Raw genomic sequence first — 60,454 nt, 5'->3', positions numbered from 1 at the left:
GGCTTGTGCAGGCGATTATGTAACCAGGAGGTGGGCTTGGAAGCCGCCATCCTTTGAAGGAAGTGTAATAGCTCCGGCTCAAAAGGCTTCCTTTAGTGAGTGCGCTTGTTCAATTGAAACTCTTGAAGATGCTGAAAGGAAAGACTCAAGATTGTCAGTTATTATTATATATTTTTGGCGAAATTATATTTACTTTTAACCTATGAAAAAAAATAAAAAAAGTTGGAAAATTAAATTAAAAAGAAAAAAAAAAAAACAAAACAAAAGGGAAAGAAGCAGAATTAAGACCCTAGAACATGTTTAAAAAGCATCTGAAAGTAGGTTAAACTAAAAACAAATGGTATGTTTTTTGGCTTTGCATACTTAAAAACCATTACTTTCTCAAGTTGAAGAGAATATAGAACAAAGAAGAAGACACCTCAAAGACTTCCTTGTAATAATAATGCCTATCAATTACTGGTGACCAATCAAGATAAAAGAATCCAAACCCACCACTGCTCTCTCTCTTTCTATATATATATTCCAATTTCAACACTCCCTTCTTTATTCCACTACTACAACTATGGCTACCGAGATTGCCAAGGATCCCATCGAAGCTCATCGGACCGCTACCGAACGAGGCGGAGATTCGGGCAGAAACTCGAGGTGGAAGAGGGTTCAACCATGGACGAGGCAGTTGACAATCAGAGGAGTAACGGCGAGTATCATTATTGGAAGTGTTTACAGTGTGATAGCCATGAAATTGAATCTTACTACTGGGCTTGTCCCTAATCTTAACGTCTCCGCTGCTCTTCTTGCTTTTATCTTCGTACGAACTTGGACTAAAACGCTGCAAAAAGCTGGGTTTGTTACTAAACCCTTTACTCGTCAAGAGAATACCATGATTCAAACTTGTGCTGTTGCTTGTTATAGCATCTCGGTTGGAGGTAAACCAAAAGCTCTTAGCTTTTTACTTTTTTTTTTTTTTTTTTTTTTGTCTTTAAGGCGATTTAGAGAGTGACCCAAATAAGAAAAACGTGAAATTTGTGTAAAAATGCAGGTGGGTTTGCTTCATATCTATTGGGGATGAACAGGAAGACGTATGAATTATCAGGAGTGAACACAGAAGGGAATTCTTCATACAGTGTGAAGGAGCCAGGATTGGGGTGGATGACTGGCTTTCTTTTTGTGGTTTGCTTTGTGGGTCTTTTTGTGTTGATCCCTCTAAGAAAGGTTTGTTTCTTCTTCTTCTTCTTCTTCTTCTGCTTAAAAGAACATGAAAAAGGGAAAGTTTTTTTAATCATGTTTCAGAGCTTTTCTAGCCCTTTTTTCTTTTAGGGTTTGAGGTTAAAGTTTGAAGATGACGCAAAATCGGATTACAATTAAAAATTATATCTTTTAGGGTATGCCTTTTTAATGATTGATTTCATTTCCATCGCGAATGAGATGAAACCACTTGTCCTTGATTTATTGAACTACATTTGTGCGTTTTTCTGTGTAACATTTTCCACCCTCAAATTCCAAACTTTTCTTTTTATTTAATAAACGAAGACACTTGGGCTTGAGAGAGAAGATTGTGAGATCCCTCATCGATCAAAGAGTGGAACAACCTCAAATAGAGAGGGGAGCAAGTGTCAGCAAGGACACTTGATCCGAGTATGAGCAAATAGTGAGATCTCACATTAATTAAAAAAGAACGAAACATTTTTTAAAAGTGCGTGAAAAACTCTTTAATAAAAGTTAAAAGCTGACGGTATCTACCATGGTGCGTTTATGACATGATATAAGCATAAAGTTTTGAGATCAGAGTGTGGAATAGAATAAATGTAAAAGTTAAAAAAGTGGGGTAGTAATACAGTGATTGGTGGCACAGGTTATGATAGTGGACCTGCAATTGACATATCCTAGTGGCTTGGCGACAGCAGTACTGATAAATGGCTTTCACACTCAGGGTGATGAGATGGCAAAGTAAGACTTTTTCTCTTAAAATCCCAATTATTTTTATTTTATTTTATTAATTGAAAAAGGTGGAGGGATGCTACTATTATGTGTCGGATATCAGAAAAGTATTGTAATTGGTGACAGGAAGCAAGTTAAAGGGTTCATGAAGTACTTTTCCTTCAGCTTCTTATGGGCTCTCTTCAAGTGGTTCTTTTCTGGGAAAGACAAGTGCGGCTTCTCTGAGTTCCCCACTTTCGGACTCAAAGCTTGGAAACAAACGTATGATATTCAAACCTGAGCTTTCTTCAGAATTGTATTGGCTAATTTAGGAACGGATCACGAGAGTTTATGCTCAAAGTGGACAATATCGTACATTTGTGGATAGTCGTGATTACTAATTGCATTTTCAACTAAACCCGTGACTAATCTTGTAGATTCTTCTTTGATTTTGATGCAACTTTCGTGGGAGCTGGGATGATTTGTTCCCACTTAGTGAACTTGTCTTTGCTGCTAGGAGCCGTTCTTTCATATGGCCTAATGTGGCCTCTTCTTGATCGAGTCAAAGGGCGGTGGTATGCTGAGAGCTTGGAGGAAAGTGACATGAAGAGTTTATATGGATATAAGGTTTGTTTGTTCGTTTGTTTTGTTTAATTCTAATTCAGATGAACCATTTCATTCATGGGCTGTCTGTCATCGACGTTTCAGGTCTTTTTATCTGTTGCTTTGATTCTAGGAGATGGGCTTTACAACTTTGTCAAGATTCTTGTTTCAACCATCGTAAGTGTTCACCATCGAGTCAAGAAAGCCAAAACAGGTTCTTCTTTAACCTTTTGGGTTCGATTATTATACTAAGAAATTTTTGAATCACCTTGATTAAGCAAAATTGATATGAGAAAGATGGGAATAACCCATATCATCATATTGTTGTTGTCGTTGTGGTTGTTGTTGTTGGAAGGAACAGGTTTAGACGACAACGAGAAACCAGCAACAGAGGAAAAACAGGACGAAATGTTCTTGCGAGAAACCATCCCACTCTGGCTCTGCCTGGTCGGCTACTTAGCCTTCGCCACAATCTCCACCATCGTAATTCCCCAAATGTTCCCTCAGCTCAAATGGTACTTCGTCATCACAGCATACATCCTCGCTCCCTCCCTCGCTTTCTGCAACGCATATGGCGCCGGCCTTACCGACATCAACATGGCCTACAACTACGGAAAGGTTGCCCTCTTCATCCTAGCCGCCATCAGCCCCAAACACGACGCCCTAATTGCAGGCCTTGCCGGATGCGGCCTAATCAAATCCGTTGTCTCTGTCGCCTGCATTCTGATGCAGGATTTCAAGACAGCCCATTTGACCTCCACTTCCCCTAGAGCCATGTTCGTCAGCCAACTCATTGGCACCGCCGTCGGCTGCGTCACGGCGCCGCTGAGCTTCTTCCTGTTCTACAAGGCATTCGACGTGGGAAATCCGGACGGGGAGTTCAAGGCGCCGTACGCTTTGATTTATAGGAACATGGCGATCTTGGGAGTGGAAGGGGTGTCGGCGTTGCCGAAGCATTGCTTGCAGATTTGTTATGGGTTTTTTGGGTTTGCGATTGGGGTGAACTTGGTGAAGGATGTGGGGGGCGGGAGAGTTGGGAAGTGGATGCCGTTGCCGATGGTGATGGCGGTGCCGTTTCTGGTTGGTGGGTATTTCGCGATTGATATGTGTTTGGGGAGTTTGATTGTGTTTGTTTGGGGGAAGCTGAATCGGGAGAAGGCGGAGATGATGGTGCCGGCGGTGGCTTCCGGGTTGATTTGTGGGGAAGGGCTTTGGACTTTGCCGGCGGCTGTTCTTGCTCTTGCTAAGATTAATCCTCCTATTTGTATGAAGTTTGTGCCATCATAAAAATATATTAAAAAAAAACCACACTTTTACCATTTATTTAAGGCAGACAGGAGAGAGACACAAAAAAATTCACGGTTTTACTTTTACCATATGTTCGAGGGTTATTTTTTTTTTTTTTTTTTTTTGTATTTGGTTAAAACATATTTGACATGATTAAAGTTCCAATTTCTATCTCCATCTCAGAATTAAAAAAATATTTTTAAAATTCATTAATATTTTAATATTTTTGTTATAAAAAAATTAAAATATTAATTTTACTATTATGTTCCGAGGAATTATTGAGCATGATGACTAGATAAGTGGAGAGAGTGTCACAATCTTACTGATAGAAAGTAGGTTATGACCAGCGATCAAATAGGCTCACAACCCTCTAGCATCCATCCAATCAGGAGAACTAAGATTTAGGAGTGACATGATGCTATCAAAGAAGACGGTGTATTATCCAACAGAGTTGGCATATTCCTCCTATAATGTTTTTTAAAATGTTCATCAAATTAAAAAAAGAGTATTAAAAAAAAATTCGAAAACAGTAAAAAAAAAAGTAATAACTAATAATATTCATTACTACCAATGGACTGCATTACCCACGATGACTATGAGCCATTATTTGGTAATACCTCTAGCCGGAGCTTACCCACCATTCCGGCGGGGACCCTCCGATCAGTTTCCTTCCAAAATCCAAAATAAAAAATCATGGCGTATAGGAGAGAAGTAAGAAGAATCACAGCCGTTCCTCATCCATCTCTCCAACTCCGATTCCTTCTCATTGCCCACCGAAGGCGATGCCCTTCTTGGGCTCCACGTTTCCTCTTCCCCAATAATCGCCTTGCTCGTCTCTTCTTTCTCCCCAGTATTAGTAGCCAATCACCGACGCCGCTCCTCCCATCCTACCACCACTTTCATCATCATGGCGGAGATTTCGTCGGAGAGAATCATTCGCCCCCATCCGTCGCTGGAGGTCGTCGGCGGAGGTCGCGATCGGTTCCTCCCGGCTTTCAAGTACTTGGACAAACCCTATAAGAAATTCCCTGTAATTGGGTCCAATCGCCATTTGGAGACTATTTTTGCTTCCTTCTTTAGGATTTCCCCCAAGGTTAAGCTCCGCCGCGAGTGCTTGCGTGTGGCGGATAATGGCACCATTGCTTTGGATTGGGTCGCCGGTGATCATCTCCGCCTGCCTCTTGATTCTCCTGTTCTTATTCTTCTGGTTTGCGCCTTCTGATTCTTTGTTTTCTGAAAATCTTTTGAATTAGATATAATACAAATGATGCTCGTATACCAAATGATGTTAAATCTGGAATTAGGAAGGGAATGATTATGTTGACCCCAATTCATAAACACTAGAACACTTGTTTAATTTAACATGGGGTCAAAGAATGTCATGTATCTATTTGAATGTTGATGGCATACTACCCAATTCACGAATTGGGCATCCTTGAAGTGAAAGCTTAAAGGCACTAAATTCGTTAATGCATTTAATTCTAATCTGCGTGTCTTGGATTTTGATTGAATGTTGAAATTAAACTTGCAGTTTGATCCTTGAATGGGGTTGATTTCTTGAAGCAAATGTGGCTCCTGTCAGAGTATTAAGGAAACAGTAGGAATCTTATTAGGATATTAGTAGTAGCATAGTAATTACTTTATAGTCGGTTCAAAGGGTGCTTATAAACAGAGAGAGTTTGAGTGTGTATGAATTAGGATGATTTTTAGGAAATCAGTCCACGCAGGCAGATTGTGGGCTCGAGATAACCTTCTCGAAAGACAATTCGTACCTTAATTTCTCTTAGATAATACTATATAGTTACATTGTAGTTTTTTTGTACTTGTGATTCTAACACTTACTCATATCAATGGATTTCATATTAGTTTCTTGAATCTTTGCAGCCTGGTTTAACTGGAGGGAGTCAAGATTCATATGTAAGACATATGTTGGTTAGAGCCAGAGATCGTAGTTGGAGGGTTGTGGTCTTCAACAACCGCGGATGTGGGAATAGTCCTGTTACCTCTCCCCAGGTTCTTTATTCTTTTCCATGTTGGAGAATTGAAGCACTTTGTATATAAGATGATTATTTTGTTTTTACAATACTCAGAGTCGACATTCCTGTTTATGATATATTTTGCAACACTGATACATGCAGTTCTATTCAGCTTCATTTTTAGGAGATATGCGTGATGTAGTTGCACATGTTACCACACGATACCCCGAGGCTAATGTGTATGCTGTTGGCTGGTCTCTTGGTGGTAACATTCTTGTAAATTATTTGGGACAGGTAAAACTAAAACATTTCTTATTAATCTCCATCCTTCTTTTTATTCTACTTATTGGTTACCATTCTTTCTAAAGCTTCCTAAAATCTCATAGAATGAGGGAAACTCGGAATTGAAATCGTGAGAAAAAGACCTTTAGAATGGTGTCGTTGTGATGGGATAAGTAAAACTAAAAACAAAACTTCGGAGATGTATGTTCAAAATGGACAATATTATATTATTTTGGAGGACCCATCGTTTTAATAGGGCGCATGTCTACAAATCTTGTTGGGATGTGGACAACTCAACATGTAACGGCCCAAGCCTACCGCTAGCAAATATTGTTCTCTTTGGACTTTCTCTTTCAGGCTTCCCCTCCAGGTTTTTAAAATGCATTTGTTAGGGAGAGGTTTCCACAACTTTATAAAGGGTGTTTCGTTCTCCTCTCCAATCGATGTGGGATCTCATTGGACATTTGTGAAGCGGTGCCTTCTTCACACCCCTTTGCCTTCTGTCGCAAAACGTAAAAGCATTTCAACTAGGATATTGATTGTGTTTCAAGATATGTTGTAGTACAACTTGAAACAAACAAAGCTGTTCTTTGTTGAATAACGTATTTGCCAATAGTGCGAAGTTGAATTCCGAGAGTTTGGTGATCTGGGGATCCACTACTAATGAAAAGAACAAAATCTCTATGTAGATAGTTTAAGTTTCATATGTATCTAGTAATTATTCTGATGTTGTTCATCTTTGTCTCTTTAAATTCATTTGTACTCGTTCATTTTTATTGCAGGATTGTATGTCCTGTCCATTGTCTGGTGCTGTGTCGTTGTGTAATCCTTTCAATTTAGTAGCTACAGATGAGAACTTCCGGAAGGGCTTCAACAATGTTTATGACAAAGCCCTTGCTCGATCTTTATGTCGAAATTTCCAGAAGTAATTCTTTTTTGTGCAAATGTCTCTGTTCTGTTAACCATATATCTAATACTGAAAAATCATTAGATACTTACTTAGATTGTATCATCTGACTGGATTCCCCTGAGATTGCAGGCATGCTGATCTCTTCAATGATATGCCTGGTGAATTCAATCTCCCATTGGCTGCCAATGCATGGACTATTAGAGACTACGATGATGCCTTAACTCGCGGTATTATTTCTCTTAATTTTCGGTTGTTTCAATTGACATAAGTGTCGGTATACGTCGTTTCTAAACTTCGAACAACGTTCAGTTTCATTTGGTTTCAACTCTGTGGATGAATATTATTCAAAGTCTAGCAGTTCAAAAGTCATTAAAGATGTCAGAATTCCATTGCTTTGCATCCAGGTACCTTTTTTTTTTGTTTCTAAGGGTTGTCTTGTCTCACTGTTCTCTAAGAACACAAGACTGCTGTTGTTTCTTTGCAGGCAGCAAATGATCCAATTGCTCCAGATAAAGCAATCCCCCGTGAGGATATAAAGGTTCGCATGTGCTTTTAGGCTCGATTTGATAACTATTTAACGGATATCATATGATATCATCATAGTGGTAGATTTTATGTTCATATCCCAGGGGTAGTTTAATATGTCTCCTGTTGAGTTTAGCATACGTGTTTTTGTAATGTGATTGTTGGTGCAGGAAAATCCGAACTGTTTGTTGATAGTGACGCCCAAAGGTGGGCATCTAGGGTGGGTTGCAGGCTCTAGTGCTCCCCTGGGAGCTCCGTGGCCCGATCCTTTCGTGATCGATTTCCTCGTGCATTTGGAAAGCCAAGCATCCAAAGCTTCTGCAGCAGAGGTGTTGGCATAGCCATTGATGGGTATAAAAATTGCAAATAGAGCTATGATTTGTGAAATGATTAAACTCAATACCATGTTTAGATCATTTAAAATTGGTAAGTGTAAATTTATTTTAATAAAGAAATTATGGTCCAATAAGAATTGGTTAGAATCAATTCCCCCTTTAGTATCTCTAGCTAGTTCTTCTTCCCAAAGTGTTGTGTTGGTAGTGTTCTGAAACACTTCTTGAACATCCCATTTCATTTGAAACCTTCATATCTATTCAACTTCCTTCGATCATCGGTTCCATTTCATATATGTAGTCGCTCGTACAAAACACGAGTATATATCATGATGTACGATAGAAGAATTTTTCAATCATAACATCATCTCCACGCATAGTATACATGGTTACTATATGTGACTACATGACTATCACAAACATAATACAATCATCAAAACTTTTAGCGAACCAAATGACTAATAAATGTTTGTGACTATCACAAATATGATAAAATATGAGTATTTTTGTTTCAATTGTATGAACCTTAAATCTAAATAAATATTCGACAAATTATACACAATTGAACTAACAATCAAATAAAAGCATCGGGAAGCCATGCAAAATTACATATTAATTAGCGTTTTTAATGTGTAATTGCAATTTAGCTATTATTACCGAACTTTAGATTTTATAACTATTAGGTCTCTTAAAAGTCTTTTAATTTTTGGTTTATAAAGATAAATTTGAAAAGTTAATTAATATGTAACTCTCCCTACCATTCAAATCAATGTTTATTCAAATCAATGTAATTAATTAAACATGTAACTTTATTATTCGTCAAAGCTCATGCGTAAATTGAAGTTCACTCTTATCTCCCATATACGACCAACGAGAACAAGAAGTTCAATCACGAGACGAAGCCCAAGAACCCAGGGCTGGAAGGGAGGGAGGATTCAGAAGCTGCTCTGGCAGCACACCGTCCCAGTGTGAACATGTCGATCGAAAACTCGAAATCATTGACGGCGATGGAGGCCGAAACAGTGCGGGGACGAAAAGATGACCCTGAGCACCAGGTTGTAAACGTCCATAGCCAAGAAAGAGTGAGCCAAGAGGCTTGTGAGGTTGGGGTTGTTGGAGACGCTGCTCATGTATTGTTACATAAACATGTGCAAGTCAAAACCACCTTGCATTGCTCAATCCAAAAACATTCCTCTCAGCAAACACAAATCTTCCCACCCTGTGTCTAATCAAGTTAATATGTACTAAAATTGATAGTCTTTTTTCAAAACAAAAAAAAGCTTCTCAAAAAGTGAGCCAAAAACAAGAACACATCACAGTTGTAGGTGGTTGAGTTATGCATGGTGAGTAATTGGTGATGTTGACTTCTCTCATTTAACACAAATGATTCAGATTTCACAGAGAAAGAGAAAGAGAAAGAGACAATAATTACAAGCATTTATGTGAAGCATATGTCTCAGTTTCAAAAATTGATGACACAATCAGACCCACACCACTCCCTCTTCCCCATGTCACACACACTCTTCCCACCCATCACCCTCCTTTTTTTTTTTTTCTCTCTCTCTCTCTCTTCATTTTCTTTGTTTAAACCATTCTCACAATATAAACATCAAGAATGAAGCCTCTCCCGAACAATATCATACCATTGTAGAGATTCGTGATTTCTAACATGGTATAAAAGTCATACCCTTAACTTAACCATATCAATAGAATCTTAAAGTGTCGAACAAATTGTGTATTTTGTTTGAGACTCGAGGAAAGGTGTGAGAGAGGCTGTTCAAGGGCTCCATAGGCCTTGGGGAGGCTCTATAGTATATTTTGTTCGAGGGAAGGATTGTTGGAAGAGAGTCAAAGGTATGTTATTTCTAACACATATAAACAACGAGATGTAATGTAATTAAATTGAGAGTTTAGTGAGATTGTTGATAGTTTGATAAGGTAAAATGCAATTCAAGAGATATTGCAAACTCATCTCCTTTGAGAGGGATCTAAAAAGAGTGAATGATTTGCATAAGTTGAAGCATATGCTACACCCTTTGAATGAACAGGATTACTGCAATTCTGAGAATGAAAGGGGCATCATATGAAAAGCAATAGAAAGCGGTGTATGAAGATGGATCTAGAAACTTACAATACAAATCTAAAACCATTACATTACAAGAACATAAGAACAGAAAGAAACCCTAATGAATGAAATGGAAAGAGACAAAGAAGATTCTAAAAGGCATGATGATGATTGTAGAAAGAAAAAATTAGGAGAATGATGATGAAGAAGTTTACATCTTTTTCTCTCACACACCCCTAATCCATGAAAGAGAAACCCAACAACAACAGCAACAAAAGAAATTGTAAATGTAATCATCATCCTTTCACTCTTTCGTCAGAAAAGAGAGTCAAAATAAAACCATCATTACCCCAATCTGCTCCTGCCCCAAATCGAATCTAAATCCAAATCATTTCTTTTCTTCCTATTTTTCTCCAAAACAATAAAACTTTTTTGTTTTTTACAACAAACAAAACACCACCAGATTTTTTATTTTACCTGTAGATCCAGATGAGGAGAACAAGAACAGAATCAAAACCCCCCCCATGACGAACATCAAGTTTAGATTGAAGCAAAATTTGTGGGGGGAATGAAGCCTGGTCCGACGACACTTATATGAGATCTCATTTTGGATTCAGAAAAGTGGCCTCGAGCCAGACAACATGCCCCTCAAACAAAATTGCTTCTTCTTCTTCTTCTTGTTGAGAGCTTCCATTTGAGAGAAAAAGAGAGAGAGGGAGGAAAGAGATAAATGGGAAATGTGAGGAATGCGTGAGGGAGAAGATGAAAGATTGAAATGGGGGAAAAGGATAGAGAAAAGGACAAATGGGTTAGCTACAAAATAAAAACCGGGTTTTTTTGGGGTCCATAAACAAAACCCATCACTCAAATTAATTATCCAATCCAATCCAATCCAATCCAATCTATATATACAATCCCAATTCCCCTCTCTCTCTCTCTTGCTTTTATTCGTAACAACTTCAAAAAAAAAAAAAAAAAAAAAAAAAAAGAATCATCATGACCTAATCACACATCATCATCCAACCCTAAACACAAAATCTCCCAACCAACCCCTTGTAATAAACCCTATGATGGGCATGGAAAATGACGATATACGGAAGAAGAAAACCCAATTTTTGGTGAAGGGATTGGTGGACCAAATCCAACACCCTTTTTATGGTATGAAAGAACACAACCAAATCTAAGAAACAAAGAAACAAAGAAACAAAGAAACAAAGAAACAAAGAAACAAAAGAAGGTTTTGGTTGAGGAAAGTGTAAGAACTTTGGGGTAAGTGTGAAAAGAGTTTTTTTTTCATGAAAAAGGTAAATCCTTGTTCAATGGGTTATTTTTTGTTTTCTACGTTTACAGCGGGGGATTCGAGATTCAGACAACAGTTGTTCAGCTGAGTGTTGTGTGTTGTTCCACCCACACCACCATGTCTCTCATCTCCATACATAACTTCATTTCATTTCATTTCATTTCATTTCCCTTTTCTTTTACTGTTTCTTTCTGTCTTTTATTTTTTCTTCTCTACTTTATCAAATTCCCCACCTTTCCATACATATCTTTTCCTTTTCAATCCACAATTTCTCACAGGACCTTTACTTCCTATCCTATTTCTATCACCGCCTATTCTTTTGTATTTTATTAACCACTCATATCTAACATTTAGATTCAATATGCGATTTCTTCATGTTATGTACTTATTGCTTCAAAAAATGAAAATAAAACAGCTCAAATCTATCGTCAATTTTTCAGCTTTTCATTTTGAGGCTCAACATTCTTGCTGGGTGTCCGGTGTCCATTCCTTTCAAAATGGTATCGGACTTAGATATTGGATGGTGTGTCAGTGATGACGCTGAGGCTCGAAAGGAAAAGCCTAAGGAGAACAATATTTGCTAACGGTGCGTTTTGGGCTGTTACATAAAACTATCCCCACAAACCAACACACGTCATTTCAACATGTTTTATCCTCAATCACATGTATCCTTGGAAAATTGTTAGGAGGTCACCTAAGAACTGCTCCAAGCAAAACATGTTTTAACCGTGGAATTCATATGATCGAGCCACCAAAATAAAAGTTGACCCTACAATAACAAACATTGACGTTTAATGTAGCACATTTGATAGAGGATGGATCAACTCTAGAACATAGGCTCCAATCTCTCATTCATATACATTATTCTAACTCAAGTAAGAAACAAAATGAATATTTTTTAAGATTAAAAAAAAAAAATAGGGCTACAAAATTGTTGTTTTTTTTCCCTATTACTAATATTGAAATAAATAAAATGAAAAAGTTAACATGATATTGGTTGAGGCATGTCAATCATTAATTAGCTACCATTCCATCAAGTCATCAATGTTGTTTTTTTTCTTTTTGAAACGACTCAATTAATAAAAGTTAATTAGTGCTTTATGTTTTTTAATCCAATTTTAATTAAAGTCAACTAAATTACAATAATAACTATAAATAATAATTAATGACCTTTTTTCCCTCGTTTTTCTTCGATTAAAAAATGAGTCAAACAAGATTAATCAAAGCAACATTTAGTAATTTTATGTGCCAAAATGTGCATAAAAAGTTGATATTGAGACCTCCAATTACCCATAACTATTTGTGCTTTTGACCATAAAAGTTTGGAGAAATTTTGTAAGAAAATTTTCAGCACTTTCACACTGAAAAACACATCAACCTCACCCCTCCATTGACCTAATCCTTGTGTCCTTAATGACTCCAAACCTTTGTCTTTCTACTTTTCTTTTTAGTATTATAGAATTTATGGACCCAATGGCCAACTTTTCTAAAAGCTTGCATTCCATGCACATGTTTTTTTTTTTTTTTTTGTGTGTATGGTCCATGCTCACTGTACAAATCTGAATTTGAAATCTAGATGGTCTTGACGTTCGTCTGCATCCCTCTAACATTACGATGTTACTTAATTTTTCTTGAACTACTTCTAAGAGTGTAAATCATCCTTTTAAATCACATTTCAAGAGTTTAGGATGACTCCATGCCAAATATGTTTAATTTTTGGAGTTCTTATGATTAAACAAAGAGTTTGTATAATTGAATCACTGAAAAAACATGTTTAAATTGATGTTTTTGGTGAAATTAAAAGGAGAATTTTGTAACTCCGCTATTATTCTTTTTATTCTTTTTAGTCAATCGAAACATTGTTTATAAATGTATGGAAACCTCTCTCATACACATTTTTAAAATTTTGAGGAGAACCCTGAAAGAAAAAAACCTAAACATGACAACTTCGACTAGCTGGAGATTTGAATTGTTACAACATCTCCGCAACCTAAATACTATGGAATCATTATTAGGTTCATTCGATAAAAAATGATATAGTGGCAGAGTAGTTGAAAAGAGAAATTAAAGGGAAACCAAAACCTGTGTTTTATATTTGTATAATCATTTTATGAACATCAAATTCCAGCACACACCTACCAAAGCGTAGGTTTTTAATTGGTAATACACGACAAAGATTCTTGACAATCTAAAACAATGTTTGTTTATGTTTGGTTTCTTGTATTCTTCACATCTCCCTTTACAAACACAATGCTTTCTACCAGATATCGAACTTCGTTTCCTCTTAGCTTTTAGCCTTCTCGAGGTTAAATTGTAAAGACTTTTGAGTATAAGTTAAATGGTTAAGAAATGATTCCCTTTTATCTTTTGCTTAGTCAACATTTATGCAATTTCAACCACTTTAAACCATGAATTTTGGCAAATATCTTTGACCTATTCAAAAGCTGAGTTCATACCTCACCTCAATGTCATAGTTGACCATAATCTTTTGTCCCTTTATTTTAACATCTAATCAATGTTAACAATCCAAGCCATCACCCTACCACTAACAGATATCATTCGTTATTGTCCGTTACACGTAGAGGCAGACCCGTTTATTAGGAAAAGGTTTTCATATCCTTATAAGAAATGTTTTGTTTCCTTTTCTAACCGATGTGTAATCTCACAATCCATCCTCTTAGAGCCAACGTCCTTGTTGGCATACCACTTGATGTCTGGCTCTGATACTATTTGTATTAGTCCAAGCCCACCACTAGACAATATTGGCCACTTTGGCCTATTATGTATCGCCGTCAACCTCACGGTTTTAAAACGAATCTAGTAGGGAGAGATTTCCATACTGTTATAAAAAATGTTGACCAACGTCGGATTTGAGAATGATACATGTGATACTATCATTTGTATTAGCACAAGCATATACTATGTTTGACATGGGGGGTTTTTTGTATTTCCCTTTCCTATTGGTCTGTTTGATCCATTATTGAACTCGGCCTGTCGGCTTGACCTAGTGACTGGCTAGCCTGGTGGGCTTAGACCTGGCCTTGGATTGTTGAGCCCCAGTCTGCTTCATCCTTTTTTAGTTGGGCCTTCATTAGGGTGGCTTAGACGAGTGGGCTTAGCCCTAGCCCATTTGGGGTTTCTTCCGCGGAAGAGATAGAAGGAGAAATAATTCTGGAGGTTAGCCAACGACCAAAACCGTTTGTTTTAAGATTTAAAGTCAAGAGTTAGTTGTGGAATGTAGAGCAGGCCAAGAATTGGTAATTAACGTGTTTGACCAATCCAAACTTTGTACAAATGAAATTTCCCTAAAATTATTAAATGCAATTCAAGAACAAATTTATGATTTCTCCTTTCTGCAACCTACCATATTATTTCATCGCGTGCTTCCTTCTACTCATAACGTCTCCTCCTTTCTCCTTTCTACAACCAACACTCTAAATCTATGTTAGGAACAATGAATCTCCATGTTAGTATGATATTGTCTAATTTGAGCATAAACTTTTTTCATAACTAGTCAATGTGCAACTTTAACCATACTCCCCTTGAATAAATTACATTATAGAGCTTACTCTCGCGTCTTCTTCTCTAAAACTTTTAAAACAACTTCTTCTTAATTGAGACTCGACCCATTTTCTAGAAACATCCAACAAATTACACTATTTGTTTAATACCTAAGCCACTATGTTGAGAGTCACAACTTATTTGTTCCACATTTGAAGATGTTATTTATCTAACTAAGTTAAGATAACATGTTATATACAATATTTGAAAAAGTACCATCCAATTAATTATGAATGGAGAATAAAAAAAGGTATAAAATAATGATTTTCAATTAAAAAAAAAAAAAAGTCATAATTCTAAATTAGTGATATTTCAAATTTGAATCTCATATTTTTTACTCGGGTAGATGCACGTGGTCAAGGCAAGAGGAGAATATTGAGTTCATTAAATGACAAATCTAGATACGAAATCTGATTATTTACATAAGATTTTATAAAAATTAATGTTGTTAGATAAGTTTGCCAATAATTATGAAGGTAGGACATGAAGATTTTCAATAATTATGTGTGTATATATGTACGTGACATGACCCTCAAGCTAAAAATTAATGCTGCTTTTAGAAATTATTGATATTTATTTGATGTTCGAATGGTCGACAATGATTTTACAAAAAAAAAAAAAAAAAAAAAAAAAATCAATTTAATTCATAATTTTAAAAAAATGCGAATATTTTCAAATGGACTAAAAAAATATGTGAAATATATGAATGAATCAAGATCACGTGAACGAGAGTGATCATGATCAACATAATGAAGATGAACTACTATTCATATAAGATACTTTCTTTAATCTAATTATTGTTATCCTCAAATTAAGAACAATTACATGTTTAGTGATCTTTGTAAAAATTTCTTAAAATGAATATAAACGAGAAGAATACATGCTAAAATAACACGTTGATTTTAGTAAATAACATGATCCCGAGCATGGTAGAGAAAGTTAAAGACTTAATATATTTTGACATAATTTAATCAACAAAAAAAGAATAAAAAAAGATAATAGTATAGATTTATATTTATTTATACTGAATTAGCAAAATATGAAATTCGAAGTACACCCTATGTTATGGGGTATTTCAAAAACGTCCACACGGCTTTGGGGCCCACAAAATACGGACTTTTCTAAACCTGCTTTTTAGGTTATTTATATTTTTAATTTACGATTAAAATATACGAATAATAGCAATAATATATATTTATATATATATATATATTTTTTTTGCTTAATTTATTTAAATATTAAGCATTTGAGTTGCGCCAAATTCCCTCAAGCTCTCTAGCAAAAGCCTTTCGTCTTCCCATGACGATCGTGATGTGGTCTTTGTTTTGCACCACGTTCACACGCGCTCTAGGAACACGCGCCTTCAGGTTGTAGCTGCACTCCACTGGAACCACGTCATCGTCGCCGCCGTGGAATATGTTCACTTCGCACTTCACCGTCTCTCGGATTATGTCCAAATACCTTTCCATCTTCCCACCCGTGCCGCATATCACGTTATGCAGTGTATGCCACGCCGCGTTGTGCGTGTGGGCGAAAAATCCTTCAACTAAAAACGACTCTATCCTGAAAATCAAATAAAAATGCATTACGTTTCCTTCCAATAAATGCATTATTATTATTATTTTTTGAGCTCTCAATTGAAAAAAAAAAAAAAAAAAAAATCATTTAAGATAATTATAGATCATCCAATTAAATTACTCTCAAGGTATGAGGTTTGGTAAGAAAATACCTGTTTCTGGTGATTAGTTTGGTTAGAAACTCCCAAAAGCGATGGTTCTTGCATATCAGTAGGCACACCGTCCTTGAGATATGCTCATACCAGCAAGCAATCGACGCCCCCAGCGCTATCGGCGGCCACACCCGCCGTGGCGCCACCTTCCGCATCACGTATTGGCTCGCCTCCTCCTCCCCTTTTGGCACCGGATAGTACGGCTGCAATCCATTTATATGAGTTTCCATTGATATGAATTGAAAAAAAGAACAAACAAAATGGTTACAAACGTACCGGTGCGAGCAGCGTTAGCGACTTGACTGACCCAGGATGCTTAACGGCTAAAGCCAAGGCCAAAATGCAGCCGAGTGAATGAGCAACGATGTGGAAAGACTTGACCTTGTGGGTCTCAAGAACAGAGGATTCGATCATGTCCACATGCTCCTTCAATGTGTAGAGTGAATTGGCTGGCTTTGGGCTTCGACCAAACCCTAGCAAATCGACGGCGAGGAGCCTGTATGCCGATTTGGCTGACGCCGAGAAGTGAGGGAAGAGGGTCTCCGTCCAAAAAGCAGAGGAAGAAATGAAGCCATGGATGAACAATACGTCTTCATGTGGGTGATCTGAAAATCAACCGTTTTTTAGTTAAATTTCAACCGTTGTATATCTTTCAATGTGTAGTAGAGTGATGAATTACCTTTGGGTCCTTGAGAACGCACAAAGAGAGATTGTTTAGAGGAAGAAGCCCAACAAGAACAGAGTTTGCAATTACATTCCGACCACCTAGGACTCTGTCCGCCATTGATCTTCTCTTGAAGCATATCAACAATGGTGGAGTTCACAGTAAACGTCGATCTCACCGCCGCGTTCGCCGTCGAGCCAATGACAAAAGGCTTAACCTTGAGCCGCCGGAGCTCATTGACAGTAACCTTAGATAGGTCCGAGAGCAAAGAAGGACGAGTATACAGAGTATCAGAAACTTCCTCCAGCTTAAGCTTAGTGGACAATGACAAGCCCTTTTCCGACACCAAAATCTTATTCCCATCGCCACTTGAAATGGCCTCTTGATCGTGAGAAGAACAATAACAAGGCTTCCATTCAGACTCATAGAAGAAATCAGCCACTTTGTACACAAAACACAACAAAACGTCAATGACATCGAGAAGCGAGAAGAGAAAAAAGCTGAGAGCTTCATTTGAGAAACGGGCGATTGTAATCAACACCCATTTGGCTGATATGGCCATTGAAGATGAGGATGCCACCATTTTGAGAACACCCTTTTGGAGATATAAAAAGGAGCTACCTTTCTCTCTGTAATTGCTTCATTTGTTTCATTTTTTGACTTGGTTTTTGGGTATCTCTTAAAATTGGAGGAGATATGAATAGTCAGAGAGTGTTGCAGAGAGGTGATGAAAATAATGAATTGAATGTTTCATTTAACGCTATGAGTTGGGCAAAGAAAAAAGAGGGTAGGTGGTGGTTGAACTCCCCCTTTGGGCCGTGAGAAGAGTGCAAGCAATTTCTCCTCCCCAAATGGATATCATATAGCCATTGCTACAAGTTTTTTCTCTTTTTCTTACCCTCCCCTTTATATAATGAAACAATGAATATGATACTATTAGTATTAACAATATTCAAGTCGGGGTATCAAAAATTGTTCATTCAACCTTACAAATTCTCTCATTATCTATGCCACTCACAATCTAAAGGCAGAGAATGAATCTAAAAGAAAAAGAAAGGTGTTGTTTAATTTATTTCTTGTGGTTATGGGAGGGTTACAGCTCATGGAATTTGCTTAAAGTCAGAAGCAATAATGAACGTTAGTGAATTGAATAAAATTTAATCTCCCAAACCTCTGGTATTGAATGCGAGCTGCATACACCACATGACCTTTTCCACTCTCTTACATCTCCTCTTCAACACCGTCCTAACTGGTAAGTGTCAACTTCTTTAATACCTTAATAACAAACAAAGTTCAAGGTCGGTACTCACTTAAGCTTTCCCCCCCCTCTCCCCCCTAATTAGTCATGTAATCTTTAATAATCTCTACTTCTTGTTTTCTGAATGTTAACAGATTCTCTTAGATGTACTTAGGTTACCAAGTTCTTCAACGTCTAATGGCTTAGACCATCTCGGTAGGCTGATAAATGCTAGGTATTCGTCTCCCATGTGCAATGTTGCATCTTAGTCATCATTTTAATTCCCAACAACATAGCATATGCATCTTGAAGTCATCCTATGTCTCGGAACAACGTAACCATCTTGGCTTGCTCAAACATGTCTACTGGAATTGAACCCATGTGTCGCTCATCTCATCGAGACATCCTGTACACATCCACACCTATGTCGTCTTACACTGTCATTGATAGATCAATTTCAAAGGAAGTCGTCTATGACGCTCGTCTCACGTCACTCGCTCACACTATGACATACGTATGTGCCACGTGGTAGCCCACTTAAGTCACAAGACTTAGGGTGGTGGAGAGCTGACATCATGCCTCCCACATAGTACATTTGAGGCATTTCTAATTTTTTTTTTAGCTTTCATCTTTCATATTAGATGAATTTAACTCTAGAGTCGCATGCTGAAACTCATATTGAAACTCCAACCCTCTTCAAACTTACCTCGTTCTCTTCAATCTTGCTTATGCCTCAACTTCACTTTAATGCACACTCTTCTTAGTGTGAATGTGTTGAATAATGCACCGTTCTCTTCGATCGCATCATGTCACTTGTCTATCTTGACATGTATCAAAAAAGTAGTATGAGATAAAACACTTCACGTGGCTTGCTACTTGAGGGTCACATCTTATCATTCTGGGTGTGGGGCTACAACCTATTATCTTTATAATATGGTTAGAGTGCAATAAGAACTTCATTTAATTTGATTTCCTATCTATATCCCCAAAGGTTTGGTGAGGATATGTATGTGAACCCTATGTGTATAGCCCCATAAGGGTGAGTTTTTGGATTGGGACTTTGTAAAATGTGTAATAAAGACACCCCTAGCTAGCATTTTCTACCCAACCTACTCAAATTTCTTTATTTTGGCTAAAGTTAAAATTCTAATGCAGCTAGGGTTTTATAGTCATTCAATTTAGCCTTAAAACTCATATTAAAAGTGAATTGATTTCCCTTTTTTGTATTAAATCCAATGAACTATAAGTAATGCAAAAACATTTATGGGAGTTAACCCAATTATATGGACTTCTATAAACATTTAAACCAATCTAAAATGAGTAAAATGAAATTGAATTCAAATCATAGCGTCTAAAAATAACATCTCATTCAACTTTTTAGAATCGGATTCAAAACATAACAATATTTTACCCCAAAATAAGATCCAAGTGGGGTTTGGAACCTAATTGAGAATGATCTTCATGAAGACGAACATGATCTTTGGATCAAACTCTATTCAATTGATCAACCACTTCACCTGCCCTAAACTTGTAGATTATAAACTTGTAGGTTTATAATATCAACTTGATTTACTATCAGCAAAAATCAAATAATTGTAGTTTCTATTGTTAAATTATGAATGCCGAGACCTTTGTCCAAAAATTGGCACTAACGATAAACTCTCTCACCAAACAAAAGATTATTGACATCTTTTTTATGTATGGCTGGTTAGCTAGCTAGCTTATGGACTTGGGGTTTCGTGGTGGAGGGTGTGTGCTTGCCGGTAGTTGGGATTCAAATGCTTTTTTAAACCAACACGTTTTTGTTTTATAGCAACTCTTGAAATGGACATAATAACATACTCATATCTCGCCTGTTCACTGTCACACTCATTAAGTTTGAATGGTAGCACACGAATTCAATTATTATAGAAGATTACTGTTAATGTTAATATCTAATGTAGTTTGTGTAACAGTCCAACCTCAATTGATTATCGTGAGATCCCACATCGGCTGAAGAGAGGAACGAGACATTTCTTATAAAAATGTGGAAATCTCTTCCTAAAAGACGCGTTTTAAAACTGTGAGGCTGATGGTTATACGTAAAGCGGACAATATCTACTAGCGGTGGGCTTGGGCTGTTACAGTTTGACCGTTGGTGAACCATCCGTGAAACCGACTACCAGAGGGCTTGAAGTCCATCTTGTAAGGAGGCGAGTGAATCTCCAAAGACGAAGGTCGTGCACAATTAATACTATTTGTCAAAAAAAAAAAAAAAAAAAAAAAAAAAAAAACAAGCACAATTTAAAAAAAAAAAAAAAAAAAAAAAATCAAATATGTTATAAAAAAAAAAAAGACTAAAATTATTTTTGACCATTAAATTATGCTTTAGAAATCAAGATTGTTCATATTCAGGATAAGTTCTAGTGATTTTGTTTTGTTTTTTTGTTCCTCCAAAACAACTCGTACCAATAGAGATAATGTGAACTACTCTTTTTAATAATAAATTATTGTTTGTGTAATATGAAACAATTTCGGAGATTCCAATGTTGTTGACGGAGCTCCTCAAGTAAAACCTCGGGATTGTTGATAAAGAGGAAAAAAAAAAAGTCAAAGGAGAGTCAAAGGATGGTAGAATGATGATGATTTAAATAGTCAACTGGAGGAACGTGGCAGGTGACAAGAGCAAGACGTTCATTAAAGAGGAAACGAGGTCATACCCTTCTTGTGGTTGACTTATTCAGCTACTGCTCTTATTCAATAAATGACCATACTTTTTTCTCTTCCGCCATAAATTCTCTTCACTGTCACCAACTTTCCTCTGGTTAAACCTCTAACCACCATCCAATTAAACAAAAGATCAAACACAGTGATGGAGTAGCTGGGTTTCATTTATTTATCCAAATTAAACCCTTTGACTTTGGATTTGGATTTGGATTTGGATTTGGCATCGCCGGCAGCTTGCATGCATGCATGGAATGGTGTTCTTGCAATAGGAGTCCGGCATTCAATGTTCAAGCTTAGAGTAGTCTATAAGTCATTTAGAGAACAGTTAAAGGCCAATTTTGAGGTACTTTCACGCGGCCATTTTGTTCGCAAAATACGAGGGGAGGGCTTGGTCAAAAGCACATAAAAGGGGCGGTGGGGTTCAACAACGTGTGCCTCTGCAAAGCTGGGTGGGTGTTGGTTAGTAGTTAGCCAATGCTTGAGGCTCTCTCTTTATATCCTTAGGGCCAACCTCACATGCGCCTCTTTATTGTGTTTATGTCAGCTTCCAACATGCATTCTTCTCAAGTCGTCCGGCTCTTTAAATCAATGCAACACAAGTTCTTATAAATAGTAGTCTATTTTTTTTTTTTTTTTTTAAATCTCTCTCGTTTAAACTTGATTTCAATTCATTCCCGTATTTCTCTTACATTTGAATTGGATGTCACATGTTCACTACCTTTTTGTCTTGGTTTGTGTTTAAACACATGGTAATAATGAGCAAACTTCCTAATACCTTTACAAGAGTCATTAATTACTATATACACGCTAGAATGACCTTTATGTAGTAATGTCTCTAGTAAAGCTATTAGAAAGACAAGTCATTATAATTGGTATGCATAATTAGATGAGGAATCATTATCCAAAACTTGAGGTGGAGCATTACATTTAGATGGAAGCAATGAAAGGAAAAATGAATCTCTTATCCCTTTGAGTCCTTGCTATGTTTCTAGTCACCCATTACATAAAGTCAAAAGCCCAATTACGTTCGAGGCCCATCTCAAGTTATATAAACAATGGCTAGCCCAACCCCATTTTTCTTCCCAAGTTTACTTTTTTTTTTTTTCAATCTCAAAACTTTATTCCAAAGCTTGCTAAAAAAAAAAAAAAAACAAATAAAACACTTGTCACTATGCACTAAATTCAAATTTGTACTTAAAATACCAAACACGGGTCACTATAGTAGTATGGTTGGCGGGGTTGTTACCATTGATGGTTGTTGTAGTTGCTAACTAGCCGATGTCACTAGAATTATCATGCGACCGTGGTCTTCAGAGTAGTTTTTGAAGTTTAGATGCTCACAATAGTAAAAATAGACTTCGTTGGTTGCCAATAAATAAGAAAATATGTGGATTCATACTATAAAAATTAAATTTGAATAATTAAAATCCTAAGTCCTCTACTATCAAATCTTCAATTTTAGAATTAGCAAGCATTCTCACCATAACTTTGTTGCCCGGTCTATTTTAAAATGGTCGACTATTTATATTAAAAAAATTAATAGAATTACACTACATAGTTATATATATAATAAATGGTTATAAGTAAACTAAGGTGGTTTGAATATGTACTTTCAGAAATCATCCAACCCAATATTTCTTCTTACATTTTTTTCTCTTCTATTCTTTATATTTATACAGACGAGGTAGGTATATGTGTATAAAATTATTAAAAAATTATTAAGAGAGAGAAAAAAGATGTTCGAGCATTGTGAAATTAATAAGGAAGAGGTGCATGTGACATGGAGCCAATGGAGCTACCATTACAACCCATTACCTTCTTTCTTCGCAAAACAAGAAGAAGAATAAGAAAGTAAACAAAGTACCATTAAAGAAGAAGAAGAAAGAGGTGAAGACATGGAGGAAGAGATGATGATGATGAACAACGATACTTCCCCAAGATGGAAACTTTATGAAAACCCATTTTATATTAACACTCCTCCTCATAAATCCTCCACCACCAACACCAATCCATTCAAAAGGAGAATGGATTCGGAGCTTCACCTTGCGCTCAACCACATCCTGGAGCTCCAAACCCAAAGGTCGAGTCTTTGGCGAAGAGGCTGGCGAAGGAGCTGAATGAAGAGAGGAAGCAAAGGAAAGGCATGGAAGGAGTGTGTCATGAGCTTGCTACACACATTTCATCTCATCAACCCCACAAGGAGATTCAAGAGGAGCGCAACATGCTGAGGTTGGCTCAGGCTTTGCGTGAAGAGAGACTACAAATGAAGCTTGCAGAAGTAAAAACCGTGTTCGGAACCACCACCACCACATTTCCCGGCGGTGGAAGGTACGGACGGCGGAGGGATTGAAAAGTAGAGATTCAGATGCCAAATTGGAGTGTCAGATGGCTCAGCTTTAAGTTTTACTGAAACCAAAAGGGACTGTCGGATCCAACAACCTCATTATTACCTAATTTAGTTCGTCTTTTCTTCACATTTTTTTCTTTTCACTCTCTAATGAAATAATTGGTTGATTTATTTTTAGGAATTGTTATATTTCATTAAAAATAAATAAATTAAATTTCAGCATCTTCTTCGTGCATCTTTTTCAAGACTTCCTCACATGCCCATTGGATTTTTTTAGAATTTTAAAAGCTCACAATTTTGGAATTCCAACGTATTATCTTTTAATTTATATTAATACTTTGACCAAATGAGTTATATCCATTTTTTTTTATATTGAAATTTAAATATGCTCCATACCATGTGAAACTTCAATAATTCTCAACAATCCAACTAGGCCGTTAACTAGTCATGTCACTGTGACGCTAGGTGTCACAATCATACTGTTGCAATAGAGGGACATAGATTGAGTGACACTCGTTCTAACCTAGTGAACAAGTCAGTTATGTGAAATTCAGATTTTATGGACATGGCGTATGTTCTAGTCTCGAGTCACGTTTGAGATAAATGTTTTACAAAATATGAACAAAAAATAGTTGAAAATAATTTTAAAAAAATATAATGTTATAGGCTAAAAGTGAATAAGAACCAGAACAGCTATGGTGAGAAGAATTGACAACTAGTCTCATTTTCTATAGCACATTTTGGGTTATTTTAGTCTTGACGGGTGTAGACATGATTTTGGTAATGTTTATATATGCTCATCCTAACACAACAAGAATAGTAAAGATCTATCTCACATGCAAGCAAGTAAACAGATTTTGGAACGGACATGCAGTCATGGACAACACATTTTGGACAAGCATAACCGAGACATTCGACACGCTGCCACATACAACACACCTTAGACAAGCATGACGCTGTTAGGACACGTTGGACTCGAAGTTGAGTCTCCCATTTCTAGATGCAACTTCTTTTTAATTGAATTTCCGAGAGTCTCCAAGAGTTTTGACAAGAGGAAGGTACTTGATGGGCTGCCCAAAATCCAATAATCCACGGACCCCAAGCCCAACTCAGAGGATGGATCTATTAGAATTTGGGCTGACTTTATCATCGGCCCATTAAGAAAAGTAGTTTAAGAAATTCTAAAAGTTGATTTAAAAAAAGAAAAAACAATATATACAACAACATCCTTATCAACATCAAATTAGCTTGCTGCAACCGAACTTACTTTTAGAAGACAGAAATGTCAATCATTAAACCACTTTTACAATAAAGTATATAATAATACTAATCAATTATTGATAATTAGTCAATTAATTAGCAAATTTAAAAAAGATTCAATTAATAACATGCATTCAACAATTAAAGTCCTTTGCTCCAAATTATAGTTTTACCAAAAACAAAAAAAGTGCATCTAAACCTTCTTTTTTTTCCTTTTATATGTTTAAAATTGTCTATTTGTAACGAGTTAGTAGTGTAAACGGACTATATTAGACCATATAAACATTTATTCGTACCATTGTAAAATAACCTACCAACATAACTATACATTTATTAGTACCATTTAAGGTTGGGGGTTTAAATCTAACCAATTATATAAACGTTTCTAGAACTGAAAAACAAAGACAAGAACATTATCAAAAACTAAAACAAATATCGGAAGAGATATTAAACCAATCTTTATTACAATAAATTTTGTTCACAATGGTTAGGGATTTGTGCTAATTGTTTAATAATTTTATATTTTAAGATTCTATATTAGTTAAAGAGTAGAACGAAACATTCTTTAAAGAGGGTGTGGAGACCTCTCACGAGCAGACGGACTCATTTTAAAACCATGAAGCTAAGAACGATACGTAACGGGCCAAAGTAGACAATATGTACTCATAGAACTTCACTTTCAAAAATTTGCATTTGGATTGAAATTGGGGCACAAAAAGCGTGTGTTTGTATGGGAAAGAGTTTGAATGCATTGAAATTTTGCATGGTTTGGTGTGGGTATGGTGGCTGAATGGGAGTGCTTTGGATGTAACCTTTGGCCTCATGATTCAGACTCTTTCACCTAAAATTTCCTTCAAATTTAGCAAATTCTCTTCTCTATGTTCTCTCTCTTTTTTGACACAAAATAATATGCAATTGGGAAGCAGCAACACCTCAAACCAACTTTTAATGTTAGTTTCCCAATTAATGTTCTAACTTCAACCAACCTCATCAAAATCATTGAGATAATTGATCTATGTGTTGTTGGATCATTTTTTTAATTAATCTTAGAAGAGTTTTGTAATAGCCCAAACCTACTGCTAACGAATGTTGTGGCCCGTTACGTATTATCGTTAGCCTCAGTTTTAAAACGAGTCTATTAGGAAAAAGTTTCTAAACCCTTGTAAAAAAATGTTTCATTCTCCTTCCCAACTGAGGTAAGATCTCACAGTCCACTCCCTTGGGGCCTAACATCCTCACTGGCACACGGTTTGATGTTTGACTCTAATACCATTTGTAACCGTCTAATATCATTGTCAGCATCACGGTGATACCTAACCAAAATTGGCGTAAGAGTTGTGGTAGTTTACAAATAATTAGAATGGGCAATGAAGATTGTTTAAGTCAAAGTTTAGGGGCAATAAAAGATTTTAAGGGAAAAATAATTGTGAAATATGAGGTAGACATGTTTGTTAAGCTATGTTTATCAAAGCCCTAAAGCTTTATAAAGCATTGAAATAGATGTGTGATCCTATTATTAATTAAATTGGTTTAGGGTGTGGGCCCAGTCGGTAAAACTCATAACCCTCTCTCAATTCTCTCATTCAAACAATTTCCCTTTTTTTTTTCTTTTTTTTTTTTTAATTTTATTGTAGAGATGAAAACGCCATTGTTGTGGTAATTAAAGGGTTGTAATTAATTATTGCATTAACATAATATTAATAAGTTTGGTTTGTATAAGATCGGAAAACAAAAGATGAGGATCTGATATGCTAAGCTTTTTGCCGTGATTAGCTCCTTCATCACTTATCTATTCCTTAATCCTCATCACCATGTGAACCAAAATCATAATCTTTAAGGACCACTCTCACACACACATATATATACTATATGCCATTTCTTAACTATTTTTCTTTTTCTCTCTTCAACTTCTTCAATAATTCTTAATTTTTAGTTTATATATCTCGAGCTAACTTATTCAAATTACTTGGGAGTTTACACAGATTTTTATATTGATTTTAAAAAATAAGAGCGTAGCAATTGCAACATTGAATGTATAAATTAATTGTTTTTCCTAAATGGTATGAAATGAGGATTGATGATATAAATTTTGAACTAAGATCATCATGTTTTGAGTGGATAGAATTTAAAGTTAGAAAGATGGAAAGTGATCTTGTACTATATCATATCTCACGTACGTTGGATTGGAAAACAAAACATTTTTTTACAAGAGTGTAGAAACCTCTTCGTAGTAGGCACGTTTTAAAATTTTGAGAGAAAGTCCTTAGTGAGGATGTTGTGTCTCAAGAGTGTGGAAATCTCTCCCTAATGCACATTTTAAAACCTTGAGGGGAAGTCCGGTAGGACGTTGGTTATAGAGGGGAACGAAGATATCAGTTGAATAGGAGAACGAAATGGGAGACATTGGTTGGAGAAGGGAACACAAACATTAGTTGGAGTAGGAGAACAAAGTGTTGGAGAGGGGAATGAGGACATCGGTTGGAGAGGGAAACGAAGTGTGCAAGCAAGGATGTTGTGCCTCAAGAGAGGGTAGAAACCTCCCCCTAATAGACACATTTTAAAACCTTAAACAGAAATCTAGAAAGAAAAATTCAAGAAAGACTATTTACTAGCGATCCGTCAACAGTGGGTTTGGACGGTTACACCTTCCCTTCACTAGTTGAGGTTAGTTAGATTGATTTAGGGTTTGAATATGGTATAAAAAGGTAGCTTAGGCCAATCATTCTCAGTATTATCCTTGGGTGTCAACTACCACTTCAACAAAAGCATAGTGGAATTAGGTGTATGAGATAGAACCACTTCCAAACATTGAGTATCCAATACTTTGCAACAACTACCTCGTTAACTAGAAGTAGCTACCACTAATGGATGAGATACGCAAAGAGTTTGTGTTGGTGTGGGACATAAAACATGAATTTGTACGAGACAACCCAAGATAGTGGGAAAGTATCAGTTACCAAATGATGCCATATATGGTCATAAACACATAAGTAGTAAGGGATAAGAGCCCCACCAAGCCATGTGCACCCTCTAACCAAAAACCCTAAACAATCTTACACCACCCCAACTTCAATTTTAATTCACACAATACAATTCTTTTTAAACTAACAAAACTAGACCTCGTTTCTAACCATTAAAATTTTATATATGTACGTTCTTAATGAATAGATTAATGTAAAAAGGAAATAAAGAAAGAAAAGAGAACCGCATGCTTGCACATGTGATCATATTTTTTAGTGTCTAGAAAGAGGAGTTATAATATTTGTTGTGTGAATAATGAAAATATAAAATTAATGTAATAATGAATGATGTGACATATATGTATATTATTTCAAATTATGATACACATGTGACATACCCATCTTACAATTATAACTTTAGTCCAGAATTAAAAATGTAGTGATGCCACGTGAGCAATAAATATGATGTAATTAGAGTTGCTTAATGACATACACACATATAATTAATGAATGGGGGTAGGAGAATTATTATATTTGAAGAAAGAACGTTGCAGAAGAGGATGTTTTTGTGGGCGTTAGTTAAATTGTCTCTCTGTTGGAGCTGTCCCATATGGCTTCAAATGGAATTCATTCCTTTGCAAATCCCGCAAATCTTGCTTTCTTCCAATAATTAATATATTATATATTAAATAAATTTTAAAATGGAATGAGATTTAAATACATAATATATTCTAAAACAGATATTTTAACGAATTTCAAATATTCAAATATATAGGATAATATTATTTGGTAAGGATTCTATCAAACGTATATAAAAAAAAAAATGGTTTGAAACCAAGACTCCATATGACACTCAAGTAAAAAAGAGGTACATGAATGAACTGAGACAACATCCGAATGAAACCAATCCTGAGGATAGTATGACTAAGAAAGACTTAAAGGAAATGGAAGATGTACATTCTTTTTCGATAGCTCAATCATAAGAACTTTATGATTATGCATGTTTTACTTTGAACAATTATATGTTGGATGACCTCTTAGAAATTTTCGAAACATGCATGTGGGTAAGAACAAAAACATGTTGGAAGAACTTGTATTTGTTAGAAATCTTAGCATTCCACTATTTGGTGAACCGTCATTCCTATAATTTCGTTGGGAATACTTAATTAATAATTACTTTAAATTATTTTATAACCCAGTTTATGATGAAAAGGATTCAGTCTCAAAGTGTTATATTTAAAACTAAAATTAAATGTTTAAAGTAAAAGAGTTGCAATAAAAAGTAGGGACAAAAGGTGTGGGGTTAAAATTAATGTTGCAAAAATTTAGAAATCTAGATGAGATGAAAAATTAGGGCGGTGAAAACCACATTTCATTATTATTATTATTATTATTATTATTATTATTATTATTCCTTTTTCCCAATCAATAACTTTCAAGCACGCTACAACAATAAAAATAAAAAATAAAAAATAAAAAATTATTTTATTTTATTTTTCACAATTAGTTTTGTTTCTCATCTTATTTTATTTCCGAAAAGGCAATCGCCTTTTATTATTATTATTATTATTTTGACAGAAAGAAAATAAGAAAAAAGAAAAAAGAAAAACAAAACAAAACCAACTTTTTTTCTTTTTCTTTTTTTTTTTTTTCTGGTAGGCGCCTTCCGTGGAGCCCAGCGCTGCACACTTTGTCGCCAACTGTACAAAACACTGGAATGACACATGTCGAATGAAATGACGCCAGGTCAGGTCCTCGTTTGTCGGTATCCGAAAGCTGGACCCACTATGAGGACATTAAAGTCAACGCAAGGGCTTGATTGATCTGTCAAACTCTTCAATTTAGTTACGAATTAATCGGCTTTGGACCATTAGCTTTCCCCAATCATTTCTCCCATTGACTCACTTCAGACAGCTACCAGACTCCATTTTTTTCCCTTAATAATTCCTCAATCCCAATTATCTTCAAAATTTTATCTCAATAATTATGTTAAAACCACCGCCATTGAAGCTTTAACAAACAACCTCTCCCAATTTGAATCATAAAACTACTAATCTCTTAACCATTAAATTTATTTAATCAAATTTATAAAACCCACATAAACTTTAAATTTATAAGAATCAAATTTGTGAGGGAAGAACATAGACTAAAATTTATTACAAATACATATATATATATATATAGTAAGCTAGTTAAAAGAAGTATATATATGGAAGAAGAAGAGAGTACAAAGATGAGATGATGATGATGATGATGTTGTTGAAGTATGATATATATATTTGGACCGTTGTATTCGAGAGTGCCTCTACTAAACCGACAAATGAGATAGTGGGTCTAATGATGAAGGAGACGAGGACTTGGTGAAACCCCAGATATCATTCTCATGCCCATATCCCAATCCTCTACTAGATACTTGCATATCATGATGATGTTGTTGTTGTTCATCTTCATCGTCTTCAATTGTTCGTTCTTCGTGGCCGTTCAATTGTGAGGCGACAAGTCGGTCGAAGGCCACCCAGTTGTTGAGCTTCACCACGGGGCTGCCACGGACGGGCTCGGGCGATGGGTCGGTTGTTTCTGGAAGCAATTCGTGGTTGAAGATGATGTTGTGGTCGAATGTTTCGAGTTGGTGGAGGGGGATTATTGAAGGAATTGTTGTGGGGCTGTCTAGCCTTGGGAGATGCATGAATGATTTGTCAATTGTTCGTTCTGTGTTGTTGTTCTTTGGGCTGAGTATTAATCTTGAAGATTGGATGTTGTTGTTGTTGTTGTTGAAGTTGGAAAATGACTCCATTTCTAGCTTGCATGTTCTTCCCATGTATTGAAGTATTTGATCCAACACGCCTTCCTCGTTGTTTGAGTTTTGTAAATGAACCTCGGAATCCATGGAGGTTGGGGAAGTCTTTGGACTATCTATGCTCTTGTGGTAGTTCTTCTTTTTGAAAACCCGACATACGACCCACCCATCTTCGGCCAATTGTGCTTCTCCGATCGAATTGCATATCTTAAAAACCCAGAAAGATCACGAGTAGATAAGTTAACAGACGCTAACAAACCTATTTTTCGAATTGAGAGTGAATTTACTCGAGGCGTAACTTACATTATTGTCACGGTCACTATCATCAAGGCGATATTCATGCATGATCCAATCAGACTTTTGGCCATGAGGGGCTCGTCCTTTGTAAAAGACTAAAGTTTTTCTCAATCCAATTCTTCTGGATCCGGTGTAGATAATCTTATCTCGACCAGTGGCCTTCCAAAATCCAGCAGCCGTGGCGCGATTGGTGCGCGTTCCGGTCGGATACTTCTTATCCTTGTGGCTAAAGAAGTACCAATCATTTTGTGGGGTGGATCCAATCTTGCATTTTTCTACAAAGGCAAAGAAAGAAAAATAAAGAAAATCCCCAAGGGAGAATGAGAGGAAGAAGAAGTAAAAGAAGAAATAAAAGAAAGCTACCTTGAATATCCCAAGGCTCGAGCTTGTTAAGATCAACATCAGGAATGACATCAAGGTCAATCTTTTGAAACCCAACTTTCTTCCTGAGGTAATAATGGAGAAGCTCCTCTTCGGTGGGATGGAAACGGAAGCCGGGAGGAACCTGGGAGTGGCCATTGAGGGAGAGAGTCACGTCCTGTTCCGCCATGAAATGAAACAAGCTCTCTGTCTCTGTGTCTGTCTCGGTGTGTGTCTGTGAAGATGTTGTTTTAGTTTGAGTAAGAGAAAAAGAGAGAGAGTGGGGTTTGAAGAGCAAAGTTGAGCGTAAAGTGCAATGAAGGAATCATAATTTATAATGGAAGAGAGAGAATGAATGAATGAATGAAAGTAAGGTACTGAAATTGATGAAAAGGGTATTGAGGAAAGTAAATTATAGACAAAACCCATGTATATGAATTAGAATTGAAATTAGAATAAAAGGGTTTGAATTTGTGGGTGGTGTGAAGAACAGTAGAAGGGTTAAAAAACAACCATTGGACCTTATAATGTATATGAAAGCAACACCTTAAAACAACCACCACCTTCAAACACAAAAGGAGGCAAAGGAGGCAAAGGGAGGGATGATGGGGTCGGAGCCACTGAGCTATCACACCCATGTCTCCAACCAAAATTAACACCTTAAACTTAGGGTTTTATTTTTCCTTTTCTTTTCTTCTCTTCTCTTTTTTTCCTAACTATTATTGCATTCCTCCTTTTCATTTTTCTTTTTTTTTTTTATTTTTTTTATTTTTTTTTATTTCTACCTCTCTTTCACTAACTTCAATTATTTATTTCTCTCTCTGTTTTTTTTTTTTTTTTTTGGAAAAATTAAAAAGTAAGATTCTCCACGACATTTTATCCTAATTTAAATTAATAACGTCATGTCAAAATAAAAGAAAAATAGTTAAATGTGTTTTACTTGGAGTAATTTTGTGTTGGATAACCTCTTAGAAAATTTCTAAAGATGTATATGAGCGAGAATAAAACATCTTGGAAGGACTTGTGTTGACTTATGAGAATAGTCTTCACTCTTATGAAGCAAGGAGTAGGTAATGTGACCATGTCGTAGGGGATGTAGAGGAAGGTCGGGGACAATAGGTGTCGAATCCAGATTATGAGCTTGAGTCTTTACAAATTGTATTCTCTATCCCAGTAAGATGTAGTTTCGGGATGAACCAAGGAAGAAGCTAGTAGGCATGTGACATTCGAGTAAATGAGGGGTACATGAATGAAGTAGGACAACATCCGAATGAAATCTAATCCTAAGAATAGGATGACTAACAGAGATTATTTCTTTTGGTAGTTCAATCATGAGAACTTCACAATAAGCTTATTCTCCTTAAAATTTTCTGATGATGCATGAAAGTAAGAACAAAATATGTTAGAAAAGCTCGTGTTGACCATGTCACAAGAGAATGCTCGAGCTAACATGCGTCAAATCCAAGTTCTACTTTTTCACATTTTAAGAAATTATTGAATTCTTATCTAAATTATTTAAACTTGGCCAATAAACTCTTCCCCTTTTTGTAATTATCCTTGAAATATTAACAAAATAATGAAAGCAAAAACAAATAATCTTTTATAGCTTCTATTTATTTATTGGTTGGAAATTTAAAAAACGTGGTCAAGAAGTATAGTACTACAAGACAAACAAAATCACTATTTGTGTATGTTTTTCTTTAAGACGAAAAAAGATGCTCATAATTTTGAAAATGACTCAAATTTGGCTTAATTAAAATAAAGATTACAAATTATAATGATAATACAGAGAGACAAGGCATGTTAAAGGAAGTAAGATCATTGATTTTGAATTATTTTTGCAAGGATCAATATGTATCTCCCTTTCTTTCTCCTCAAAGAATAATGCATGCATTAAATTTTATCAGATAATGTTGGAAAATGATAACATAATGGTGTAAGTTTATATAGGCTCTTAATTACTTAGCTTTAGCTTACCTTAGATTCATAAACATTTAAAGATTTATCCTTTTGTTGAAATTAAGTATGACATCAACCACTTCTTTACCAAATCGTATGTCGTTTTATTTTCATCCTTAATACACACAAAATACATATTTGTAATGGTAATTTTATCTAAACCCTAAACAACACTAAAAGTCTTTACTTTTTACGTTATTCTTACCTAATAATTATAAGTTTTACTAAGGAGAGCTGTAATGGTAATTTTATTGGTTTAGGTCCACAAGCTTGCTGTACAAATATGAAATTGAGTACCATGTTAGAAAGTAGGTAAAAAAGTGAACTTTTGAGTTATCCACCATTTTTTTTAAAATAATTTTTTATACTCACAAATTATTCATACGCATATTATCATGATTTATTATTACGTGTTTTTCTATTATTTTGTGAGTTTCGACGGTACGAATATACAAAAGTCCATAGTTAAGTCTAGAGAGTATGAAGTCATATTCGTCTATTAAGGTCATGTAAAGTCTACGACCAATCAAGTCTTAAGTTCCACCCGTTATGATAATTATAGTCATGTTTGTATAAATAATAAGGCATTTGTTTGTTTATGGTGAAATTTAGCTGATATAACGATTTGAAATTGAAAAGAAAAATGAAGAAATATTTCTTTTATAATAATAGAAAACCAAATCTAACAATAAAATTATAATAAAAAAATAATGCTAAAATGATTGTAGAAATAATTGGATGTTATAAGATTCATGAATATGGGAAAAAATAAGATTTTTTTTTTTTAAAAAAAAAGTTTAATAATAGACATATGAGCTAGATTACAAGTGGGGTTGGGTGAGGAATGAAATAATGTTTACTTATATATTTGTTGAAGTAATTTAATACAATAAACAATCAATAACAACCTAAGAACCTAAATTATTATCCTCCAAATTATTACAAAAAAAAAAAAAAAATAATAATAAAAAAAAAAAAAAAAAACCCATTTGTTGAATTATTTGATGGGATATACACAATATATTCGACAAAATATAGAAAATATTACAAAGCTGTCGGCCTCTAACACCATATTTAATTTAATGTTAATGCCATTTTGTCTGGGAAAGCTTCTAAAAATGTTGCTTTCTTTGTGTGTTCTTAAGAACATTATACAGTTTTTTAACGTCGAAAACTCATTTGCTTTGGCTGTTCAAAACAGTTTTGTGCTATGTTCATAGAATATTACTAAACTCCCAACTAGAATGTCTTTTCTTTTTTAAAAAATAAATCATAAATAAATATAAATTCTTTTCGATCATCTTGTTAATATAAGTATTAACTATTAATTCTTTATATATTTCTTAATCAAATAATTACGGAATGGAAAATTAAAAGCTAATTGTTAAGCAAATTTCAAAGTATATAACATTACTTGGATGACAGAAGTATAATAAAAGTAGGAGAAAGGAAAAAGGAAAAGTTATTTTTTGAAAAAGAAAAGAAAAAGAGAGATGTTTTTATTTTGTTAAAAGGTATATAATGTTTTGAAGTTAGTTTGTGTTATGAGGCAGGAAATATATGTCTTAAAGCATAATGATGATTAAATTAAAAAGATTAGTATTAACCAAATAATAATAATATTCTGGAAATTAATGATGGAGTTTGGGCGCCAAATTGACCTACCAACCACTTCTCACTAACCTCCAATATTTACTTCACTAATTAATTAACTTCTTAATCCCTTTTTTTTCTTTCTTAGTGACGTTTGTTGTGACGACTTCCCCTAAACTAAACCAAACTAAACACTATCATTTTTCACATTATTTCGGAGATTATAATTCCCTTTTCTCTTCCTTCTCCTATCAATTTGGAGATCAACTCACGGTTTTAAAACGTGTTTATTAGGGAAATGTTTACATACCCTTATAAGGAATATTTTGTTCTCTTCTCCAACCGACGTGGGATCTCACAATCCACCCCCTTGGGGCCAGTGTCCTCGTTAGCATACCGCTCAGTGTCTACCTTTGATACCATTTGTAACAGCCCAAACCCACCACTAGCAGATATTGTCCACTTTGGCTCGTTATGTATCGCCATCAGCCTCACAATTTTAAAATGTGTCCGTTAGGGAGATGCTTCCACACTCTTATAAGAAATACTTCAAGCCCACTACTAGTAGATATTATTCATTTCGACTCATTATGTATCGTTGTCATCCTTACAGTTTTAAAACGTGTTTGTTGGAGAGATTACCAAATATCTTAAAATGCTTAATCCTCTTCTCCAACAAACGTGAAATCTCACAAAAATATGTTATTTAGTTAAGTATTCTAGGTTACAAAATTAAAGTTAAGTAGAAGAATTAAAAATGTAATTTGCGTCATTGTTTATATCAGCTTACTTCAATTTCTGGCCCTACACCAATTATAATGTATACATAGATAGCTACTAAAATAAACTTAAATATTTGTATAATTATTGAATTTTACTCAATACCATACGTTAAATAATTATTGGGACATATTATTATTTTTGTACTCAATTATTTGGACATTTAAATACTCGTATCCTTTTTAATATCAAACCGTATTTATTCATCTAGTAGTTTATGTATTGATAATAGAAATATGAAACAAAAAAATAATTGATGTTACATCTTTTAGTTGCTATCATTTAAATTTTTATTAAATAGAATTCAATAATTTTTTTAATATATTATTCAGTTATTAATTTTATATGTTCCAATAATTATTTGGGGCCAAAATCTTATTTGTCTTAATTTCTACCCTATTATGCAAAATCTTAATATCAAATGTATTATTTTCTTTTTCTTTGAATTTAATGATATGGGTGAGGAAATTGTCTCATCTAAGATAAATTAATAAAATTAACTAAATATAATAAATATTTTTAATTAAAATATAAGAAATTTGAATAACATTACACGTGATTGATCAAAATATATTTGAAAGGTTAATCAAATTGTTTGATTAAAGGTCAAAATTTTCGTAATATTTTATAAATACTTTTAGAAATAGTGGTATTTCTAATTTATATGGTCACTGAATTTACTCCATTTGATATTGAATGATTCTTTAAACATTTTTTAAACGGAATTAAAAATTATAAATACTCATATAATTTTTTTTACAAAATTCTAACACTATCGAGTGATACAGATACGATCATATACTTCATATATAACGACTCATGTCCAGTATTCAAATCAGGACTCTGAATCCAAGATGGCTCTAGCATATCCTACATCTCTTGTGACATGATCGGGTTACCTACTCCTTACTTCTTAAGAGTGAAGACTCCTCCACGTACTACTAACGCAAGTCCTTTTAGCATGTTTTGTCCTCACTCACACATCTCAGAAAAATTCCTAAGTGGTCACCTAACATAAAATTGCTCTAAATAAAACACATTTAACCATGGAGATCCTAGGATTAAACCACAAAAAAAAAAAAAAAAAAATGAAGGTGTACCTTGTTAATATAGGTAGTAACTTTTCATTTGCTTTAAACCTTTCTTAGTCATCTTATCTTTAGAATCACTTCGGTTCAGTTGTGGTGTTAATGGTAGCCTCTAATGGTTGGATGGTAATTTATAAGGATAAAGCCCATAATTATTTTAAAAAGAAAAAAAGAAAAAAAAAGAAAAAGAAGAGTTAGGTAGGAAAGGTAGATGACAAAGTTGAAAGAAAGGATGCAATGTGCATGCGGAGAGATATTGGGATTTGGAGTGAAAATAAATATCAATTTTTAATTTTCAATTTTATGCATATAATAAAATAACAAAATATATTCTTTTTCGTTTTTATACTTTTTTCTTACCTAAGAATCTAAAAGAAAAATGCGGAATTAATTACAGTATTATAATAATATCAGTGTTTAAATGGAAAATTCATGTTTCGTTTGAGGCGGGTTTTCATACGACTCCGACTCCACAAGTTAAATAGACATCTCTAATATAAACGAAGGACAACATGGATTCATTTGAAATGATTACATCCTACATATATTCCAAATTTAAATCGTGGTATTTTAGAGTTTGGTAGAAACGTGTCAGTTTGTAGCACTTTATGTCAATTATAAATGTTAGTGGGCTCCTCATGTCGGCCTTTTTCTCCTCAAAACAATTATAGTGGGCTTCTCATCTTCGGCCCTTTTTCTCCTCCAACTCAGTCCAACCTTTCAAACAAAACATAAAAATTTACTCTTAATTGAATTTACCAAAGTCTCACATGGTTCAACCACATTGTTTAAATTATTCAATATTTTATGAACTTGAAGACAAGTTCCACAGTATCTCCAGCTAAAAATAATTAATAAATTTTAAACTTTTTTTTTATTAATTATACACAGAAATATTGGAAATAAATATATATTTCAATTATTATATTATTTCGTTGACTTATTCTTTTAACTCCTAGTGATTTAAAATATTAATTGTGTTTTCATTGTTGATTAAGGGGCTTAATTAGATTAATTAATAATAACCCATCTCGTTTACCGTCTTAATATTTACCATCTTTTTTTTTTTCTTTTTCCATTTCAAACCACTCACGCATAGCTCTATAAATACCATACGCCAAGTACCCTTCCACATAGCATACCAAGTCAACACACACGAAGATGGAGGTTGTTTCTCCGATCAACGGCTGCTCCGGCGACACCGCCGGAAAAGTCATCATCTGCAAAGGTAAAATACAACCACTCTCTCTCTGTTTCCTCCGCCGGCAAATCTCTCTCCATCCCTTACTTTCTTTTCTTACAGCCGCCGTCGCTTGGGGCCCCGGCCAGCCATTTGTCATCGAAAAAATCCGAGTGGAGCCGCCACAGAAAATGGAGGTCCGAGTAAAAATCCTCTACTCTTCCATTTGCCATACCGATCTCAGCGCTTGGAAAGGACAGGTAAAAAACACAACAAATAAATTAATTAATTAAATTAAATTAAATAAAATTAAATTGTGTTTAAGTCGTTTTGTAATTAACCATTTGAATCATTTGATATTTCAGAACGAAGCCCAGAGAGTATACCCTCGTATCTTCGGCCACGAAGCTTCTGGGTTATTACCCCAACCCCTAAATTTTCATTATAAAAAAAAAAAAAAAAAATTATTAATTATTTCCATTCCAAATCGCAGTATTGTGGAGAGTGTAGGAGAGGGGGTGGTGGATGTGGCTGCCGGAGATCACGTGATTCCGCTGTTCAATGGAGAGTGTGGCACGTGCCGATGTTGCCAAAACCCGAACACCAACACGTGCGAGAAGATGGGAGTGAATCCAATGAAAAGCACGATGGTCCACGACGGAGAAACCCGGTTCACGACGGCGGATGAGCGACGGCAGCCGATATATCACTTCCTAAACACGTCAACTTTCAGCGAGTTCACGGTGTTGGAATCGGCTTGTGTTGTGAAGATTGACTCGGAAGCTCCCATCAAGAAGATGACTTTACTAAGCTGTGGCCTTTCAACTGGTACGCAATTACAACTCGAAATGACAAATTTTTAATTTTATTTTTTAATTTTTGTTCATCGCTTTCGTTGTTGACCAATCAAAAAGATTTGTTTTTTAAGCGGAAAACCCAATGTCTAGGGCTATGTGGTCAGCAGCATTAATTATACATATCCCTACCTCGTCTTGTCACTATGTTATCAACTAAAAAAATTAATATCAATACTTCAATCAACAAACAACTAATTATTAATTAATTACATACATTTCATGCTTAATTAAGTCATTTTCAATTTCCTTATCTTTTTACAATGCATATTATAATTTTTTCACATAAACATTACCCATGTATGAATTTTGTTGATAAACATGTGTAATTTGATTGACACTTTAATATGATTAGTTTTTTTTTTTTTTTTTTTTTTAAATATCAAATATGGATTGACTTAATTAATTTGGTATAATCAGTAATTACAAAAATTAAAACTAAAATGGAGTAAATGAAAAGGTTAAACAAAAAGATAGAATAGGGTTATTATTATTATTATTTAATTGAAAGAAAAAAAAAAAACAAGAATCAATGTCTGTGGAGGATCTGATGTTTTATTTACTTTTTTGACCGCCCTGATCTGATTCAATGTTAACTATTAAATAATTGCTGTGTCGGCTTTATTTATTGTCCTTTGCTGTTCAATAATTGTCATGTTTTTCTTATGTGATCAAAATAAAGTTGGAAGATGAAAATTGAATTTAATATGATTGCAATAAAGTTTTAAATACTTTAAATGTTTTATTAATCTTGTTACATTCATCAGAACTAGAAGACCATATTTCTTTTTCTTTTTCTTTTTAATTTTCATTTTAATTTGAGGTCACCTTGTCGGGAAGGGAACATAATTTTATTATATAGTTTTTTTTTTTATAAAGAAAAATTATTTCATAAAGTCTCAAAATACAACCAAATCAAATATTTTCTACCATGCGTATTTAAATTTGTCTTTACTCTTAAGACTTTTATTTTTAAAAATGATAGAAGATAAATTTGATGTGACTTTTTTATTTTATAAAAATGTGATGGATCCTTGAAATGTCTTCTTTTCTATCACTTTCTTTATTTTTTTAATTTCTTTTTAAAAAAGTTCTTTAACGGAAAGTTAGGATAATTGTTTTCGATTACAGAATCAAAATGGACTTTTTAAAAAGTACATAGAAAAAAACTAAAATAAGATTTAAAATGGTATTTAAAAAAAAGTAGAAGATATTGAATTTATAAAGAAAGTAAATGATTTTATATTTTAAAAAAAGATCCGGTTGCAAGGGAATGGCGCTGTACCGGATCATTTCCCGGGAAATGTAAATGGAATGGTGAAGTAAAACGGATTCAAAAATTGGCGGAAGGGTTTGGTCATCCGTTTTGCGCAGTTCCGTTATTAGTTATGGAACCCTTTTCTTGCGTCTACTCCTATTTTTCTTTTCTTTTTCCTTTTTTTTTTTTTTTTTTTTTTTTTTTTTGTCTAAAAATATGTTCAAGTAAATTTTATTAAAATAATTATTAAAAAAAAAAAAAAAAAAAAAAAAAAACTTCCATCAATATTTGATTTTCTAATTTCTTTTATAATATATGAATTTTCAGAAACAAATATTATAATTAATTTTTTAATTTTATCAAAATTGTCCATGGGAACAGGAGTGGGTGCAGCGTGGAACACTGCCAACGTGGAAGCTGGATCCACCGTGGCCATTTTTGGGCTGGGAGCAGTAGGACTCGCGGTAGCTAATTCTTCTCTCCAAAATATTATAATTATAATTATTGATTTTTGTTAGTTTATAGTTTAGTTGTATTAATTCAACTCCACCTAATACCTGACTCCAACCTCTCTTAGTTGTAGCTCTAGTTGTGGGGTCGATGCTAATAAATGTGCACCTAATGACTTTAATAAGTGAGTTGAATTCAACCTGTCTCCAACTTGTGGTGCTTCTACTTTTGCAGGTAGCTGAAGGAGCTCGAGCTCGCGGTGCTTCTAAAATCATCGGTGTCGATGTCAATTCCCATAAGTCTACCATCGGTAACTTATACATTCAAACCTCTTGATTTAGATCTCAATTGGGTTAAGCCTTTTAACTTTGATTCTAACCTTAAATCAAATATTTGTTACAAATAGGGAAGCAATTTGGAATCACGGACTTTATAAACCCTAGAGACTCTCACAAACCTGTTCATGAGGTCGGTATTTATTATATATATTATAATTAAAAGTATAAAATTTCAAATATTAATCTTATAGACATTGATGGTTTTGACTTGTAGATCATTGTAGAGATGACGAATGGAGGCGTGGATTATAGTTTCGAATGCGTTGGGGGTGTGGAAGTTTTACGCACAGCCTTCTTGTCTACACACATTGTAAGTTACCATTACAATTGACATTGTAAATATGATAATTTGTGACATGACATGATGGTATGTGTGACATTGTAAACACGATAATTTGTGACATGATATGATGGTATGTGTGACATTGTAAACACGATAATTTGTGACATGACATGATGGTATGTGTGACATTGTAAACACGATAATTTGTGACATGACATGATGGTATGTGTGAGATTGTAAACACGATAATTTGTGACATGACATGATGGTATGTGTGACATTGTAAACACGATAATTTGTGACATGACATGATGGTATGTGTGAGATTGTAAACACGATAATTTGTGACATGACATGATGGTATGTGTGACATTGTAAACACGATAATTTGTGACATGACATGATGGTATGTGTGAGATTGTAAACACGATAATTTGTGACATGACATGATGGTATGTGTGACATTGTAAACACGATAATTTGTGACATGACATGATGGTATGTGTGACATTGTAAACACGATAATTTGTGACATGACATGATGGTATGTGTGAGATTGTAAACACGATAATTTGTGACATGACATGATGGTATGTGTGACATTGTAAACACGATAATTTATAAGATGACATGCTCGTATGTGTGCGCGTACACGATAGGGATGGGGAACCACAGTGATGTTGGGAATTCATACAACCCCAGAAATGCTTCCTCTTCACCCAATGGAGCTGTTCGATGGGCGTAAGGTGGTAGCTTCCGTTTTTGGAGGCTTCAAAGGCAGGACTCAAATCCCTCATTTTGCCAAACAATGCATCCTCGGGGTAACTAAACTTCCTCCTCCTTTTAATTATGTTTCTAAACTTTTATAACAGACATGATTGAAATGTAATTAAGATTAGATTAATATATGAGCTCGAATTGTAAGGCTAAACGACGATTGATATTCGTATTTCATTCAATTTGTTCATAGTTCGTATTTCATTTACGATTAGAATTAAGAAAAATTTTGGTTAGTTATTGGTGAAGGAAGTATATTTAATATTTGATGTATATTATGAAGAGGGTTTAAGTTAATTATTCTTTTTTTATATCAGGTGGTAAAATTGGATGAGTTCATAACAGATGAACTTCCCTTTGAGGACATAAATTCTGCATTTAAACGACTTGTGGATGGAAAATCTCTCAGATGCCTTTTGTATTTGTAATACATTTAAGATATAAACTCTCTCGTGTGCTACACATAAATAATTCAAATCTTCGTGTGATGTATTTATATTATATTAATATTTGATATTTAAGATTAATGGGATTGTATTTTATTTTAAACTATATGAAAATAATTGAGAGATTTTGGTCGTTTATAATATAGTTATTGCATGTGTATGATATTTCATTTTGTTACTAGTTTGCTCGATCACGTAGCTATACAATATGGTCGTGTTCTATAAATATTGAAATTACTGGTAACAAAATTATTATTAATAATATTTTAGGCATACTAGCTCATGGTATTGAAACCTGTATAAAATCCACCAATTCAGCAATACAAAATAGTTTATGTATTTTAATTTTAAATTATTTGTTTAAAATTTCAAGTCAAAGGTAGTAGACTAAATGCACGACGAAATCGAAAAGCATAAATAGAATAATCTTATTCAACCAATCAACATATTTTTAATTTAATATTAATTTATATCGCATCAACTGAGACCTTATATCGGTTGGAGAGGAGAATTAAACATTTTATTATAAAAGTGTATAAATCTCTCCTAACAGACACTTTTAAAATCATGAAGATGACGAAAATACCTATCTAGTCAAATCAGACAATATCTACTAGCTAACAAACAATCGAGCAGGGATTCCTTGGAATATACCTTATTCTGACGGTTTCTTTCATTTTTGTGTTCCCCCTCTGTCTCTTCTCTAAGATCGGAACCGAACTTATATTCCGCTTTCTTCCATACCTTTTTCTTTTTGTCTCACATCTCTTTCATTCATTCATTCATTCTTTCCTTTTTCTTTCCATTTTTCCCCAATTCAATTCAATTCAATTCATTCATTCTTCTCAACCTGTTTGACCCTGTCTGGACTCTGATCCTCCAATTACTCCCTATCGGATCTTCGGAGTTGATCAAGACCCTCCCTGCTTCCAGTTTTATCATGGAAAGCGACGGATCAAGCTGCCTGCCACTCCCCCCAGATGTGGAGAATCGGATCGTCTCCGACCTTCTGAAGGAATCCGAGTCTAATTTGAAAGAAGGCAATCTCCACTATGTTGTTTCTAATCGGTATTGCTTCTTCTCGGTTTTCTAATGTGTCGAGTGGGGTATTGTGTGTTTTGGAAGTTAGGTCGCTTTCATTTTTGGTTTTCTACTTTGTCTTGTGTTTCTTGAAGTTCGTTTCCAGCGTACTCTAAAAATATGCCATTGCTATGCGTATCTGTAGTTCTCAATTCCTACGTTTTATCTTTCTTGTCTCACATGTTTGTGGGCACTTCCTATCATGCGCGCTTTCTTTTTCCCGGGAGATCTTGAGTTTCTTTAAGGTTTAATTCAATGAATTTTGGACATGTAAATTGCTCAGATTCTTTGGAATGCAAGAAATGTTCACTCTACTATTCATGCAGGTGGTTTAGAAGATGGCAATTATATGTCGGACAGCCTACTGAAGAATTTTCTAGCAAATATCATTCCTCTGATTCCCCGCACATGAATGTGTCTCCGTTCAACGTTCTAAGACCCGGTCCTATTGATAATTCAGATATAATCATTAACGGAGGTGATTCTGAGAATAACGAGTTGGAGATAGAAAGATTTTTGGTGGAACGACGGGATTATGTTTTGGTGCCCGGTGAAGTTTGGGAGAAACTTTATGATTGGTAAGATGTCCGCTCATTCTCTTTGTCAAACTATCCTTTGACTCATCTACTATTTCTTGTTCTGTTGCTTCTTCTTCCCTTTATCAGACATTACTTTTTATGTTGTTGACATGCTTTTAATTGTTATCTATACATATATCTATGGTTGTCTGTATGATATTTTTGAATATGAGCATTGTTGAATCGAAAAGTTACAAAGAAAATCCTCTAATTTATGTTAATTGAATCAGGAATTTAGTTGCAAAAAGAACTAAATAGTGCTGCAACCTCAGAAGTTGTATGACATTTTGCATATCTTCTGTTTCCTCCGTGTTGTACACTTTCCTTTTGAGTACACAACAACTGATGGACATCGCCTCATGCTGATAAATCAAGCATCCAAGAGCATTCAAAACATTTGAACGAGAGCTCTCAACATTTTCTACTTTATTGAAGTTGAGGCAAATAGATGTGACTGGACCTCCCCTATCCACATGCCCAAAACACGACAACTTGTGCTTATAGTAATATAGAGACGTTTCATCTACAACTTGTCTGCTGTGTTAGATCCATTTGGAAAAAGAACACAACTCAAAATATTCACGTTTTCTGGACTCCTCAGCTTGCACAATGCATACAAAAGAACCTTAGGTAACAATTGAGAAGTTGTAATTCCTGAAACAAAGATTAATAGTTATGTACCCAAGGGATATAAGTTCCAGATTTTGTTCTCCCCTATCAACAGGAGACCATCAATCACCTGTAATAAAGCTCTTTGCTTTTTATCGCCAAGATTTCTCTTTGCAATGAATCTCCAAGTCTTGTTTTGATTTATTCTTACCAAGCATAAAAAAAAAAAAAACAGAGGTGTTTGGCGGCCCAGAAATTACATAAAATCCTGGAAATCTTTGGAGTTAAGCTGATTTCCTGCCCTATCATTCGCAAGGAAGTATTCAACCCTTTCCATTCTGGATCATTGAGTAGTTCTCTATAAGGCCTTTTAGTTTAAAATGTTCCACCAAGATAATTTATCTTTACCAAGTAGAAACTACTAGAGGTTTGATTGAGTATCTTTGAATGTAAGTAACGTGGATGGTGATTTTGGATATTCATATGATTAAACGGTATTAATCATATGATTTTGTCTCAAACTACCAAGTTTCACTTTCTGCCAACCTCTAATTTCTCTCTCGTTTGATTTGGTTTCTTTATTATTTTATGTACTCTACTTGGTGCATTCTTGAAATGGAACTGTTTTATTGGAAATTACCTATGGAATTAAAGTTGTATGTGTATTGGTTTACTGTTATTACCATGATTTCCAAACCCAAAACTATTTGGGATGCCCGAGTTGTTGTTACATCCTTGTTTTGTTACATTAGGTATAAAGGAGGGCCACCGTTACCAAGAAAGTTGATATCCCAAGGTGTCACTCAAAAAAAATTTTATGTGGAGGTTTATCTACTTTGTCTAAAATTGATTGATTCCAGGGATGGAAGTGAATCTACCATACGATTGAGCAAGAAGGTATTCTTCATATTTTACCCTTTGATTCATTAAAAACTTGGATAGTGCAAGGTGGTCATAAGATTTTCCTTACAATTATTTGTTTGATCCCAGTTAAAAATAAATGCGGTTATATATATATATATATATATATATATATATATATATATATATATATTTCTTTTTTGCTGATAGATCGTATATTCTGCAAGTGGGATCAAACATTGGTTGACAATAAAACATTTGAGAATTTTGGACCATTATAAAATTAAATCCTTGAAAGCTTGCCAAGGAAGAGGCAACATTTAAAACTTTGCAGTCTAACAGTTAAGTGAGGCTGATCCCCAAACTCCAACATGTCCAACACACAAGGGTTGCTCCAGACTTAATTAGATGAGGGGTTTAACCAATAAATTAACTCTAAGGGTGATACTACCGAATACCTAAATGTGGTGGATTTGCTGGGCATGTGCAGGATTTGAAGTTGGAGAACAAAATAAAAATATGAGAAGAGAAGTGAAAGGGATGAAAGGAAACCCCAAGAAGTAAAATTAGATAGCAAATACAAAATAAGAGGTGCAAATCATGTCACATTGCTTGCACCTCTGCATCAGCCAACAGGTTGAAGGTCATGATTAGTAAAATGTTCAGCCATGGCCAATCATCTGATGCCACGGGGGGGAGTTAAAGAAGCAAAAGAATGAAATATATATATGTGTGTGTGTGTGTGTGTGTGTATGTGTGGTCTGGTTTGAACTGAGTATTTCTGTTTTCAGAATTTCCTTCATTTTAAAGCCTTAGTAGCAGAGCTCTAAGTGGAAAACTCCCCATAGCATCCAACTTCTGACTAATCTGTCATTTTCATGGCTGGGGGAAGATAAAAAAAATAACAAAGAACAGAGATAGTTTATTTTTGGCTAGTTCTCTACCAAAAAGCCACTTGCATTAGCACAAGTTCCAACCTTTGTTATCTTCAGATTAGCATTTGTCAACGGGAAAAAGAAAATCTAGAATTTGCAACTGTAATAAAAGAGGGAGATCCATTCTCAAAGGAGTGGGGGACTCTTCTTGGTGTATGAAATCTTATCTTGTTTTGTAATTGCTTGATAATTATTTCATAGGAGATCGCTATGTAATTTTCTTGTTACTCCTTGAACAATAAAAACATGTAAAGAGTTGCAAATAACTGCTAATTGTGTTGGATTGAATACCTTCTTTATTTTCAGAAACTTTTGCTTGCTTAGCTTGTTGCTGCATTTTTAACTACAAGATCCTATTGGCCCTTTGTTCAAATATATTACTTCTTGTTTACCTCGTCTTTGCCCTTATTTGTGGGTCCTTATTATGTTGAAATATTCTTTTGATTCCAGAAAAATTTTCCAACCTCACTGGTGGAATAAGATTTTATCGCATTAAAGATTGTGTGTCCATTGTATAGTTAATCTGTATATGATTTTCTGTTTTCCCAGAATGTATTGGATTCCTGGGGACACTTATCTCATCTAATCGCTGGATTATGAGCTTGTGCTTTATCTTTTAACCCCATTAGCATGATGCATTGTAGTTTCTTTGGTCTTTTGAGGCCATGGGTTACTTCTGTTAATGCAGTGCTTTCTGATGATTAAAGTAGATTGAAATATTTGCATTAGCATTTCATTTCACCCAAAGTCAGATGAAACTACATGATGAAAAAAAAATCCTTTGCTTGATATAAATTTGGTTTGGTCTACTTTCTAAAAGTGTTCTCAAAATCCAAGCCCAATTTTGAAAACAAAAAAAAAATAGATTTCATTAGGTCTTGGTACAAGTTTGACTTTTATGTGTTCAAGTCGAGCTATGTGCATATATGTCTTAGTCTTCACTGTATGTGAACTATCAGCAACTGCAGAACTTTGCTTACCCTCTTTCTGCAACACAGGCCACCATATCTGATCTTCGTGAGAAGGTGTTTGCACTTAAAGGAGTAGAGCAAAAAGAGGTCTGTGAACTTCTTTTTTGTTTGTAGATATGGGAACATGTTAGTATTATCTTTTACAACTATTTTGGATCACTGCTTTTTGGTAACTTGCAGGCGTGTATATGGGACTACTTCAACAAATGGAAACAATCAGTATTGGATGGGACGAGCCAAACCCTTGAAGAACTAAACTTGCAGATGGATCAACATGTGAGTACTTATTCAATGTATTTATTTTATGCGTATATTGATCTAAGAAGGATTAGCTTTGAGGAGGGTGTATGGATAGATGATGTCTCTTTCCTGCTTTCATTTTCTATGTTCCAATCAATCCTTACGAGTGGCTAATTTAAGTGAACATTCATTCATTGTTTTGCTGACTGAATATAACAATTCATGCTAGACATCATTATTCTTGGATGATGGTTTTTATTAGAAAGTTTGATGGTAGTGAAATCATGAAATTTGAATGTGCTATATCACTTAAATTTCTGGTGGGTTATTAGAAAGCTTGGGTCCATTTTTAAGGGTATGCCATGAGCAGCATGTTCTAGACTTGCAGATGGATCAACATGTGATTACTTATTCAATGTTTTTATTTTATGGGTATATTGATCCAAGAAGGATTAACTTTGGGGAGGGTGTATGGATAGAGGATGTCTCTTCCTTGCTTTCATTTCCTATGTTCCAATGGATCCTTATGAGTGGCTATTTTAAATGAATGTTCATCCTTATTTTGCTGACTATGACTTCGTTTACAATTCACACTAGACATCATTATTCTTGGATGATAGTTTTTATTAAAAAAAGAAAAGAAAAGAAAAGAAAAAAAAAAAGCTTGAATGATAGTTGAAAATTATCAAATTTGAATGTGCTACACCACTTAAATTTCTGGATGTTCTTGGTTGAGTGTACAATTGGATATCACTTGTTGGATGAAACGCAATTTTTAAGGAAAATTAGTTGTATCTATCTCATATCAGAGTTGGAACTGATATTAAAAGCCTGTATTGGGGTTTTGAGGAAAGGAGAATGAAGGGGTGCATAGCTTGAACATGAGATGGATAATTGGGTTGAGATTTCTGGAAGAAGATCGAGTCCATGAGGTAGGAGTGATAAGCAAAGTTATAAGTGGCTGGGCTTTGTGATTTGGATTCTCTCTCTCAATCAGTCCTGGGTGTAAGTATTATTTAAACTATGTTTTTAGGTATTGCTTTGGGGGGCTTTGGTTGTGTCTATGTTTCACCTCTTTCATCTTTGTTATCTATTAGGAGATGCTTTTTCTTTGATGCTTAAAATGTCGATAACCAATCCTTTGGGGATCTTGTTCCTCGTAAATCTTTCCTGAATAACTTTTGAACACGTCTAGGAGCTAATTTATGTGTTTAGTAACTTGATTTGGAAAGAACAAATGTTTGAAATGGTAAAATTTACCTATAATGATGTCGGTGACTGCGATCATGATGTGTGTGTGTGTGTGTTTTTTTTCCTTTTTGCCTCAAATATTTGCGTAGAGTGAAATTTCAAAGCATGGTGATATAGAGAGAATAATTTCAGAAAAATTTACATTTAAGTTTTTTTGTCTCTCTTTTCCATAATGAAATATTATGTTCTAAATCAGCAATGCATCCGAGCACATTGGTTCTGCATTCAATTTGTTGGAGATGTTCATTTTAAATTTATCTATTTTCATGTACTTATATTCACTCTTCTGCAGATCCTCCTTGAAGTTGATGGAACTACTCTTCAGACCGGTATGGATGCCACTCAAAACGAGCTAGCTTTGGTAGCCCTTGAACCTTCATGGTCACGTTTGTCAATTGCAGGGGGTGCAGTGATGTCAAATGGACATTCATCCAGTTATGGTAATCAGGGAAGTTCTTTCAGCACATCAGTTTCTGACATGGATGATAGAAATGACGTTAGTAGTACTGCAAAGAACAGAGGGAGGGGTGGTTTGATAGGGTTGCAGAATTTAGGAAATACATGTTTCATGAATAGTGCCCTTCAATGCTTAGTTCATACGCCACCCTTTGTAGAATATTTTTTACAAGATTATTCTGAAGAGATCAACTCCGACAATCCTTTGGGAATGCACGTAGGTGGCTTTTCTCATCTTTGGTCTTCATTTTCTTTTTTCATTAAAACTGTTTTTAATTATTCATTGGATATATTTTTTTTTTCCTGGAAGTTAAACTTGATTTTGTGGGTATACTCAATGTTTCTGCAGGGAGTGTTTGCCCTTGCTTTTGGTGAATTGTTGAGGAAATTATGGTTGCCAGGACAAAGCTCAATTGCACCACGTGCATTTAAGGGAAACTTAGCTCGTTTTGCTCCCCAGTTCAGTGGTTATAACCAGCACGATTCCCAAGTTAGTACCATATTTATAGAACTCCTTTTGTTTTATATAGTCGCTCCTTTCCTAAGTGATCTCTCTACGCTCCCACAATTAGGATGCTATTGTACTTGCATCTTTAGTGTTTGATTTTAGTTGTGAACAGCTTAATTTAGCTAACAGTTCTCATAAGTAGAAATACTATAATTGTGAATTATCGTGCATTGCCTTTTTTAAGTTTCTGTGTGCTTTATTTCATTCATCTGATGACAATTAATTGTCCAGAAGCTTAGTAAATGTAGTAAGATTTGGAGCTGATAACTTTGTTAAGCTTTTGGAAAAATTAATGTCATTTATGTTACTTGGACAACAAGCTACCATCTTCTGATGAGATTTCAACTACCATCCCTAGTATCTTATGAGGTGATCTTACTCTACGCGTTTATGATTGCCATTTTCTTCTTTCCTTTTCTTCTATAATCATCCTTTTAGAAACTTCATAAAAGAGATTTTTACGATTTGAAATATTTAAACATAGAAAGAAATGGTTTTTACATATTTAATCTTTTTTTAGAAAAAAATATATTGTATCTCCCCTCTCAGGCTCATAACTTATTGTCTGCTTTTATACGAAACCCCACGATTTTGCCCTTCTATGTGAATTGTGCTTTAAAATGTATTAGTTGTATGAATACATTGTCGCATTGTACTTACTGCATGTTGATTTAAACAATGATTCGACATCCATTTTTGGTTCTTGTACTTTCAGCTTTTGTCTATTTTGGTCCCTCTACTCTCAAAACATCCAGTTTGGTCTCTTTATATTTTTAAAGTGATTATTGTGTTTGCAAAACCTCACACAAATTCTATGCACAACGAATACTCTTTAATACAAAAATACAACCATATTTCAAGAAATTTATGGAGGGTGGTGTTGTGCTGATATTGTGATTGGGAAAAATAAGATGAAAATGGAAAGGGACCAAAATTATTACTATTTTAAACTTTAGGGACAAAACTAAAAATTTTGGAAGTACAAATACCAGAATTAGTACTTTACAATTCTTTTTTCTTGCTCAAGCGGAGGAGAACCTACTTCAGTTTAAATTCAATTTAATGGAAGTAGTTGATTTGGCTATAATTTTCAAGGAAATTCAATTCAAATTTCTGATTATGAATGTGTTCGTTCATACATAGTGCATCAATTTGTTTTTGTAGATCCTAACCTAGCTTAGATGTCTGTCTCTAGGAACTTCTTGCATTCTTACTGGATGGTCTGCATGAAGATTTGAATCGTGTTAAGAGGAAACCTTATTTTGAAACAAAGGCTTCTGATGGTCGTCCAGATGTAGAAGTTGCGGACGAGTGTTGGAGATACCATAAAGCTCGAAATGATTCTATAATTGTGGATGTTTGTCAAGTAAGTAGCTCTTGATATATTTGAGAATCTCATTGCATAATCATCCTGCTTGCCATGTTGCTGTGTCAATCACTGCAGGTAGTTCTAAGTTGCACGATCTGTAGTTTGTGATGTAAATATGAACCGTGTCAAGAAGTTCTCATGTTAACTCTCATAAGTTACATTATCCTTTTTAATCTTTCAATTAAAGTCATTTACATGTTTCATCTTTAACTAGTAGAGATTGATGGGATGTCTTAAGTTAGTTTTTGGTTTGGACTATCTAGTTATTTAAATTATTTTTTATTTTCTAATCATGTATAATTGATTTAACTCACAGGGTCAATATAAGTCAACATTGGTTTGTCCAGTTTGTAGAAAGATTTCCATTACTTTTGATCCATTTATGTATTTGTCATTGCCGCTACCTTCAACTGTCACCCGCAGTGTGACAGTGAGTGTGTTCTATGGTGACGGTAGTGGTCTTCCAATGCCATACACTGTGACAGTACAAAGACATGGTTGCACCAAGGATCTCACCCTTGCATTGGCTACAGCGTGCTGCTTGAAGAGTGATGAAGATCTTCTGCTTGTAGAGGTAAGTATGTGACATACGTTTGGTTTCTGCTTTCTTATTTCTTATATTACAATTAATGTTCATCTTGATGTATGTTGATCTTCTGCTTGTAGTTTTGACTGAAGTTCTAAATTTTTCATTGTTAGGTTTATGATCACAAGATTTACCGATATTTTGATAACCCTCTTGAACTTTTGGCCTCAATTAAAGATGAAGAGTATCTAGTTGCCTTTCGCCTTCCAAAAAGGGAATCTGGAAGACCAAAGCTAGAGATCATTCACAGATCGGTGGAAAAGTATGCTTCCTTGTAATATTCTATTTATGTAGTTGTCTGATATGAAGCATGAATTTTAGCATGCTTTTAAGCCCACTTTGCTGCCTGACAATTTGTCGTTCTGGACTCCGTAATTAAGTTCATGTTTTGCGTGCTCCTTTTTGCTGTACAGGGCTGTCTGAGTAATTTCTATATCTCTTTTATTGGATTTTTGTAAATGATGAGAAATAAAAAGTATTCATCGATGGAGACAAACTTAATGCCTTGGGTAGAGGGAAGATTAAACCCACCATCACCAATGATTGCCTTTGGAGAACCAACCTCCAGATGACTTTGATCAAAGAGTGTATCTAGTTGCAAAAGATCTTCTATAGATTGCTTCAGTTGGAACACTGCTCTAATTGAAGGTTAAAATACCGTTCGTTGGAAATGAAATCACGCTGAATAAGTGGCTAAAAGTCTCCTCATACTTGATAGTGTAACAGCAAACTTTGAAGCTTCCACATACCAAGAGAATGTTACTTGCAAATCGTGATCTTTGTGGTCCATTCAATATTTTGGTATTTCAAACAAGAAAGTGATTTTTTTTTTTTCTATATTGATTCTCGTGTGTTCAATTCTGGTTCTTATATGGTAGAAAATACATTGGTACTTGTCAGTTAGATATAGTCACTCTGTACTAATATTTATCTTCTTTTTGCTTGAATATTATTAATGTGGCATTTGGTATGTAGATACTCAACAGACCATTCGAAGGGCTTGGAGAGAAAGCTTTTCGGAACTCCTTTAGTCACATATTTGGGAGAAGAGTTCCATAGTGGAGCTGACATAAATGCAGCTGTGTCTAAGATCCTCTTTCCCTTGAGAAGAACATACTCTTCAACTGTATCTCATAGTCAGTCTGTTTCTAGGAGCCAGTCAATGGACAATGAAGTAGAGGAGACATCTGAAAAAGAGTTATTCTTTCAACTTCTTTTAACCGATGCTGGGGGTGTGAGCTGCAAGCCAATTGGTAAGGATTCTGCTATAAAACATGGTCCACTTATAAAGGTTTTCTTGGATTGGACCGACAGAGAACGTAAACTATATGACGTGGGCTACATCGAGGATCTTCCTCCTGTTCACCAGACAAGATTCATGAAGAAAACACGGCAGGAAGCAACCTCTTTATTTTCATGCTTGGAAGCATTCCTGACTGAAGAACCTTTAGGTCCTGATGATATGTGGTAATATGATGTTCCCTCATATCCAAAATTTGTAGTGGCTCTAACCATATTCTAGTTTGTCTCATTCTCAATCTTAGATTTCCACTTTTTGCAGGTACTGCCCTGTGTGCAAAGAACATGGACAGGCTACAAAGAAGTTAGACTTGTGGAAGTTGCCAGAGATTATTGTGTTTCACTTGAAACGTTTTTCATACCGCAGACACCTTAAAAGAAAACTCGATACCTTTGTTGATTTCCCTATTCACAATCTTGACTTGAGCAAATATGTGAAGAGCAATGATGGAAAATCTTACTTATACAATCTATATGCCATTAGCAACCATAATGGTGGTCTTGGCAGAGGGCACTACACTGCATATTCAAAGGTACAGGATTTAATTTTTCTTCTTTCTACGTATCCTGAGCAATAATTGTGTTCTTGGTCTTATTAATTTAAATTATCTTTTTGTGTGATGGCTGTTTTTCATATATCCAGTTAATCGATGAGAAGAGGTGGTACCACTTCGATGACAGTCACGTTGCCCCGGTCGACGAAGAAGAGATCAAGACATCGGCTGCTTATTTGCTGTTCTATCAAAGAGTTGAAAAATGAATTGGAAAAAAGCATCACAAGCCCTCCACCAGAAATGGATATTATGACTCTGGATTGTGCTGTTTCAGCTGCGTTCCGGCTGCTACAAGAAAGCTTAACTTTTCATGGTCAAGCATTAATGAAGGCCAATCAAAGGGAGAAATAGAATATAGTTCAAACGAGGAATTCTACAGTTTGGACGTCCTACAGTTTAGAGGTACATAAAGGCGTCCTACAGTTTAGAAGTACATAAAGGCGTCCTACAGTTTAGAAGTACATAAAGGCGTCCTACAGTTTAGAGGTACATAAAGGCGTCCTACAGTTTAGAGGTACATAAAGGCGTCCTACAGTTTAGAGGTACATAAAGGCGTCCTACAGTTTAGAGGTACATAAAGGCGTCCTACAGTTTAGAGGTACATAAAGGCGTCCTACAGTTTAGAGGTACATAAAGGCGTCCTACAGTTTAGAGGTACATAAAGGCGTCCTACAGTTTAGAGGTACATAAAGGCGTCCTACAGTTTAGAGGTACATAAAAGCGTATATTCTTTTAGATAAATTTTGTTGTGTGATTAGGTAGGTCGTGTAGATTTGTAGCAAATTTGCCTCTAATGGCAAAGTGGTGGCTGCCATTCATTTGTTGTTAGCTGTTACCATGGTGGCTGCTACCATTTACTGTTGTTACTCATTAACCAAGGAAATTTTTAGTGTAATGCAAAACTTAGGCCAACCCTTTCCATTGACATCATTTTAAATCACAATTGAAGCTCTCTCTGAACGTCTAAATATTTTTTGTTTCTGAAATTGAAATGGGTGAACTGGTAAATCTAGGTTGGCTGTTCAACATCTAATAGACTATCTGTAAGATCATTAGTCGATTTACAACAGCATCTTCGAAAACTGTGGCTATCTATATAATCATAATGTGTGTGCTTATTTGGCCATTTCCAAATCCTAACTGTCACACTACTCCATTAGATACAAATACTTCCATATTCAGTTGGATCTTAAATTCCTATTTAGGGATGAAACTTTTGTATTCCCATTGGTATTCTGGTAAAGAAAAACTAAAAAAAATCAGTAAATCAATGAAAATCTCAAAAAATTCCAACTAGAATCAACCATGAGGGGTGGAGGAGATAGAAATGCATCAAAAAGAGAGAAATTAAAAGAATTCCATCCACCAGATTTGCCCAACGACGACCCCAACTGAAAAATTATTAATAACTAAAAAAAATAAAAACAGGATAAAAAAAGAGAGATGGAGATGGAGATATTGACAGATCAGATCCAGCTGAGAATATCAAATAGAAATGCAAACAAAAATGGAAATGACAAAAATTATAAACACAACTTTTTCTTTTGTCACATGGCTCTGTCAGTTGTTTTGTTGTTCGACCCCACTCCATTGGGTAACTAGTGGTAGATTCAACAAACTTTCCAATCATATGGTTACTTTTACGTTGTGAAATGCTTGACAATATAAGAGGTAAGCAAAAAGATCAGACAATAGCAAAAGTCAGAATATTGGCACTCAACCGAAAAGAAAAAATGAGTCGATATTCTTTTTTTTTTTTTCTGTCCTTATTCCAGATTATTGCCAAAGAGGATATGTCCTAAACGGCCTATAGGGGCAATGTTCACTTAAAAATTGAACAAGATTGAGTATTTGTCTCTCACTTAGTTATCTGTTTTATAAATTATAAGAAAAAAGGCTTCCGTTCATAATTTCCACCTTTGTTTGCAGTAAAGCAGAAGCCGAATAACATATGTAATGGCCACATACAAAAGAATAGCAAAAAGAAAGGCAGAGACATACAAGGAAAGGAACAGAATATTTACCTTTTCCAAAATCCGACTCTGCCTCTTATTCTCTTTAGCATCTTCCAATTCTGATTCTGATAAATGAAATAAATCCAAAGCATCTTTAGGAAACATACACTGAAAATACAAATAATCTCCTAAATTCAAAGTAGCAACTTGAACAGCATCAGATACAGGCACACTGAGAAGAATCCGAGACAATGGCTTCTCTCCTGCCACCAAAACATCACCACTGTTTATCAGTCTCCACTAACAGTCGTCGAGCAAACAGCGAAATTAATGATTTTATGTACCAGCAAGTTAATCAAATTTATCTAATCACTTAATTTGGTTTTCCACAGTGGCAGTGCATTGCATAGAGGAATCTTGCAAGAAAAGTTTTGAGCTTGAGGTCATTTCATTACCAACTTGACTTGAAAGCTTGAGCTTCCAAAAGAAATTGGAATGTTCTTAACAAAAAGGAGCTAAAAAAAAGTAGAGAATATTACACATTTATCTTGTGCTGCCAAGGTAAAAAAATAAGCATAAAGACGAACTGTGTTCAGGACCACGTCAAAGGAAATGGGGATAGGCATATGGCTGCAACTTAAAATTTTAGAATGGCCTTAAAGTTAACTGATGAAGAATCCAATGAGTTGCAATTGGGCTGATGCATCCATGTGCTCCCACCAATGATCAATCACAAATATGGCCCCCACTCAACTCTTTACAATTCATACTCCCATTATGAAATATTTCCTATTAAATATAAATTTAGATCCTCAATTTTGAAGTAGGTCCCTATATAATTTTTTTTTTTTTTTTTTTTTTTTGTAAGAATCTATTATATATAAAATTGAAAATTTAAATACCTATTAGACTCGTTTTGGAATGTCTCAAACTTCAAATAACATTCATTTGCAACGTCCCATCCACAAAGCACTTTAGGGAAAAGGGTGCCAAAACCCTATTTACTAAGACGAGTTAAGGGAACGTAAATTATTGGGCTTAAGGTTGGTCTAAGTCACGAATGAGGTCACCTAAAAGATTAGAGCAATTATGCAAACAGCACATAGTGTAGACAGGTTCATTGATTTAAATTTATCAGGCTCGTTGGACTTGTTAAAACTAAAATTGAGAGAAAAATTGGGCTTGGGGCTTAATGTTTTTAGTTTACCCTCAGCTCACTTTCTTCTTCTTCGTGTTTCAATCGTCTCCCAATAGCCTTCTCTCTCTCAAATTCTTGCCTCTCCCTCCCTCACACCTCTGATCTCTTTCTCTCTATCTCTTGCCCAACAACAGTCCCTCACGCTCAAATTTCCCTCTTGCTCGATTCCCTCTTTTCTAGTTTATGTTTGCCCTGGGTTGTCTCGGTTGGAGTGCCATCATTAAAGGAAAGATTATGGGTATAAATAAAGAAAGCCCTAGCTTAACCCTATTGCTTGTTTCTAACTTTGTCACTTTATGAACCCAACGCAAATCAAGCAAAAAAGATAATAATCATTAAGAAAACAATGAAGGTAATGGTAAAAATTTACCTTGGCGGAAGAAATGGACAAATAACCAGTGGAGGTAGTGGGAAATCCCGGTGGCGTAGGTTGCACGTCGGAAGTTCCGGAAGTGCCGTGAGTCCCGTTTCCTACGGCGTCGTTAATGGAAAATCCGAGCTGATACACCGGCGTACCATCAGGCTTAAAAAGTCCATAATTCCTCTCCGAAGTTGGTCCAGGCTTCATATTCTCATTAAACAAAGCAAACACATAAATATTGAGGTCCGAGCTCGGCCTCAATGGCGTCCCCTTCTTCTGACAGATGAACTTGAGTAGGTTCCCATTGTACTTCTTTGCATTCTCCGGAGTCGCACCGGCCTCATCTTCGTCTCCCTTCGACGGCCATCCGGTCTCCGAGATGTGAACAGGAAGCTTCTTGTAACCAACAGCGGCGAGCGCATAGTAAACCGCGTCGATCTGTGCGAACAGCATGTTTTCGTAGTGAAGATTCGAGCCAGGATCTAAAATCCCTTGGTTCGGTTGGAAGAGGACGAAATCAAGCGAAACCTGCTTCGGATTCGCCTTGTAAGCGAAGTAAGGATACGCATTGATCAAGAACGGGGAGCCGATCTTGACATGGAAGTCCAAGATTGGGACCAAACAATCAACTAAATCCCTACGGAAGACTCCGGAGGAAGGCGGATACGAAGTTTCAAGTATAGCCAAAGAATGCGCCGTTGTGACGGCCACCTGCTTATCTAGCCCTAGATTCACGAGCGCCGTGTGCACGCTCTGCATCGCCGGTAGTAAATTAGCACTGAGTGAAGTGTCGTTGAAGGTTAATACCTCATTACCGACGAAGATTGAAGTGATTTTAGTGCCAGGCAAGTACGCTTGAACATTATTCTTCACCCACTCTTGAGCACAAGCTGGATTCTTCATTTTGGCCAAGTACTCATTTCCAAGTCCGACTATGAACTCCACGCTCGTATTAGAAAATGCGCGAAGAACCTTCGGACTCGCATCGTACAGCTTCACCTTCGTAGCTCCAATCGCTTTCACCAACGGAATTACATTCTCCGGAGCAGGAAGATTGTTCGCAATCTGACCGTAGTTCACTCCAATTGAACTCACCATAACAGGCAGTAACAACAAACCTTCACAAAACAACAGGTTCAAGATACTCTCAACTGAACAACACTCCACAATTTCACAATAATCCACATCTTAAACTAACAAAAAAAAGCACAAGTTCACGAAATTCCAGATCACCTGAAACCAGAAGTAGAACGAACGAACCGCATTGCTCGAACCCGAACCTTCTCAGCTCCATGGAGCTTGAAACTTCAGTAGCCTAAAAGTGGAATTCAAAGTCCGAAAATGCCAGTCACTGCACTGAAGAGTGAGAATGAGGAGCGATCTGGAGGCAGAACAGAAACGCCGTCGTCGGAGTCGGTTGCCGGAGAAGTCGACGGTGAACTGTCGGCCGGTGTCTGGTAGGAGAGTGGACAGAGAGTTGAGTGTGCGGCGGAAGTAAGGTGAAGAGCCGTGCGGGTTGTTGTCATTTGTAGAACATTGATTAAAAAAAACAAAAAAGGGGAAAAGGGCAAAAAACAAAAAGTGTTACCTGTTCGTTTAAACTTTTTGTAATAAACTTCACAATTTAGTATAATTCGTTTTTATGAGTTTTATGTATTAATTTTCATCAACTAACACCTAAAATAATCATTTATTAAAATATGATTAATCCAACCTCAAGCTTCTAATTTAGGAAATTCAAAATGTTTGAATCTCATTAAATAATGCAACTTCAATATGTATCCAATTTAACAAATAATTCATTTGAATTACAAGTCATGAAGTTGTCCATTCCCTCCCCTCTCCCCTCTCCCCTCTCCCCTCACCTCACATCTCCACATGATGCCTTGATTCCTTTACATCTCCATGTCTTGTATATCATCACATTTATCTTTTGGGAATCAGTCACAAAAGGGTTCAACTCCCTTATAACCTAATGGCCTGTTTTTAAATCAATGAACATTGAACAAACAACTAACATCAACCAACCTGTATGATATATGTTTTTCAAATTTTCTACTCCACCCCATCAAACATCATTCTATCTGCAAGCAATTTTCGATGCTGGCCTTTTTAAGTCGAAAGAATTAAATTAACAAGTGGCAAGGAAAAAACTAGGAGATGCATTATACTATATCACATACATACTCCATAATAACAAAAGATCAAAAGCTAAAAACAAAATTTGCAGACGTAGTTTATTTTCCAATTCTTTTTCCTTGGCGGAATACAATAAATACAGGGTTCTACCTGTCAACCGTCATGTCCTGAGGAGCGGCCATCAATTGGAGGGGAGAGCCATTTCAGCTGCCTGCTGTTTGGCAGCTGTGGATATGCTCTGAAGGATCAAATCTCACTGCTTTACCACTTCCCTCTCTTCATATCCACGTCCATTACCAATTATTAGCCCTATACTAAGAGAAACTAGAAATTTATGCAGACATATATCTGTCACTTTCGCCAGTTTTCTCAAGGAGTGGCAACGTTTTCCTTGGCAAGAGGAGCGATTTCCTCCCCTTCAATTCCAGGTTGACTGTTATCAACTCCCAAGCTCAACAGCAATTTTTCCCATAGCTTGGCTGGCCCCTGCATAAATTACCCAAAACAGCGACATTGTTTCAAATAACATGATCTGGTGATGAGAAAGGCTATTTATTTGTGATGAAATTACCTTCCAAGAGAAATCTTGAGCCATACAGTTCTGTCTCATTTCTTCAAGGGCAGCACTGCCGTAGAGTGCAAGGGCTCTTAGTACAGTTTTAGCAATTGCAGCTGCATCGGCTGGATCAACCGTTTCACACTGGAAAACCACCACCAGGTTCCAATCACAATATGCAACATGAAATCCAAGAGAAAACGAAGAACAAAAAGGAAGCATATGACGGGGATTTGAAACTCGGTACTTACTTCAACACTGAAAGCACCCATTTGGAGCCCTGTATAACCGTCAATAACAGTGTCGGCAAGTCCACCAGTTGTGCTTACCAATGGAATCTGTAATTGTAACGTATTAACATTTTCAAGCTACTGTGATAGATGTGCCAACAAAAGTTGGATAACTATCAGAAAGTTCCAAATCTGTAAACTGTAAAGTAGTTGGGAAGATAACTGTATGTATAGGAGATTCTTGGTGACTTACTGTTCCATAAGGCATAGCTTGCAACTGGATGAGACCACAAGGTTCAAATCTACTAGGAATGATCAAGAAATCAGCTGCAGCATTTATGAGATGCGCTAAAGGAACGTTGAATTTTGCCACCCCTCTAGCTTTGTCAGGATATTTTATCTCTAGCTCTTCAAGCTGTTTCTCTAAGTACTTCTTGCCAGTTCCCTAGCAGAAAGAACATGGAAATCAACTTTTATCCAAATACAACAGTAATTTGGCAAAATAAATAAGGTACATATATACGTACAAGGACGACCAATTGAACATTTTCATCAATGAACGTTGGAATAGCTGCTGATAGGATATCGGATCCCTTT

General features: G+C 35.3%; 8 protein-coding genes and 1 long non-coding RNA gene across 14 annotated transcripts in view; 4 read left to right on the top strand and 5 right to left on the bottom strand.

Annotated features, from left to right (window-relative positions):
• Positions 1-448: 448 nt before the first annotated feature.
• On the top strand, positions 449-3,982 carry YSL1 (YELLOW STRIPE like 1). 3 transcript variants are annotated; one of them, XM_023678629.2, is made up of 7 exons: positions 453-926; positions 1,040-1,212; positions 1,853-1,947; positions 2,065-2,199; positions 2,355-2,544; positions 2,626-2,734; positions 2,876-3,982. In XM_023678629.2, the coding sequence occupies exons 1-7, from the start codon at positions 563-565 to the stop codon at positions 3,805-3,807; spliced, it is 1,998 nt and encodes a 665-aa protein (XP_023534397.2). In that variant the 5' UTR covers positions 453-562; the 3' UTR covers positions 3,808-3,982. The 3 variants fall into 3 exon arrangements, with proteins under 3 accessions (XP_086980274.1, XP_023534397.2, XP_023534398.2); XM_023678630.2 differs by having other exon boundaries at positions 455-926; positions 2,882-3,982; XM_087124148.1 differs by lacking the exon at positions 2,065-2,199 and having other exon boundaries at positions 449-926.
• Positions 3,983-4,380: 398 nt separating this feature from the next.
• Positions 4,381-8,110, top strand: LOC111795992 (embryogenesis-associated protein EMB8-like). 2 transcript variants are annotated; one of them, XM_023678664.2, is made up of 8 exons: positions 4,381-5,014; positions 5,692-5,820; positions 5,946-6,077; positions 6,848-6,990; positions 7,105-7,202; positions 7,285-7,379; positions 7,460-7,513; positions 7,671-8,110. In XM_023678664.2, exons 1-8 carry the CDS (start codon positions 4,715-4,717, stop codon positions 7,839-7,841), a joined length of 1,122 nt encoding a protein of 373 aa, XP_023534432.2. In that variant the 5' UTR covers positions 4,381-4,714; the 3' UTR covers positions 7,842-8,110. The 2 variants fall into 2 exon arrangements, with proteins under 2 accessions (XP_023534432.2, XP_086980467.1); XM_087124341.1 differs by having other exon boundaries at positions 4,797-4,967.
• A 513-nt stretch (positions 8,111-8,623) lies between these two features.
• LOC111796053 (uncharacterized) lies at positions 8,624-10,779 on the bottom strand. Its single transcript, XR_002815275.2, has 2 exons — positions 10,375-10,779; positions 8,624-9,051 (listed from the first exon to the last, which is right to left on the bottom strand). It is a non-coding gene; the product is annotated as an uncharacterized LOC111796053 (long non-coding RNA).
• Positions 10,780-15,744: 4,965 nt separating this feature from the next.
• LOC111795982 (putative lysophospholipase BODYGUARD 3) lies at positions 15,745-18,048 on the bottom strand. Its single transcript, XM_023678648.2, has 4 exons — positions 17,167-18,048; positions 16,764-17,092; positions 16,488-16,690; positions 15,745-16,321 (listed from the first exon to the last, which is right to left on the bottom strand). Exons 1-4 carry the CDS (start codon positions 17,732-17,734, stop codon positions 15,997-15,999), a joined length of 1,425 nt encoding a protein of 474 aa, XP_023534416.2. The 5' UTR covers positions 17,735-18,048; the 3' UTR covers positions 15,745-15,996.
• Positions 18,049-29,838: 11,790 nt separating this feature from the next.
• LOC111795999 (NAC domain-containing protein 12) lies at positions 29,839-31,611 on the bottom strand. Its single transcript, XM_023678671.2, has 3 exons — positions 31,119-31,611; positions 30,762-31,030; positions 29,839-30,665 (listed from the first exon to the last, which is right to left on the bottom strand). The coding sequence occupies exons 1-3, from the start codon at positions 31,303-31,305 to the stop codon at positions 29,970-29,972; spliced, it is 1,152 nt and encodes a 383-aa protein (XP_023534439.2). The 5' UTR covers positions 31,306-31,611; the 3' UTR covers positions 29,839-29,969.
• Positions 31,612-37,627: 6,016 nt separating this feature from the next.
• Positions 37,628-42,258, top strand: LOC111795996 (alcohol dehydrogenase-like 4). Its single transcript, XM_023678669.2, has 10 exons — positions 37,628-37,763; positions 37,839-37,975; positions 38,081-38,130; positions 38,209-38,543; positions 40,209-40,291; positions 40,512-40,587; positions 40,684-40,745; positions 40,830-40,925; positions 41,558-41,719; positions 41,993-42,258. Exons 1-10 carry the CDS (start codon positions 37,697-37,699, stop codon positions 42,101-42,103), a joined length of 1,179 nt encoding a protein of 392 aa, XP_023534437.2. The 5' UTR covers positions 37,628-37,696; the 3' UTR covers positions 42,104-42,258.
• Positions 42,259-42,927: 669 nt separating this feature from the next.
• LOC111795954 (ubiquitin carboxyl-terminal hydrolase 9) lies at positions 42,928-54,343 on the top strand. 3 transcript variants are annotated; one of them, XM_023678603.2, is made up of 14 exons: positions 42,928-43,189; positions 43,528-43,779; positions 45,141-45,285; positions 47,183-47,242; positions 47,336-47,431; positions 48,939-48,975; positions 49,048-49,319; positions 49,452-49,592; positions 50,806-50,976; positions 51,296-51,553; positions 51,679-51,827; positions 52,541-53,032; positions 53,127-53,397; positions 53,508-54,343. In XM_023678603.2, the coding sequence occupies exons 1-14, from the start codon at positions 43,062-43,064 to the stop codon at positions 53,622-53,624; spliced, it is 2,589 nt and encodes an 862-aa protein (XP_023534371.2). In that variant the 5' UTR covers positions 42,928-43,061; the 3' UTR covers positions 53,625-54,343. The 3 variants fall into 3 exon arrangements, with proteins under 3 accessions (XP_023534371.2, XP_086980252.1, XP_086980253.1); XM_087124126.1 differs by having other exon boundaries at positions 48,939-49,319; XM_087124127.1 differs by lacking the exon at positions 53,508-54,343 and having other exon boundaries at positions 48,939-49,319; positions 53,110-53,248.
• Positions 54,344-55,437: 1,094 nt separating this feature from the next.
• Positions 55,438-58,690, bottom strand: LOC111795993 (glucan endo-1,3-beta-glucosidase 11). Its single transcript, XM_023678665.2, has 3 exons — positions 58,166-58,690; positions 56,942-58,050; positions 55,438-55,636 (listed from the first exon to the last, which is right to left on the bottom strand). The coding sequence occupies exons 1-3, from the start codon at positions 58,224-58,226 to the stop codon at positions 55,568-55,570; spliced, it is 1,239 nt and encodes a 412-aa protein (XP_023534433.1). The 5' UTR covers positions 58,227-58,690; the 3' UTR covers positions 55,438-55,567.
• Positions 58,691-59,078: 388 nt separating this feature from the next.
• Positions 59,079-60,454, bottom strand: part of LOC111795973 (granule-bound starch synthase 1, chloroplastic/amyloplastic) — a 4,367-nt gene continuing 2,991 nt past the window's right edge. Inside the window, exons 10-14 of the mRNA XM_023678638.2 lie at positions 60,385-60,454; positions 60,111-60,302; positions 59,879-59,965; positions 59,643-59,771; positions 59,079-59,557 (exon numbers count right to left, since the gene is read on the bottom strand). The exon at positions 60,385-60,454 is cut by the window's right edge and continues 107 nt beyond it. Coding sequence (XP_023534406.2) covers positions 59,441-59,557; positions 59,643-59,771; positions 59,879-59,965; positions 60,111-60,302; positions 60,385-60,454 — 595 coding nt within the window. The 3' untranslated portion in view covers positions 59,079-59,440. The remainder of the gene's footprint in view (positions 59,558-59,642; positions 59,772-59,878; positions 59,966-60,110; positions 60,303-60,384) is intronic.

The sequence above is a fragment of the Cucurbita pepo genome, chromosome 5 (genome assembly GCF_057944985.1).
Source record: "Cucurbita pepo subsp. pepo isolate OVF chromosome 5, ASM5794498v1, whole genome shotgun sequence".
Lineage (NCBI taxonomy): Eukaryota > Viridiplantae > Streptophyta > Magnoliopsida > Cucurbitales > Cucurbitaceae > Cucurbita > Cucurbita pepo.
The sequence above is the reverse complement of the archived record's forward strand: the minus strand, read 5'-3'. Positions and strand labels throughout refer to the sequence as shown.

What these genes read in the sequence shown, in the direction of transcription:
- LOC111795992 (XM_023678664.2), top strand. Translation starts at nt 4,715, where the DNA reads ATGGCGGAGATTTCGTCGGAGAGAATCATTCGCCCCCATCCGTCGCTG. An exon ending in CTCCTGTTCTTATTCTTCTG is followed by an intron (nt 5,015 to 5,691) that starts GTTTGCGCCTTC and finishes GAATCTTTGCAG; the next exon opens with CCTGGTTTAACTGGAGGGAG. An exon ending in TTGTAAATTATTTGGGACAG is followed by an intron (nt 6,078 to 6,847) that starts GTAAAACTAAAA and finishes TTTTTATTGCAG; the next exon opens with GATTGTATGTCCTGTCCATT.
- LOC111795999 (XM_023678671.2), bottom strand. Translation starts at nt 31,305, where the DNA reads ATGGCGGAACAGGACGTGACTCTCTCCCTCAATGGCCACTCCCAGGTT. An exon ending in CGAGCCTTGGGATATTCAAG is followed by an intron (nt 31,031 to 31,118) that starts GTAGCTTTCTTT and finishes TTGCCTTTGTAG; the next exon opens with AAAAATGCAAGATTGGATCC. An exon ending in ATAGTGACCGTGACAATAAT is followed by an intron (nt 30,666 to 30,761) that starts GTAAGTTACGCC and finishes TGGGTTTTTAAG; the next exon opens with ATATGCAATTCGATCGGAGA.
- LOC111795993 (XM_023678665.2), bottom strand. Translation starts at nt 58,226, where the DNA reads ATGGAGCTGAGAAGGTTCGGGTTCGAGCAATGCGGTTCGTTCGTTCTA. An exon ending in CGTTCTACTTCTGGTTTCAG is followed by an intron (nt 58,051 to 58,165) that starts GTGATCTGGAAT and finishes TGTTTTGTGAAG; the next exon opens with GTTTGTTGTTACTGCCTGTT. An exon ending in TGTCCATTTCTTCCGCCAAG is followed by an intron (nt 55,637 to 56,941) that starts GTAAATTTTTAC and finishes TTTTGGTGGCAG; the next exon opens with GAGAGAAGCCATTGTCTCGG.
- LOC111795954 (XM_087124126.1), top strand. Translation starts at nt 43,062, where the DNA reads ATGGAAAGCGACGGATCAAGCTGCCTGCCACTCCCCCCAGATGTGGAG. An exon ending in CACTATGTTGTTTCTAATCG is followed by an intron (nt 43,190 to 43,527) that starts GTATTGCTTCTT and finishes CTATTCATGCAG; the next exon opens with GTGGTTTAGAAGATGGCAAT. An exon ending in TTAGGTCCTGATGATATGTG is followed by an intron (nt 53,033 to 53,126) that starts GTAATATGATGT and finishes CACTTTTTGCAG; the next exon opens with GTACTGCCCTGTGTGCAAAG.
- LOC111795996 (XM_023678669.2), top strand. Translation starts at nt 37,697, where the DNA reads ATGGAGGTTGTTTCTCCGATCAACGGCTGCTCCGGCGACACCGCCGGA. An exon ending in TCAGCGCTTGGAAAGGACAG is followed by an intron (nt 37,976 to 38,080) that starts GTAAAAAACACA and finishes TTGATATTTCAG; the next exon opens with AACGAAGCCCAGAGAGTATA. An exon ending in TTCCCATAAGTCTACCATCG is followed by an intron (nt 40,588 to 40,683) that starts GTAACTTATACA and finishes TGTTACAAATAG; the next exon opens with GGAAGCAATTTGGAATCACG.
- YSL1 (XM_023678629.2), top strand. Translation starts at nt 563, where the DNA reads ATGGCTACCGAGATTGCCAAGGATCCCATCGAAGCTCATCGGACCGCT. An exon ending in TTATAGCATCTCGGTTGGAG is followed by an intron (nt 927 to 1,039) that starts GTAAACCAAAAG and finishes GTAAAAATGCAG; the next exon opens with GTGGGTTTGCTTCATATCTA. An exon ending in AGAGTTTATATGGATATAAG is followed by an intron (nt 2,545 to 2,625) that starts GTTTGTTTGTTC and finishes TCGACGTTTCAG; the next exon opens with GTCTTTTTATCTGTTGCTTT.
- LOC111795982 (XM_023678648.2), bottom strand. Translation starts at nt 17,734, where the DNA reads ATGGTGGCATCCTCATCTTCAATGGCCATATCAGCCAAATGGGTGTTG. An exon ending in GCGTTCTCAAGGACCCAAAG is followed by an intron (nt 17,093 to 17,166) that starts GTAATTCATCAC and finishes GTTGATTTTCAG; the next exon opens with ATCACCCACATGAAGACGTA. An exon ending in CGCTAACGCTGCTCGCACCG is followed by an intron (nt 16,691 to 16,763) that starts GTACGTTTGTAA and finishes AATGGATTGCAG; the next exon opens with CCGTACTATCCGGTGCCAAA.